Consider the following 72,089-nt stretch of genomic DNA (forward strand, 5'->3'; position numbering starts at 1 on the left):
CTAGCAAGCTTAGACATGCTCCCTGAACAGCTGCAGAAGAGAAGCACCACTTCATTTTTGCGCTCACTCTGTCTAATGAAAATGAAATTCGATTTATGGAGCCATTTCGGCCTTTTCTGTCAGTTTGGGTTTATCCTTTAGTAAGTGTGTATCGCAAACCATTTAGGAGGAAAACAAGACCACCGCACTCTGGTTTATGCACTATGGCATTCGGCGTAGTGAAGTGGTGTCGGCATAGGAAAAGAAAAACAGAATAATAAGAGGCATATCGTAAGCATTCATTATTATGTTGCGAGGCCGCTTGAACGCTATATACTGTTTTGTTGAGATGCTTTATTACATGCAATTATTCAGCTTTTGCTTTTTTGCTGTCTCAGGAAACGCTCAGCCCAGCTCTAGTGGTATGCGCTACGGCGGAGGTGCCGAGTTAGGCACGTCGTGTTCAGGGGTTTAACGAGCTATCACGCATATTCAGGTTCGTCGCCACCATCCCGCCAGTGACAGGCTCAGCGGCTCAGTGCACGCAGTTTGCATGGAATAGTCCTAGTCATTCGGCAGTGCCCGTGTGATTTGTTGAGGTACGCAGCATGGCGTAGTTTTTCCTTTCTCACAGATTTCAATTTCACATTCCTTTTTCACTTTTCGTAAAAAAAAAAAGTCCTCGCGCTTCCAGCTCCCCGGAATTCTTGCGCAACATTGCATAGCGCTATTGTCTCTGAGAGTGGCGATCCCATTATATGCGTCCATGGAGTGCGTATGTGAGTACTGTTCCTTTGTACCGGTAGAAGGCGTATCCCGATAAGGAACCCCATGGCCAGCAAAAATGAACTTGGAAAATGTCTTCGCAGAGAAGACTGAATTGGTTCCAGGACGCGCTAATCTAGCGAAATTGCTGGTGCATTAAGGTTTCCTCTCACGTCGGAAAATCATAAACACGGTGTGTGGACTCTTTTCACTGTTTTCCTTTCAGGGAGCGAGCGCTGTCATACTTTAGCGCGCGCTTCTGTTTGCATCCGATGATCTCATTGCGGCGAAGATAAGAGACGTCTATGTTCCTCATATCCAGGCTCTCCAAGCTATTTAGCGCCATGGTGTTCCAAAGGTCAGCAAGGAGAGACGGTCGCAAGCCTCTGGTAGCGCTATGGGTATTGGTGTCGTTGTGCATGCTTTCTGTCATACTTAGCCAAAACCTCACTAGCTCAAAATGCCCAGATCGCTACCGGCCAGAGTGGGTCGGCTGTAGTAGCTTCGACAAGCCCCGATAACACTGGAGGCGAAACAGAGGCGATGGACTACGCGCGAGTTGCTCGAGACGTGGTGGTCGCGGGCCTTTCTAAAGTGCAACCGTATTTGATACGAAACCTTCTGGAAGCTGGCAGCACGGCACTGGTCCGGACCATGCAAGCCTCCCAGAAGCTCGAGCCGTGGGCCCTGAGACGTGAGTATAGCTTTATTTGTTTCTAAGGGCCCATTCACACTTGCGACTAGGCGAGGTCGCGCGACCAATTGCGACTGGCGACCAGAAAACTGCTCAAGACGAACGATGTTCACACTTACAAATGCGACCGACGAGTCGCTAAACCGAAATGTATCACGATATGCCGTTCACGTCTGCTTGAAATGTCATCGCCGCGTAAAATAAGCGTCTGCGTATACGGACGTCCTGTTCCTTCGCATCTGATTGGTTCAGCTGTTCTGCGACTGCGGTCGCGCGACTGAAAAATCGAGCAGTGAGCGACTGGCCCGAAATGGTCGCATTTCGAGAAAAGCGACCATTTGCGACTACTTGCGACTGGTCGCTTTGCGACCAACTTGGTCGCGCGACCTCGCCTAGTCGCAAGTGTGAATGGGCCTTAAGTGTATATAAACATGACCGATCCTCTTTCAAGGGCTTATAAAAAAGTCACATGTGCGCCACTCACTCATGCGCACCCATCCCCATCGCAAAGTAGTATTTCTACCAGTTTGTAATTACTGGCGCGTCAACACTCAAGACTTTTGTAAACGCTGGCTATGTGGGCTCTTGATAGTACACGCAACATGGAACAGCGTCATACGGCAATGAAAATTATATTTCAGAGGGTATTTTATGCCGACCGCTTTTTGTCGCAGTTTTCGACTCAAGTGGAAAGTACCCCACGGGATACTTCGAGGCTGCCCACGTGGACCCAGGCTCGTTCGACGAGTGCTTCGAGAGCGCTGTGCGGGACCGTTACGGAAAAGAGCTGTCCCGGGGCCAGTACTGCAACTTGCTTGTCTACACTAAGAATGCGAGATCAGTGGAAGTAACGAACGCCATCTCCGTCGCCTTTCACCTGAGGGTAAGCAAAATCAAATAAGAGTGTTATTACCAACATCAAATAATAAGCAGTGGTATTTACATACCACTGCTTTCGTATGAAGCAGTAATTTAGCACACAACGTTGCAGGAGCGTGCTGACAGAAACAGGAGCGTCAGTTATAATTGAAGGGCCAAATTTCAGTTTAATAAGTGTGCGTTTGAGCTGTGGTTACTTAAAGCGTTGACTATTTTCATGTTATAACGGCACTATAACGCGACTGGCTTCACAGTGTTCGTGATATTCGCGATTAGCGCAGATTTTATCCGAATGCAGATGTAAACAACACTTGCAAAGGACACTCGTATCTAACACAAGGTTCTCAATTCGTGCGAAAGTCCTATCGTATGAATTACTCTTTCAGAGCAGTAGTTTCTTCCAATTTGTTATTTGAGGCCACCGACGTCGAACAAGTTCGAGCTAACGCAATGACAACTATCTGTTTTCTCAAAGTACATTTCAATGTCCAAATTGAAAGTGGTTCTTCTTTTGTAGACCGTTGCTTAGGACGAGCCATGCACTTGAAATTTAAAACGTAAGGTAAGCACCACCGCGTTCACCTGTAAGCATTCAGGAGGTGGGGTTCGCTTATTTACCACTTGTCTACATAACCTACCTTTGTCATTCTCTTGTTATTTGTTCTGTTCTCCAAGCATTCATGGCATGCTGGTGCTTACATTCGTCGTTGCTTCTTTTTTTTTTTAGTTCCACTATTTGAGTGAATACGTTTTTACTCCTGAAGACCCCATTGCTCGCCTGGGAGTATGCTTTACCGATGACTGCAACCAAAATGACCTACATGTTTTGGCCAACTCAGGTAAGCCAAAAGAAGAAAAGAAGGTTTCATTTTTTTTTTCGCTATGGGATTCAAAATGCCGGTGATATACTGACAAACCTATGGCTCGCCAGGCAGTGTGGTATATGGATGCCTGTAAATGTCATGACTTACGAGTTACGGCTAACTGAAGTATGCCAAAAACTTGAAAAAAGTATTTTTAAATCGCATGTTAATGCGGACACGAATAATCTTACAGCTGAACGTAAACATTGCGTAATGTTCTACGGACCGCAACCTACCAAGTTGGGACTGCTCTACCAAGGCGTGGGTAACGATTTGCAGAGAGACAAAAACAAGACGCACTGGAGTATTTATGTTTACGCTCCTGGCTAGCGTGTTTTCCTAACACTAATGCTGATTGATATGCTCATATATAAAAAAGGTCACAGGCCTGCGCGGCACAGCCACAGCGTAAGCTGGTGGAGCGGCTCAAGAGTGGCTCCAACTTCGGCACCACACACACCAGGGTCTTCGCGAGAAAGTCACTTCGCCTCGTTTTGACGAGAACTATCTGAACTGTGCGCCGGACATCGATGGCGAGCTGTGCATGATACGTTTGTAGGCACGTTAACTAGATGGCGCCACCATACTTGCGGAGACTGAGGATCGCGTTTTTTTTTTTTTTTTTTTTGCGCGCCTCGTTTGCATGGCATCTCGTTGTCTGCGCCTTAACTATAGATGGCGCCACCATTCTGGCCGAGGCTCGGATCATCTGCGTCTGCGCTTATAGGTTTTTTTTTTCCCCTCTATTGCAAGTTCTTGCGTGACTCAGTAGTAAAGTATCCGACTCTTACTCAGGGGTCCTGGATTCGATTCCGGCGGCGATCGGGTACTTTTTTTTCTCATTTCCAGCAATAGCGCTTACGCGGCGGGGGCGGCGGCGGCATCATCGCGACTCGAAGCGGCTATTGGAATGAGCCCATAACAGCTTGCGCTGTAAAAATGGTCGGTTTCGCCGGCTAGGCGATGCATTGACAGCGATTCTTGTCGGCTTTTTCTTGCGCTGTTTCTTTACTATAAGGACACTTCGTACGGCAGACGGTGTGACAAACGCCGCACAATTGGAGCTGGTCGTCGTCATGCGAACACAATCACGAAAAAAAAGAGAGACATTGGAACACGCGTCACATTTTTCATCTTGTAGCCTTGGCCATGAGTGACTGAGTAGATTTATATATTTTTTTTCGTGTCCGCCGGAAATTTCTTCGTTTTGCTAAGTTGAAGTGATAGTACTGAACTTAATGCATTAAACAGTTGCACGCATGATATTACCACCATATTGTATTCTTGTTGATTCCAAATGTTACTGCTGTGCGGTTTGGTTTACAATATGGTATTCATTTTTACAGTAGTGAAGTGGTGGATCGCGTTTGTGCCAAAAGAAAAAGATGCATCAGTACTACTAGCTTCATGTATTTTACGCATTTGCTTCTGCAACTAGCAGTGTGATCACTTCTAGCGTACAAGTGAGCCCACAAATGTTCTCATCTGTGATCCTAATAATGCTTAAGCTGTTGACACGCATTCCAGTTAGGTAGACATCAATGTTATGGACAGGAGCAATACTTACTGAATGAACACGCTGATTAAGCACCCAAAATAACAGTGCACATTTGCCTGTTGTCCTGGGTCTTAAGTTTTACTGCTCTCCCCAACAGATCCTGCACCAAGCACGTCTCGACCAGTCAGCTGACCCAGCCAGCCGCCGCTCAAGGTGCGTTCAGAGCGGGTGTGCGGCTAATTGCCGACCTTCTTGCCTGTGCTTTATCTTCTGTGTTACTGTTCTGCCCCAACAGAGTCTGCACCAAGCACATCTTGGTCTTTATCACAAAAGCCCTCAACAACAGCAACAGGAAAGAGCCGGAGCCGGATTCGCAAGGCTTTTACACCAGGAACAAAGCTGCGGATGCAGAAGTATTTTTATGAGATGTCAAGCCTACGAATGACTGTGTCAAGACAGAAAAGAGCCTTATTAATCATTCCACCAGCCCGGATACCGGTGAAGTCATCCAGGTACCTCAACAAAGAACTTTCTTGCAATTCTCCGTGTTCGGATGCATCTGCAACGGCTTGCGTCAATTGGCCCTCAACCGCTATTTCACCCGCCCAAATGCGCACAGCTGGCAAAAACGCATAGCCTTCCAACAATACAAACGTTAAGAATCCAGTTGTCGGCAATATCGCTCAAACCTAGATTGTTGTCAGAGATCCTGGATTTCATAAAAAAAGAAATCAAGAAATTGACGTGTGATGAACAGGGCATGTGTCCATATCTTTGATGAAATTTGTCTAAAACAAAACCTGCAGTATTACTCTAGTCATGATGTTGGTTATGTTTACAACGCTACTGAAAGGTCTGGTCATGTAGAAAACGCAGCACTGTTGTTTCTGGGGCGCTGTAAGGTAAAATTACTCCAAACTGCTTTGATTCCAAACTCCTAACGTCAAATTTACGTAACCACCGACGCAAGCTTCGGGCGGTGACCCGCAGCGTTGTCTGAACAACCCAATCAAACACTCTCCTCGTTTATAGGAGGTCACCTTTGATTGCTTTTAAAACCAATAACATTGTCTACACTCAGCGGTTTTTCTCATCTAATTGGCTGACAAGAGGCGAGGAGCACGCTCTAGTGGAGAAGGTTTCGAGGGGGCCGAGCCAGCACAGTGAGAATAGATAACCGCATGAAGAGGGTGGTGCCGGGTTTTCCAATTCGTCCGCTTCGCCTTACTTAGCTTGCGGTGGCTGGTCAAAAATCGTGGCGGCGTGCAACGGAAGGATAAGAATGCCGCTAAAACGGATCATCAGCAAGGAAGAGTTTGCAGAGCGATGTAGTATGCATGCCGAAAGGGCTCGCTAACGTTTTACTGCCACGCAAAAAGGTTTATCATGCACAAATAAATACATGCTCACCGGCGGGTGCGAGTAGCAACGGCCTGAGCAATCGGCGGGCAGCCATCTTCTATTCCTTTCGGAACGGGGCAGTCTGTGGCTATTCAGATAAAAATTTTCAGTTTTGTTCGGCACAACATTGCATTTTTTTCGCGTACACGTCACTTTGACGTGGTCAGTTTTCGTGGTTTTGTGAGGTAGCGTGACAGACAGGCGAAGTGGGCGTAGCCAGCAAACATTGGACCAATAGCAGAGGGTTAATGGTGAAAAGGTGTCGAATCAGGAATGATTATTTTCCTTTTGTGTGGTTTAATCATGCATAATCAGTGTGTACACGTTATATAAGATGGGGAGCTATCGCGGTTTTCGTGACGTCGCGTGACAGACTGGCGAAGTTGGGAGATATTTTTTTTAACCAATCGTGGAGGCTGATTGCAGACATTGGAATCAAAACAGTTTGGAATCATTTTACGTTATAGCGCCCATAGAGTCGGAAATGTAGCCGTTTTCTTCCAAGTATGGAGTCAGTCTGTTAAGGACCATATCCTCGTACAACTTGCCTGCAAATGACGTCAGGGATATGGGTCGCATGTTTCCTATTCCCAGTGGCTTGTTTGGCGGGATCATGATGACCTCCGCGTGTTTCCAGATTGCTGGAATTATTCCGCTTGCCCAGCTTTTGTTGGATGATCTTTAGGAGGTATTCTGCCGCGGTCTTGCTTAGGTTTTGGAGTATCTTGTCGTTTAGCCGTCTTTGCCTGGGCTAGTGTTTCAGGTGATCTTTGCCAGCGCCGCTTCAATTTCTTCCTGTGTGAATGGGCGATCCAGTTCTTCATTTAGGTTGCCTGTGTAAACTAGATGCGTTCCCGAGATTGATGTGGCCTGTGTTCCTCCTGTCAGCGTCTTCTGTACTTCTTCCAAGATTTCGTCTCCTGAGCCTACGTAATTTCGGAGGAGCTTCGTGAGGTTCTTTCTTGACTTGGTTTTAGATTCCTTAGTGTTTAACAGCGACTTGAGCATGTTGCATGTCTTGCGGTTGCTTAGAGTTCCCTGAAGTGTGGAAAATAAACCTTTGTTGGTTGTTCGCGCTTTGTGTGTCGTCTTGTCCTTATTTTTGTGGTCGTTCCATCTGCGCTATGCAACCGGAAGAACTCTCTTGGTCAGGGCAGTTGCGTGCTCTTGCGTCTAGCAATTTGGTTGCGCGAGAGCACGTGTCCTTTGGAGTCCGACCACCGACCACTAAATACGGGCGAAAATGCCCCAAATTGTTTACTTAAAAACACCCCGCATTTCCGTCAGGGAACTTGCCCAGTTTATTCCCTGCAGTGGTCGCAGCCTGAAGACTGCAAGGACCCGGGCCAGAGCACCACGACTCCTCTGGGTATCAATGCCTCTCCCCACCTCTTTTACACCACTGCAACAATTGATTTTAGTTTTAACCGCAGCGGCAGGGTGCGAATAACAAAACAAATTTAAAGATTGCTTAAGTCATACGCTGACTTTTGATTTAATCTTGCAAGGTTGAATGCATCGGAGTAAATATAGGCCCACAGCTGCACGTCGCTCTAGATTTAGAGAACGCCGAATCTCCGAAAAAAACTTCGGCGCACTTTTTCGTTTTAAACCGTAGACGCTGAACGCTAGTTTTGATCGGAAGGGAACAGTGGAAGGAAAGTTACAAGACTGAAATCTGCGCGCAGCAGTGGCCTACATGAGCTCCAATTCAAAGAGCCTGGCGAGGTCGAGGTCATGCGTCAGCACTCCACCCAAGCAATGCTTGGCTTTAGAAACTTTTTTGACACCCGGTTCGCCTGCCGGAGAGACAAAATATGAGAATCGTTCATGAAAGACGGGTTCGCAGAAGGTCGTGGGAGACCTGACCTCAATTGCTGCATCTGCATTCTTTCATCTGCACGTACTGCAGTATTTGAACTGTGGAAGTTCACTTCAGATGCATATCTACCGTCGCCGTCGCCGTGATGTTCGGTATAGAGTCCAATCACGATAGGATCGTCGTCGCACGTCATATGTTGTATGTGTGAGTGAAAGCTTGCGAGGTTCGGCCGACGACCGCGGCTCAGTCTCGCGTGCGCAAGGGATGAAAGCGGGGAGGAAGCGCGCCGTCTTCCGTCGTGCGCGAGTCACCGGAGAGAGAGAAGGGATGGGGTGGGGGGGTGATCTACTCCGGCTGTTGCTGCATACGGTGCGGCCGTGTGGTCGCCGCATCTTGAAAGCGATCTGCGATGTGTACAAAGTGTGCGTTCGCGTGGGTGTCATCTTCAAAGCGATCTGGGATGTGGAGAAAGTGCAAGGAATGCTGGTAGCTTTATATGCGCTGTGCTTTCGACACTTAGTTCGCGTCGAAGCGAGAGGCAGCACGAAAGTCAATTTACTCGCTACCGCTGCCGCGCTTCCTCACTCAAGCGTTTTGACAGCAAGTTTCCGCGGTCATAGAGTGAGATGTGTTCATGTTTCATGAGCGCGCGTGGACACTGTGTTCGTTAATTTAGTTAGTAAGCGAATGTTTGGAAGTTTATAGGGCCGATCAAACTAATACCCATACTTTGTATAGCTGTCTAATAACTTGCTATCGCAATCGATGCTTCGCCTTTCAGGCGTAACTACGACGTTTTGAAATCTGTGTTATTCGTTGGAACATTGTATCTGTGTAACATTACAAATGAGTGAGAGATGAAATGCCTTTATAAATCGAGAAAATAAAAAAAATCGAGAAAAGAAATTTGCAGATGGGCTTTTGGCCGTTAAAATGGCGTCATAAAGCAAATGTTATTATAAAATCAGAGACTCGTGTAGACAGGTGGGTTCGATGTGGAGCATTTTTATATACCTCATCATCTGCATCACGGAGAGACTGTCACTGCAGGGCGTGCTGCTTCTCAACAGCCAACGTATGGCATTGCCAGAACATGTGCTTCAAATTTTTGAAGGCCACACACGGTTTGATGGCCACAAATGGAGTAGTTTGGCCGTTCTTTTGGCATTAATTTTCGAACTGCACTAAACCACGGGATGGTGGTGGCGGCGGTAGTGGTGGTGGTGTGTGTCGGTGGTGGCGGTGTGTGATTATGACCAGCAGGAGCGCTCTACGTGTACCGCCACCGAGAAGTCAAAACGGGGGTTGTTGCTCTTTTAGCGAGCGCAATGCACTTTCGTTCATTCGAGGTCGAGAGGTAGCGGGGCTTGACAGGATGGGAATAAAGACTTCTTTTATTTTGCGTTGGAATAACCAATGAATCCACTCTTATTTCATCATTAGTAAGCTTCTCGAAAACTTTGTAGTTGTTTTTGTATGGGCGGTGAATTCAGTGTTCTGGGATCTGCCGTCACATTTCTGTGTCAGCAATATTACTGAACCAGAAATTCACACATGCACACAGAAACAAACGGGCAAGAGAGATAAAATTTTAATCTAAATGAGGACAGATGGTTTATTGCTGGTGTTCGATAGTGGGTGTAGGTAAGCACTATGCGAAAAGTTATCCAACTAAAAAAATTCTGGGAAAGTTCAATATATATTCAACATATTTTATGGTAGTCTAAAGACTGAAAAATGGCAGAATTTTTTTGTGCAAACAAATATCAAAACTACTGAACACTGAGCATAAATCGGGCACACAGGGTTTTAGTAACCTGAGAGTTGCAGCACTCGGCTCATCTTGGCAAATGAAGTGGCTTTCATTTTCTTTCTCTCGTTTGTCTTCTCTGCCACTCATCCCTGTAAGAATATTTGTGGCACTAACAGTGGGGGGCAGCTAAACTTTGAAATTGATGGCATTGATTTGGAAATTGATGATCTTTCTATATGACATTCACTTGGAATAAATTGATACTCAGGAAGTTGACCCTTTAATTTCAATTCTCTACTGGCTTATTGCATATTGTATGGCCCTTTTCCTGCCTGCGCCTCACGAAGGGTGGCAGTGTTGAAGAAATAATTGATAGAAATCTGTTTTAACCCCTTTATTGGCGAGTGTTACCTATAGGCAACATACCAGAAAAGTATGTTTTCTTACCGACTTTCAGCATTGAATAATAATGTATTGGCTTAATCTCTTCGGCCAATACTGAATGACTGGAAGCAAGCGTCATTTGTTGGTTTAGAGCAGGAACACTGGATGCGGAAGAAGTTTGGCACGCGACTTCAACCCTAAGCCACCTATGCACTGTCTGTCGAGCACTGTCTTTTGAAAACAAGCTTAGAGGAGACAGTCCCATGGAAAATCTCCGGCTTCAGTGATGTCACACACGTGAGGTACATCAAATGAAATGTTCACCTATGGTTCATATATGATGAGAGCTGTGTGTGCGAATTCCTAACGAAGCCATAGGTGGCTTGGGTTGAAGCCGACTTCCACTTTTCTGCCTGGTGTTTCCCTTCTATTGGTAAAAAAAAATCCGAAGAATTTTTTTGTTGATTATGCTTATGATCTATGTGTTTTCTACGTTTAGATGGAAATAGAGATTTTTGGGGAATATTTATATGTGCTATCAATGAACGTTTAACCAAGATTAGTAACTCAGCGGGTTAGGGCGGTCTACCTATTCAGCCCAAGTTATAGTTTTCTATATTGCCCAATAAAATGATTTGTGCATACAGGCTCTATGAACTGTCTAAAGACTCTCTTCCTAATCAATTAACATACACTTCTCATTTTGTCACCCGTAATGTAAGGAAGAGCACCCCCCCAAAATTTACAGCTATTTCAGTATACTTACGCAATTTCAGTTCGAGAGCACGATATCTTGCCTAAATTATCACCTTAAAATAAAACTCCACCTTAATCCACGTTGCCTTTGTTTGTACCAATATTAATCCACCTTAATCTACTTTAATACACCTTAATCTAATTTTGAAGTGGGTCCGGTCGGACGCCGTGGCTGTTCACCGTGGCATTTTGCGGTGCGAGCCGCAGAAAGTTCAGCACGGACGTTATCGCTTGGTCACGTGGGTTTTGGTCCCATCACATGATAACAACGGAGTCCGCATTTTCCGCTTCATGGGCAATAAGTGATAAGCAGTAGCTCAAAATAATGAACCTAAGCCCTTAAGATACATTTCGGTCGTGGCAGGCTGAACATTCCCTCTTTCGCCCACTACCTGATCCATGGAAGTGCTTTACTACTACTATACTACTACGACTACTACTACTACTACTACAACTACAACTGCGAACACTTTTTCTTCTTGTGTCCTTCGTTATTGAAGTTCTTACCACGTCTGCGAATGGCGACGAGCTCTCCCCCTGATACTCGGACTTTATACGGAACATCACGGCAATTGCGGCAGTAAGAAGTCGCGTGAAGCGTACACATAATTGTTCTCGCAATAAAAAAAAGATATTTTGTAAAACAATGGCTGAGACGAAAATGTCTCTGTTTGGATGAGACAAACGCACTTATGTGCTATGCTCGTTTGATGGCTGCGTTTACTACGCTGCGAGCATACTGCCAATACCCCCCTCAAGCAACCTATCGATAAAGAGAACTAATGACAGAGAGTACTTCGTCAGGATAATTTACAATCACAGACAAATTACAGCCACATTCACACCAATTCACTGTGTACGTCAAAAACAATGTCTGCGTATTGATTTACGGTCGTTAAACATAGTAAATTAGCTTTCACTCCTACGTTATGATTGAAATCGTTTATTTTGTGCTTTCTCTGAAATCTTTGCGTGCTTTAGGTAAAAGTACTGACTTAACTCTCGGATCCATGGTGTCAGTGGTTGACGCATATGGTGGCACGATCGATGACCAAAAACAACTTCATTTATTTACGATGCATTCGGATTACACGATCAGCATCTCTGCGGCCGCGTCTTCACGCCTCGCACGCTCGTCGTCACGTGATCTCTTCCTTCCCGCCTCGCTCGACAGTCGCACGAGGTATTTCTCTCGCTTGCCGACAGGTGCCGTTAGTCCCTCAGCTAACAATGGTTACCGTTGTCACCATACCGCAATTTGTTCTGTACTTTTCTATATTGCTCTTACGTTTAAATAAACGTGAAGTTGAAATGTTGAGTGAGTTATCTGTGCCACGAAGCTAAGCTGAGGACGTACGTGTGCAACGACATTCAAAGTAGAAGTAGAATGCATCTGACCTTGGTTATGCGAACGTCGAGTGGAATCTCAAGGTGGACAAAACGGGAGGCAAATGAGACGAAAATGTGTACTGGCTTATGACAAAAGAATAAGGGTAAAATGCTTAAATATATATATATATATATATATATATATATATATATATATATATATATATATATATATGAGCATGCATTTTTTTCTTCAGCGTACCGCAGCGCCATTTGTCATCGTTATTACTGAGAAGCCCCCGCGTGCACCTGGTTGAGAAGGAAGAAGAGCACTCGAGGTGCGGAGGCTGTCCCCTTGTTTGCGTACAGGACGACGGTCTGTTCTAATTAACATATTCAACCCCGCGCATGCAACACGTAAAGAAAAAAGGTAAGTGGGTGCACACGCACAGTACGTCATGGGGCAAAATACGCTGGTGTCAATGGAAGCAGTGTCTTCTGTTGCAGTGGAATACGGATATGGCTCCATAGCAGAAGAGTAGGATACGCATATGGCACCATAGCAACCATACGCTTGGGTGATCTTACATGCCTGTAGGTAACGTGCAGAAGTGACATGATGCTTATAATAGCATCTACGTCTTAGCAATGCATCCACCTGCATCATTTAGCAGCGATATCATAGTGAAGTGAACTATATTGTCGACATTTCTACTAAGCAAGGCTTGGGTAAACTCTTAAGAAATCGCATTAAAAAAGAACAAATTCATGATGAGGCCTTCATTCACCTAACGCAACCATCACCAGGGACTTTTTCGAAGCGCTAATAATAATTTTAAAATACCTTGAATCTACATGTGATGTGAACGTCAGGAAATCTCATCTTTTGAATTTATAAAACATTCGTGCGCATTTTTCTGTCGATCATATACTCTGTCTGCATGCAGACTCGGGGCTGGAAGCCTAGAATTCTTTCCTGTGTAATGTCTATAGATATTTAACAAAGAACGCGTTCTGAATTGCGTGGACTACAAACTACAATATACCGATTTTAACAATACTGACAAAAAACCTTCTTTCGAGACTGCATATAAGATTTCCTTATCCAAATGAACCTGTGTAATGCAGGGAAAACGAACAAAATAAGTTCATAGATTGCATAAGATCATTTCCACTATTACGTTGTTTTATCCCTACAGAACCATCAGGCATCATTCGCTTTCTGCCACGTGCGCATAGAACTATGGGTGCCTACTACTTTGCAGCAGCTAGTACTACCGGCGCAGCGTGTAAGTAGTGAAGTCTTTCGAAATGCATGAGGCACTGCGATATTGTAACGTCTGTGTGTTTGAAGGTGAAAATGTTGGTTCGCTTGCGTGCGGAGACGCTGGATTGATGCTATTACCAACACAAGAACTTAATAGAAAACCCCATTGAAAGGTCAAAAAGCACAAATAATTGCTACTCGTCGTATCTTTATCTTTATGCCAAAGTGGCTTCGCGAAAAGGAGTTAAAAAATCGTACTATTACAATTCTCTTTGTATAAGTGTTTCACCTAAAAAATGTACTTTGCTTTGTCACAAAAAGTAAACTTTTATTAATCTGCCGATTCACCGATATAATGCCTCAAGTTTGCAAAGTGTTTTTTTTTATAATCACAAGTACGGGGACATTTGACTTTCGACTGCGATTTAGCTCTGCAATGCATTGTATTGTAATTTCACAGTGAGCTATACAGTTATGTAGTTCGCGCACTATGGTTATAAGAAAAAAATTCAGCTACATCTACAGTGACCTTTGCAACCTCTATGCTATTCGACACCCGAGACATTGCCAGCCCCCAGTGAGAAATTAAAACACCTTAGAACCTTTCAATCCCATTGGGACTGAACAAATTTGTCGCTCTTAAACATGCACCCAAGAAGACACGCGGCAATAGCCTGAAGTCCTCGAAACATGGTGCATGCGTTGTAGACTTGTTGCAGACATGTACCATACAACCGTCTCATGAGATAGTGCGTTTATTTTTGTTTCGAAAGCATGAGAAACGGAGTGGTAACAATGTCAGACTCCTTTCATGTGGCCGTCCGCACTTTTCATCTTTATGCTTTCAGTGGGCGTGTATCTGGGCTGCAAAATTGAAATTGTCATGAAATTAGCCTTTTATTCATAAAATGCACGCTTCGCAGTTTTGGTATGAATTTCCCATGAACGAAAATGAAGCATGGATACCTTAGTTTGCTTCCGTGCTTTCAGTAACACTGTTAACGGGCTAGGTTGCATACCAATCGTGGTGCCTCACCTTCATTCTCATTTGCGCACTGACTGTTTTACCGAACGTGTAGCGTTCCCACACGCCGTTTGCAACACGACGGACCAGTGCGTGGTCATCGACCCAAATATGGCTTGCTCCAGCAACCTGTGCATTTGTCCATCCTCCGCCCCGGGACCAATGACCATGGACAGCAGGATCTGCAACGCCACAGGTGAAATTCGCCTCGTAATAACGATGAAGTTGTCGATACAAGAAATTATTTCATGGACAGCAGACCGCAGTTTGATTGGGGAATACTTGAAGCAATCGAAAGAAGTGCAGCTGGTGGAACTTGTGACTCGATCGCTATCCTGTATAGTGTATTGAAAGGCAGCCGACATTCATTTCATGGGCGTCGAAATTTTCTGAGCAGTGAAGGACGACAAGACTTCATAGTGACCGTGAATATGATTATTCAATTGGCTAGCCTATTTAACCATATTCTTGAATATTGTCGTCTTTACCTGCTATAAATGGGAAAGTCTGACAATATTGTCGACTTTTCTTATGCAGCGTTGGTTTGAAACATTTCCTACTTTGACAGTATTTATCTATCTATCTGTCTAGCCGCCTACGTCTTTGTGCTCTCACGGCCGTTTCGTTAACTTGGTATGTACCAAAATGACAAGAGTATATGATGAACATAAATGATATGTCACGACATGCGTGTCATTTAGGTTGACCCAGCGAAAAATATTAACAGTCAAAAACTACTGAAATGGGTTAGGACGTGGGAACTAAGTGAACGAAACACTACGGGATACTGGTAGAACTCATAGTCATGCGCTTGACTCAGATAAAATGACAATGAGTCATCGAAAAAACTTAAAACTCAAAATTCACTGAAATGGGTTCGGACGTTGGTACTAAGTGCAGGAAACACTAAAGGATGATGGGAGGAATCATAGACATGAGCATGACCGGGCATAAATTACAATGACTCAGCAAAAAAAAACGCCAGATCCCACTCCCTGTGGTGATCGATGTTATGCGAAGCAGTGTGCCTGGAGCCTATCAAGTTAACGAAACGACCATGAGAGCGCCAAGACGTAGGCGGCTCTTTCATGACCTACATGGCACCCATGTCATGACATTCATGTCATGAGTCCTCAGGAGTCCCTTTAGCTACACCTAAGATACCTTAAGGTGAAATCCTTAGTCATGCTCATGATGACTTCGACCACCAACCTTAAGCCTTTTCCTTCACTTAGTACCACATCCGAACCCATTGCACTGGTTTTACAGCGTAAGCTCTTATGGGCTCATTCGAATAGCCGTTTCGGGTCGCGATGATGCCGCCGCCGCCGCCGCCCCGTAGCCACTATCGCATGCGAAAAAAAGTACCCGCTCACCGCCGGGATCTAACCCAGGCCCGCTGCGTGGGAGGCGGATACTCTACCCACGGCCGCTGGATAAAAAATTACTCCATCTCCGCTAAAGGGAACCATGTGTGGATGCGAAGCAGCGGGAAGATGGCTAGCTTGAGCGGGAGATGGTTGACGTTTCGATTCGGCTTCCCGAGCCCTGAGTTCAGGGTCCGCTTGCCGCCGTTCACGTTTCCTTTCGGCTTCGCGAGCCCGAAGTTTGGGATCGCCACGTCGCCGCTCCCATTTCGTGTCAGCGGCCCGAGCGCTCATCGCGGCGCTGCACAGGAGAGAGAATGAGGAGCGCGCACTCCGTCATTTTCATACCGCGGAACTACCGTGGTGCCCCGAGCGGAGTATGCAGCTGTCGCACCACCTGTCCTGCGCGCCGCTCCGTATGCTAGAGGAGAGAAAAGGGGAGAGCGTAGGAGAGGAGAGAGAGGGGGAGGGGACGCGCATGCGCTTTAGTGTTGTGGGACACCGCAGGAGGGACGGACAAAGCCCCCGCCATAAGCTGCTTCGCATCTAAAAAAAATCTCGCAGTTTCACCTGAAAGGCGAAGCATCAATTGCGATAGCAAAATTGTAGAGAGCTATACGAAGTAATGATATTAGCTTTATCAGCTGTAGAAACTTGGACATGCAGCAGCACCGGCAACACGCAGAACTGTTTTCGACGCCGTCGGCGTTTTGCCCGCGTTCGCTCAAAATGCGTGTGGCGTTGGTGACTGGTGCGGAGCCTCTGATATAAATAGGCACTTAGTGCCGCAGCTAAACGTCGCCTCCCTTCCCTCCCCCACCCTCTCCCACGGCCTCTCGCGCGTCGGAAGAAGGCGCGTTTGCTCTACATATATGGTGATTGTAAAGGAGGAAAGAGACGCCTACTTCTGCAGCCCTTAAGCGAGCACGGCGCAGAACGCGCGTTTGTTCTCCGCCGTGCGTTCTCTCCCCGTGAAAGCGCGCGCCCCTCGCGCCCTTTCACTCGCACATACAGCGTTCGGCGACGATTTCATCTCCATTGACGTCATACGGAACCTCACGGCGACGGCGACGGCAGAAATCTGCTTTTGAGTGTCCATATAATTGCTATCGCAATAAAAGCAATAAAAGGTGCGGCCTGCCGCGTGCATCGAAAACGGTATGATCCGCCGCGGCGCCACACGCCGGGGGCTGTTGTCTGGTATCGGCATAGTAAATGCGTCAGGAACGCGCTTGGAACGCCGTCGCGCGTGCAGGCTGACGCGTTCCAAACCTAGGGAGCCTACATGCAAGCGCCGTTATAGGGTGGTGACAACCTTCGTAAGGGTACTTGACGCCGCCAGCTAAATTGGCGGGTAAAATGTTCCGCCAAATATAGCATGTGGGAATCAAAACGGCGAAAAGACAAGCCGACAGACCAAGTTTCCCGCACCCGTTGGTGCCGTGAAACTAATTCATTTAAAAAAATAAACTTTGGCCTCAGCAGCCAGAGACCCATAGCGTGTCTGAGAGCAGTGCATGGCACGTCCACGTTTTAGTTAAACTGGCTTCTAAGCACAGTTTTTATTACAGCACAGCTCGAAAAACACCCTTTATGTAGTGTGTACAAGGGGAAGGCAACGACAATGTTTAATGCAGTTCACATTCTGTCGTGAGAAAATATTTCCACGAGCACGGCACCATTCCTTGTAACTTGTTACTTTGTATGCTATTGAAAAAAATAGGTTTGATGCATTAAAATAAAAGGAACACGCAACTAGTATACTAAAGATGTATACAGGTTTCGTGTGCGCATTGTTGCAAAGCTAAATTAAAGAAATTTATTAGATCGCGTGCCAAAATGGGTACATCAGAGCGTGACAAAAAGAATGCAGGAATGCGCCGCGACTTCTTGCGAAATTGAGAGTAAAAATGGCTACTCACCAAATTTGGCGGTAAATAGCTCTCGAAATTTTGGAGTTGTCACCACCCTAAAACAGCGCTTGCATGTAGGCTCCCTATCCAAACCCGTCAGCTAGCGTCGTTCGGCCCAGCCAAGCGGCCGACAATGCAACTACGGCCGTCACGTTCGCTCCCATAGCAGCGCGCCCGACGCGGCAGGCCGCACCTTTTTTCTTATCCAGCGGCCGTGCTCTACCACTAAGCCACGCAAGCGCTTGCTATCCGAGAGCGGGAAAATGTACTATAAACGCGCCATATGCAGGCGCACAGGCGTAGACGACGAGATGGGATTCAGACGCGGAACGCAAACAACGCGGTCCCAAGCCTCCGCCGGTATGGTGGCTCCATCTAAGGTGCCGACAAAGGCAACCTTTCAGACGCTGTAAATTTTGCTGCCGCCTTAACTAGATGGCACTAACATACCGACGGATGCTCGGGATCAAGTTGACTGCGCTAGATTGGGCGCGTTGCAATGGGAGCGAATGTGACAGCCGTAGTTGCATTGTCGGCTGCTTGGCTGGGCCGAACGGCGCTAGCCATCGGCGATGGAACGCGTGGTCTCGCACGCGCGACGGCATCCCAAGTGCATTTCTGACGATTTCACTCAAATTACTAAGTAGTACGGTCGAAACGCTCGTCTAGCTTAGACTGTGCTGCGTGTGCCGCGCAGGCCTGGCATTTTTTGAGTGTTAACCTTTTTTCGCTGACTAATTCTCATTTTTGCTGTGTCATTGTCATGACTATGACTTCTACCATCATCCTTTAGTGTTTACTTTACTTAGTGCCCAAGACCGATCCCATTCCAGTGATTTTTAGTGTTAATCTCTTTTTCGCTTAGTTGTCATTTTTGCTGAGTCAGGCTGATGACTATGACTTCGACATTCAACCTTTAGCCTTTTCCTTCACTTAGTGGCCACGCCCGTACCCATTCCAGTGGTTTTCGAGTGTTATTCTTTTTTTCGCCGAGTCATTGTCATTTTTGCTGTGTCATGCTCATGACTATGACTTCTACCAGCATCCTTTGGTGTTTCCTTCAATTAATACCCACGTCAAAACACATTTGAGTGGCTTGTGAGTGTTAATCCTTTTTCGCTGGGTCGTTGTAATTTATGCTGAATCAATTTCATGACTGTAGCTTCTACCAGCATCCTTTAGTGTTTCCTTCCCTTAGTAACCACGTCCGAACCCATTTCAGAGGTTTTTGAGTGTTAATCTTTTTCGCTGAGTCATTGTCATGATCTACATGACATGCATGTAAAGGAATTTATGTCATGACCTATCAGTTATGTTCGTGATACACTCCTGCTATACTATGCCAATTTTGGTACCTACCAAGTTAACGAAACGACAATGAGAGCACCAAGACAGGCGGCTGTTTCATGACCTACATAACCCGCATGTCATGACATATCATTTATGCTCGTCATATAGGCTTGTCACAGTATGCCAATTTTGGTACATACCAAGTTAACGAAACCACCATGAGAACACAAAGCCAAAGGTGGATAGATAGAAGATAGATACTGTCAAAGTAGTAAATGATGCTTCGCATTTAAAATTATTAACACTCACAAGCTACTGAAATGTGTTCTGACATGGGTACTAAGTGAATGAAACACTAAAGGATGATGGTAGAAGTCGTAGTCATGACCGTGACTTAGCGAAAATGACAATGACTCAGCAAAAAAAGATTATCTCAAGAACCACTGAAGTGGGTTCGGTTGTAGCTACTAAGTGAAGGAAACACCAAAAGATGCTTGTAGAAGTCATAGTCATGAGCATGACTCAGTGAAGAAAGATTAACACTCAAAAACAACCCGAATGGGTTCAGACGTGGACACTAAGTGAAGGAAAAGGCTAAAGGTTGAAGGTCGAAGTCAGAGTCATCAGCATGACTCAGCAAAAATGACAACTCAGCGAAAAAGAGATTAACACTCAAAAACCACTGAAATGGGTTCGGACGTGGGCACAAAGTGAAATAAACACTAAAGAATTGTGATAGAAGTCACAGTCATGACAATGACTCAGCAAAAATGAGAATGACTCAGCGAAAAAAGATTCACATTCAAAAACCAATGGAATGGGTTCGGATGTGGTACTAAGTGAAGGAAAAGGCTAAAGGTTGATGGTCGAGCTAAAAGTCATGAGCACAAAGAAGGCTTTCGCCTTGAGGTCTCTTAGGTGTAGCTAAAGGGACTCCTGAGGACTCATGACATAAATGTCATGACATGCATGTTATGTTGGTCATGAAAGAGCCGCCTACGTCTTGGTGCCCTCATGGTCGTTTCGTTAACTTAGTAGCACACTGCTTCGCATAACAACGATTCCCACAGGGCGTGGTATCTGACGTTTTATTCCAGAAAACACACGGAAACGCACGAAAGTGGGAAATGAGAGGGTGCCAGCTTAGTGTGATACGCGAAACATTATAGTGGTACGTTCTATGCAAGGCCGACTGTGCATGCGTGTCGTATGCCATTAGCTATGTTGTGGCGGCTACTGCCGGTCACCATGATTACGTAACAACACAGGACACCAAGACGGCTCAGATGTCCTGCGTTGATGAGAATACGACCTTGCTACTTACTCTTCCTCCCGAGAGCAAGTAATAAATGCCATAAAGAGCCATCGATAATGTCATCTTACGCGGAAGACAAAGCATCAGTGATCTTTTGTCGTTATCATTGCGATCAGCTGCTTGTTCTGATTCTACCTGGCTATCGCAGACAACAATGTGCCGGAAAAGCGGTTTGATTTTGAAGCCGCAGATGGCACCACATCATTGGTGTTGAGCCTAATCGCTAACTTAGGCACCTTCCGCTGGCCTTTTCCATTGCTCTCCTCCCGCGTCACGCAGTCTCAGGCCATCCAATCCCTGTCATCGGAGCATTCGTGGAGACTGACAGTGTTTTCAACAACGCCATCACAACACAGCGTCACCGCTCTTGGCGACGGTTCACTGTAACCTAGACCAATGTATGCTGGCGTCTCCAACAAACGCTCGTCCCTCGAGTGCGTCCGCCGTTGTACCTGGCAGTGCCGGGAGCATTCGTTAAGCGGCATGTGCCATTTTATGTACCAATGTGGTTTCTCATCTGCCATTTTCTCCTACAAAAGGAAGTCGCACGTTCGGCTCGCGTACTTGTCCTCTGCCTATGAGCTCGAGGAACGCCGGATCTGGTCGACTCTGATTCGGCGGATGGAGCCGAGCAGTCGAAGATACTATTAATCATGAATTTTATGCTGCGCTCTAGCATGGTACACGAAGGCGGTATGCTAAACCGTTGATTTCTCGGGATGTCTACCGTGGTACCGTGGAGAGGTGGTGCATGCGCAGTTGGCCCAATGCATCACGTACCAGGAACAAGGTTTCGCGTATCAAAAAAAAAAAAAAAAATCCGTGCCATTCCACTCTTTGAAGGAGGATGAACAGCCAAGCTGTGTACGTGGTGATTGACCGTTGCTCCGGTGAAACGTTCCAAGTTTGCGGGATTGGGGCCAGATGGACGGTTCGCATTTCTTTTCGCCTCGTGGTCCCGGTGGGCAGCTTGCTTACGCTTGGCGTCCGCGGCCCGCTCATCGTCTGTGGTCTTCTTCCGCCGCCGCCGCGCCCATTCCCTTTTATGTTCACGCCGTCGTTCTTGGGAGGCACGCTGCTCTTCTTCAGAATGTACAACACGCAGCCTACCCATTTCACAGTCAGTGCAGAACTGAGTAAAGGAGCCTACGTAGAGCATGACGTCAGAAGACACTCGGATTGGTAGGCACTAGTTTGAATAAGTGGGATGGCGTACACGTCTATAGTGCGAACGTAGACATGGCCGACGCGGGTCAAAGTGTAGTATCTGTTCTTATCAGCTTAATATGGGTTGTATTTGGACCCAAGGTAATTGCTATGTCTACGAGATCTCCTTCTTCTGAACGCAACACGCATTGCGCCAACGCGGCACCCTCTCTCCTACTCCTGACTCTCTCCCCGTCGACGGCTCCCGAGAGACGCAAGAGCAGACGCGAGACAGAGAGCAACCAGAAACGGCTTCGGACTGCGCTGCGTGCAAGTCCCTCTTATTTTATTGCGATAGCAATTATATGGACACTCCAAAGCAGATTTCTGCCGTCGGCGTCGCCGTCGTCGTCGCCGTGAGGTTCCGTATGACGTCAATGGAGATGAAATCGTCGCCGCGCGCCTCCGAACGCTGTATGTGCGAGTGAAAGGTCGCGAGGGACGCGCGCTTTCAAGGGGAGTGAACCCACAGCGGAGAACAAACGCGCGTTCTGCGCCGTGCTCCCTTAAGGGCTGCAGAAGTAGGCGTCTCTTTCCTCCTTTACAATCACCATATATGTAGAGCAAACGCGCCTTCTTCCGACGCGCGAAAGGCCGTGGGGGGGGGGGGGGGGGAGGCGACGTTTAGCTGCGGCACCAAGTGCCTATTTATATCAGAGGATCCGGCAGCAGTCACCAACGCCGCACGCATTTTGTGCGAACGCGGGCAAAACGCCGACGGCGTCGACAACAGTTCTACGTGTGGCCGGTGCTGCTGCATGTCCAAGTTTATACAGCTGATAAAGCTACTATCGTTACTTCGTATAGCTTTCTACAAATTTGCTATCGCAATTGATGCTTCCCCTTTCAGGTGAAACTGCGACAACATTTTTGATAGTTGGCGGAGTGCTTGAAACCTGCTCAAGCACTCAATGCACGACAGGGTATTGATTACGCTGGCGGCCGTGGCATACTTTCGGATTCGCTTCAGGCATGTCATTGCATGTCCAGAAACGAGAGCTTCTTCACGCTACCGATGAGCGGACTCTGAGGCCACATCTATGACACTTTAAAACCGAACTCTTATGTGCGTTTTGTGGCATCGTGATGACGCTTGACCGCTGGACGAAGATTTCCGGAAAGAATGGTCGTGTTCAATAATTCGCACAGAAGGGCGTAGTCATCGCAGCGTTAAGATGGTCACCGCGGTTCTTTGTCTAGTTTGCTGCGCTTTTTATTTAAAGTGGGAAATAGGAGTGCTCATCTGAATTTCATGTTCCGGACGATGATGTTTTTCCTTTAAACACACTAATAAAATCGTAGGCTAAAAGTGGGTTGAGTATTCTATTCAAATTAACTAATCAAATAGAAGAAAAATGAAAGTTTGGGTGGGTCATAAAAATGCAAACAAGGCACCATTGTCATCGGCATAGGCTTTACGGCTACTGTAGTTTATCACACTGTGGCAACATTAAACGAGTATTGGAAATCCTGTCAGCTTCAATACTTTCACCACAGGCTTCGGTAAAGCATGCTGCCCGCCTTCGTAGGGTAATTGACATGAATGCTTCTTTTTAAAAGCATTCACGCATTTGTCAACTACAAAGCATTCAAAGATGTATTCTTGCTGCAAAACTAATCTAGCCATATTAATACAGGTATGCAAGCTACTTTGAAGAAATTTGCGTACATTGTTCTTGAAGTGCCTGTTCTTCTGGTAGTGCTTTTTGAAAATTACAAAAGATTGCCAGGCCTTTCTTTTCCTTTAATACTTACAAATTATAGTCTGGGAGAACCTAAGGATTACTAGGTTAAGCGTACACTGTCCAACAGAAGCGAAATTTGCATAGACGCGTCAGCCAATTAAATTCACTTGTTTATCAGACGTCAAGCGGTTTCGCGCGTTTGAAACAACTGTTTCCACCGTACAGATCGGTCATTGTGTCACTGGTTTCAGGATGAATCCTGAAAGTATAGCCGCATTTTACAGGGGATACGAATGTCACTGCTAATCCGAAGGTAATATTTTAGCTAGAAACGACTAGCTTTTATTTTATAATTAGCCTAGCGTTTACGTGAGCCGACCAAACTCATTAAGCTGGGAGCGGACTCCAGCTGGTTCAGCTCTTTCATAAGTGAAAAACAGGTGCGCTGCGTATGTTGTGGGTGGAGCTTCTGTGTAGTTTTAGGTTGTCGCCGACTATAGGAGTGTCAAAGTAGAAAAAAAAAAGCTACGTATGAAGTGCGGGAAGCTGATCACATAATGTAGTAGGTGTATGTATAATATAGCGCAACATGCGGTGGTCTGCTCCGTACCTCCGTCAGTTGCACTTCGCTCGTCGAAGAGTCATGATGTTTGTCGATTGGCTCCGTGAATGACACTTTGCAATGCTCTGAACGTGGTTTCAACCACTGATTTGGGACCTCCAAGAGGTTTGACGAAATACCAACGCATTTGTCGCCTTTACCGCCAAATCGCCACTGAATGATTTGTTCATATGATCACTGCGCAAAACGAAGTAACTTCGCTGACTTGCCATAATCAGCAGGAAGCTCTCTAGGTTCGTTTTGAGGACGAACGGGATTAACTAACTGAAATTATTATTTTGTTCTATTCACGAACTTGCACGGTAACGAGCAGCCGGTTCCTTGTTCCCGCTTTCTCTGGGAGCGGCGTGCACCGCCGATGCCAACTGCTCGTCCTCGGCACTCTGCTTGGCAGGCCAGTGCAGCTGTCCGTCGGGATTTCAACCCTGGGACGAGCACAACTGCACTGCCATTCAAACTGAAGGTATGTTGCTTTTCAGGCCGCGTTTATCAAGCGATTCTTATTTGTTGAGGTAGGGCAGGCTTTGGTTTTGAAGCTGCAGCTGCTGGTTTGACTCTGAAGGGGAGGATTGTGGAGAGGGGTTGTGCGTAGAAGGAAATATGGAAAGGAGGCCGGATGGCGAGGAAGGGGTGCTGTAGGGTGGTGCCGACATCCGCCGCCGTGCGTGACAACTAGGATGCGACGCAATTCTTGGATGATCACTTTCGGGGAAACTTCTCGATTTGGTAAGATGTCACGTGACTAACACAGGACGCGTCGGCGTCTACGACCGACGTCGTTCCCGGCGTTGCTCTACGACAGCATATATGGCAATGGGCCAAGAATGCCATCGTTCGCAGATGCCGAAGCATCTGGCGGCAGCTTCATTAAACCTTGCGAGAGTAAAAGTATCCCCAAAAGTGATCCTTCAGAAAGGATGCGCCGGGCGTTACGTATTGTGTAACACAACTTAAGAGCGTACACGCGTTCCAGCACCCACTTCGAACTGGCCGCGAGGAGATGGTGCCCAAACGCTTTCAGAATTCATTCAAACAATAGACCGACCCATCGACCTGTGAAGATTGACGCAGCACGTGAAGCCGCTTTAGTCAAACGACGAGACGCATAGCATTGCTTTGTTGACATCATATTCTATGGTTTCCTTAGAATTTTTGTATTTCAAAAGGAAAGGTAAATAGCAGTGGCTTAGCTCGGCTATGCCAGGAAATACGTAGCGTGAGATAAGTTGGCCACATCGTTCAGAACCGGTAGGCCTGGTGGCATGGGCGGGTAACGATACCCATTGGTAACGCTAAAGAGTGGAATCTTCCGCTTAACGAGAGTGTTCTTGCACGTTGTACAAACTCACGCGACGGTTTCACCCCACTGAGGCGGCGCCACTAAACTCAACGTTTCACACGTGACACTACTTACCGACGTCAAGTCTTTCATGTGCCACAGTCTTTCACACACGTCGCACACATATCCTAACGGATTATTTGCGAAGTTCGCCTCGAAGGTCCGAATCGCACTGGCGCTTTCGCTAAGTATTTCAAAGGAAAGGTAAATAGCAGTGGCTTAGCTCGGCTATGCCAGGAAATAAGTAGCGTGGAGATAAGTTGGCCACATCGTTCAGAACCGGTAGGCCTGGTGGCATGGGCGGGTAACGATACCCATTGGTAACGCTAAAGAGTGGAATCTTCCGCTTAACGAGAGTGTTCTTGCACGTTGTACAAACTCACGCGGACGGTTGCACACATATCCTAACGGATTATTTGCGAAGTTCGCCTCGAAGGTCCCGAAGCGACACTGGCGATTTCGCTAAGTTTCACCGTATTATAGTCAGTTCAATCGGCGAGCCTGAAGTCACGACGGCGTCTTGTTGCTGCTGCTGAGATGGTACGGGGCATGTCGCTCAGACTCATGGGAGCCCCGCTTTGTTGCTATAGACGTCGTCCCTCCGCTCCGGTGTCTCGGCAGCACGTTTACCTTCTTTGTTCTTCTCCCTACGCCTAAACTGCTAATTGCCAGGCAACTACTTCGGGATTGATAAGTTAACTTTCTCCGCTCTTCTGCGCCGCTGAGCAGCAATTTCGCTCTCCTTCTCCATGATTATACCACACTGGAAAACGTCCAGCGCAAACACCCGGCGCGCCAGCGGTGCGACAAGTGACGTCACTGCTCCTCGCGCATGCGCAGCACGGCTCTCCAGGAGCCACTGCGAAACTGCTCAACCTCGGCCAGTGTAGCTCACGCTACAAAAATGGCTGCGGCTTAGCTCAGCTAACGCTGTATATGCAAAGCGAAAGCTTGATTTAGCCTGGTTAGGCCTTGGTTTCACTTGGTTCACCTTTGATTTAGCTGTAATTATTATAATTAGGCATACACTCATCGTTAAGCCAGGTATAAATTATAAGCCGACAAGTCCAAGCGTTTTGCGAGCCAAACGACTCGCTCTTTCTCAGTCTCTGACGCGTGCTTGGCATTCCGGACCCTCTCCAGTGAAACAGCTCGCCGGGCGCTAACCGCAGGGTGGTCAGACGCCGTTTGCCGACGACGGCTGAAAGCCTCCCGCTCCCGCGCAACGCTCAGATAAGACGGCCCGGCCTTGCTCCCATGGTCAAGCTCGCACTGACTATGCGAGCGGGGCGCTCCCCTTAGCCAGGCGAGCGGCGAGTCACGAGGTCAGGCGGGGACCAAGCTGCGGAGTCACTAAGCCGGCGGCGGCGGCCGAGCTCAGTGCGGTGAGTCACGTGATGCGTTGCCAAGGCTACGGCGCAGCTGCGGTCAATGAAGGTCAAATTTCTGGCGACGGTGAAACTCGGCTCGGCTATAGCTTAGTAAAGCTTTCAGTTTAAAAAATTTTGCACGGCAAGTTGGGTCGTGAATCTATTACAGGGGCCGTATTATGTAACAATTCTGTTCATTTTCGATTGTTTTGCGCGTATTCGATGCACGACAGGACAACTTGCTGACGTTATGGCTGACATCGGGCACTGGTTGGGATGGTTGATAAGAAAAAAATGAGAGCGATGGGAAAGAATCCCTAAATACGGTCTCAGACCGGCAATATCGAAAGGCCACGTAATTTGATTCAGATTTGTCAAGACACTTTTCTACCTAATCAAAGTTTGGGGCATAACTTTACTGGTTAAAGCAGAGGCCACGTGTTCATGGTATAATGAAAATTGAAGCCTATCGCAGTGCGTCGCATTGAACTCTAAATTGTTCGTGAGAAAATTGGTTGTGAAAGCGTTTTAATACCGAAGCAGTCACCGATATCTCCTTATAACCCATGCACAGTTAAAATGCCTCATATAACAGTAACACCATTGTTTAGCTAGGCCTTTTACACCTTTGTCACTACAAAATTTTTACCCCTTTATATAGCACATTTCAACATCCTTACCATTCTTGTACGGCTTTTATATTTATATTATGAATCACTGAATCATCCATAGACTTGGCGCTCTTTGGCCAAAGATGCCCTTGCGCCACTAAAACCAATCGATCAATCAAGGTTTCTTCAAAGAGAATCATCATTGCATAAGCTGTGGCTGTGTGCCGTAGTGAGACTTCAATAAAGCAAATGACACGGTAATCCTCGCACGGCGCAATGATCGAGTCCCTTGACTAGTTATAAAATAAACGTATTTATCGAAGTTCTTACGGTTAAATAGCTATATTAAGCTCCTGCAAATTGTGAACGCCATTTCCAACAGATGAAATTGTTCAATGCCCGTGATTGTGCTACACACTAACGTCTCTTTGTACACAAAGTGCTGCATTTGTGATCCACAGCACGAATGGGTTCACTTCGGCTGGTTGGTACATGGCTTTTCTAAAAAAAATGTCACAGTTTCGCCCTGAGGGCGAAGCAATGAATGCGATAGCAACACAGCAATGTCATACGAAGTAAGGTGAGCGGCTTTGATAGCAATATGAATTGTAGTAAACATGAGCTGATTAAGTAAGCAGGTGTGCTGCGGCGTAAGTAGACCGACATGAAGAGAGACTCGATGACCACGAGAAGGCACGTGTGAAACGGTGGTGTTGATGAGAAGCGCTTCCCGTGGGCAGCGCGTGCGAAGGGACACACCTGTAGCGCTGCACTACCGATCTGGGCAGCATCGCATGTGTAGCGTGCGTTGGAAAATGTGGCCCGACTATTACTAACTGAATGAACAAGCGTGGTGTGAGCGCGCACAAACAAACATGAATAGATCACACTGAATGACTGCAGACAACGACTGTCAAAACGCTGGCAGCAAGCGCATACGCCGCAGCGGGCGAGGTACGTGCGGTCTATCGCTTCAACGGAAACTGAGCGGCGAATGCACAGCGCATACCGTGTGGAGATAAGAGACGGTGCGGGCGAGCGAGGAGCGCGGTTGTTGGCAGAGTAGAAGTGCCCCCCCCGCTCCCTCCGGCGCTGGCTTCCCGCTTCCTTGCTTGCCCGTGGGAGATTGAGTGCGTTCGCTCTCCGTGATAGCGCGCGTCCCCGCACGCTTCCGCTAGGGCATATGGCGCGCGGCGAAGATTTTATCTATACGGAACTTCACGGCGACGGCGATGACAGAAATCCGGAAGAAGTGTCCATATAATTGCTATCGTAATAAAAATGCAGCGCACAATCTAAAGTAAATTATCCTGAAAATCGGAGTAGAACTTGTTTCAGTGCAGAAAACATTTAGGCAGTCAATGGACAAAAGTTAAGTGAGACGCAAAAGAATCTACCATGTGAAAAAGAAACAATAGAATCCCGCCAACAAATACTTGGAATACTAAAATGCGATAATGTATGAAATCCGGTTGTCGTGCGGCCGATGCTATGTGGGACAGACGTGTCGCTGCATTCTTGAGTGCCTGCCAGAGGCATTCGTACTCACCTTATGCCATGCATGGAAGCCACTTTATTGGTCATTCCAGCGATTGCAGTTGCTTACCGAGTGTGTAACTACGGCGTACCTTAAGAATCTCCGGTACCGAGAACAAAATGAAGGAGAAATCTGGAAAGCGCTTGTGATTTTGCCAAGAGGAGAAAAGTGTATGTGCGCTTGCTGTCGCTAAACTTGCATGAGGAAGAACTCTCCTATTGACATGTGTACGTGTTTATCTTTTCCCGGTGACTGTTCTTTACTGGCTCAGAAACGTTACAATGTGATCGCTCAGCGCAAGACGTGCCTCCCTGTATCGGAACTTTCTTGAAAGTTACGCGTATTCGATGTGTTGTCCATGTTGTCGCCGAAACTTGTCTAATCATATTACATGCGTGACGCAAATAGTGTTGTACATTATAGAATGCCTGCGAGTACCGTAGATTACACTGGAAGGTACGATGACTCATGTTAAATAGCCTACGCACTTCACCTGTCGATCAGATTATGACCGTCGCCGGCTAGGCTAACAGTCATCGTCGTGCTTTGTGCGTCACTTGATTTTCTAGGCTCAGGTTCACGCAATATACGCTTACTTTCTTGACCAGCAGTTTTTGCATCTATCTGGTTCTTCACCACCTCTAGAACGCGACATCTGGGGTGCTATTTTGAGCATTAATAAATTCCGCCATGTTGTCGAATTCGCCATCTGGTAAGCTCTGATTGAGGAAGAGCCGGCCCAGAGAGCTGTTACGGCCTCTCTGATGGGCTCACAATGTCGCTAATACGCAATTTGACGATATGACAGAATTTGACCATAGCACAAATGGTTTCCAGCAGAACGTATGGACACGTACAGAAAGGGACGACGACACACGCTGGACTAGCACCTGAATTCAGTTGCTAGTCCAGCGTGTGTCGTCGTCCCTTTCTGCCCGTGTCCATACGTTCTGCTGGATGGAAACCATTTGTGATATGTGTAACCAACGAGCTCAGGCAAACACTATTCAGAATTTGACATTGTCCATAAGAGAACTCTTAGTGCAGGTGCTTCATCGTGTACCGTACACCCCCAGATAGCGGCAAACAAAGCGCCGGCCGCGAAGACATCGTCATTGTCGCCAACGAAAAACGAGCAAGCCGCCGGTTGCAAGGATCGCTGCCGCTTTACGAACTTCTACCGGAGAAGACGAGGAAGATCTTGGCCAAGACCGCAACCACAATGACAACCCCAGTGTCACCTGTCATGTTGCAGCAACCAAGGGAGCCACCGACTTTCCGTGGGTCATCAATTGAAGACACGGAAAGCTGGCTAGAGGCATAGGAAAGGATGGCCACGTTGGACAGCTGGAGCGGCGAAGACAAGCCGTGGCCCGTACACCACTCGTTGGAAGACATCGCGAAGACGTTGTTCAAGAATAGAGAGTTAACTCTAACAACGTGGGATATCTTTCGCATCAGCTTCTTGAAAACGTTCGCAAGCATCACCTGAAGAGACCAGGAGCTCGAGTGCAGCTTCCTGACGAGAACATTGTCATTTTCACAGAAGAAAATTACCTCTTCTACGCCATGCCGAACCCGTCATGAGATGAAATAACGGTCAATTTTAAAGCGAAGCTTTATATGCCAAGGTGAAACGAAAAAGCATCTGTCCTTTGCCTGTCCACAAAAAGCTATCATCATCAGCATTGGATCGAGCGTCGTCGTCTTCTTCCGCAGCTGGATCGTTGGCGCCCCTCGGGTTGCGCTCGTGCTCGTGCTCGACACGCGCCCGTGCCGCTCATCATTCCAGCGTAGAATTTCACTTCTCTTCTGTCTTCGTAATGAGGAGGCCGCGTTTACGTGGGTATGAACCATTCATTGTCTTACGTGATGGACAGATGTAATTTTGAAGAATTTAATTTCGAAGAATCGCAAGCGGCAATGGCGGGTGAATGCTGCTAACCACGCCACAGAGCAAACTCGAGACATCGAACGGAAGCGACAACGGCGGACTGCGGGCATACCGTGAGTGACGTTGTTCTCTCCGTCGCAGCCGAACGTGTGTGTAACTTCATAATTGAGAAATAATTTCATGAACCGTCGGGATAAACCCAGTGATAAACACCGGAGCCAGACGATTCAGCTTCACTGCTTAACGATCTGTACGGAGTGCTTGGGGCTGTGATTTTTTTATGCGCGTTGTGAAGCAAGACATGTTCTCGATCCGTAATAGTACGGAGCTCGCCAAAACATCCGAAGATTTTCTTTCTGAGGCCACACAAATTGAGAAGACGCTGGAGAAGAGGACCAAGCAATTCAACCGCCGTACGCTCACCTAAAATTACGCCGAAGTTCAAGTACTAGGCACTGACGATTTGCGCGAAGCCACCAAAGCGATCATGTGCGATGTGCGAGGAGCTGAAAAAGTTGTACCCAAGGTCGTAGCCCCAGGTAGCCTCGATCACTGATATCATCAAGGGAGAATTTCAGATGTTTCTGAGAGTCCCTGAATCACCTCAGCCCCAGCCGGAAGCGATGCGTTACGCCGCGGCCACTCGGGGTCACGTTCCATGCATCCTGATATTGTTGCTTGACGCGTGTTTGATAGGACAGTATGGTACGTTCTCTTTGCGCGTGCGCTTTATATCGCATAAAAGGAGCATGCTAACAATAGAGCAATGTTTGTTATTTCAGCGCTTCGTTGCGTCTACTTCTTGCCCTACGTGTCCCGTCCACGACCAGTTTTTTTTTCAGAATGTCGACAGCATACTCATGACAGTAACCATGACTACATAGTTTACCAGGAAATGAACCGTAGTGTTGCGTGACTGATTTAATAACATCTGAGCTGTGCGCGAGTGTCTATATAGTAGTGCTTGAAAGATGCAAAAGTCAGTGTTTGTAATTGTGCATCGCTGCGGATTGATGAATACTGTTATATTGACTTTACGGCGATGTCTGTACAATGATTACCGCAGAATAGTAATTTCCCTAAGTAAGATTTCTCAAGGTAATCAGTTTTGTTACTGCAATAAACAACCGGATACGAGCTGGGAGTTTCTTAAAGGCTGTCATTTCTTAACATTGGCTGCCTAAAGGGACATTCAGTATGTGGCCCTATTTTAACAGACGTGTTTCACTATATTTCCTACGTTATAATGCAAGTTATGAACCGGCAGCATGTTGACGTCGTCAGTTCAATGTTTCAAGTCGACAAGATATTGAAGCCGTATCATATGTGCGTGAATGTCAGCGCTTTCACTCCGTCATGGATGGACACATTTCTCCTTGTGATCTTCCTTTTATTACGGTATTTATCTGTGTGTCTATCACACACACTATTTTGTGGCACCCAGCGTTACTCAAAAGTAGTCGGTTAAAAAAAAAACTTTCTTTGCATTTACACACTCTAAAGTATGTGGGAAATTCAGCTCTCCTGGCATGCGAACATAAACAACGAACAATAACACCGAACGCGCCCAAATATAATAGGAAAATCAGTGCTTACCTGCCTTCGTAAAACGCGTGATTTCCTAAAAGCAGCCGTGGACCCGACCTGGGTAGACGCCCATGACTGCTTCGCTAACGTCGTAGCTGTGTTATCCGCTTCGGCGAATGTGACGACCAAAGCATTAACGAATATTGTCAAAGCAATCCTGGTTGACACAAAGATTGCTGATATGTCGAAGCTCAACATCTTTTGTAGTTTTACTCGCACACAACAATGAAGCGCATCATTGCTAGAAAAGCCCATTGCTTTCGCTGATAATAAAAGCTAAAAGAAAAGTTGTAGTGAGCCTGGAAAAGTTACATCCATGCGGCTGGTAATGTTATCGGTGTTCCTTGTTGCAGACCCATCAAGCTCCTGGATGAGTCCCCTGCTGCCACTCTCAGGCTTTGGCCTTATCATCCTGCTAGTGGTCTGCGTCTGTGCCTCCACGCAATGGTCGGTCACTTCGCATGTCCTCTTTTATTGCGATAGCAATTATATGGACACTCAAAAGCAGATTTCTGCCGTCGGCGTCGCCGTCGCCGTCGCCGTCGCCGTGAGGTTCCGTATGACGTCATTTGGAGAAGAAATCGTCGCCGCGCGCCGAACGCTGTATGTGCGAGTGAAAGGGCGCGAGGGGCGCGTCTTTCACGGGGAGTGAACGCACGGCGGAGAACAAACGCGCGTTCTGCGCCGTGCTCGCTTAAGGGCTGCAGAAGTAGGCGTCTCTGTTCTCCTTCACAATCACCATGTATGTAGAGCAAACGCGCCTTCTTCCAACGAGCGAGAGGCCGTGGGGGAGGGGAAGGGAAGGGAGGCGACGTTTAGCTGCGGCACGCAGTGCCTATTTATATCAGAGGCTCCGGCAACAGTCACCAACGCCGCACGCATTTTGAGCGAACGCGGGCAAAACGCCGATGGCGTCGACAACAGTTCTGCGTGTTGTTGCTACCAAAGCCGCTCACCTTACTTCGTATGACATTGCTGTGTTGCTATCGCATTCATTGCTTCGCCCTTAGGGCGAAACTGTGACATTTTTGGTTTTGTGACTAGTGAGGTGAACAAACCAAGCCATTCGCGCTGCGAGTCGTGTCGCCACGCGTTTCCAGTTGAACAGGGTGATTGTCATATAGATAGGGGCGTCATTAGGTTAGAAAATGATCTGCTAATCTCACTGACAGGATACCTAGCCTAAAGGTGTACACACGTGACGCAAACAGCTGAAAAAATTCTCGAAGCCTCTCTGCATGTGACGACAGAAAATTTTAGAACAGCTGTCGCTACAAGTAAAATTCAGAATTTCGCAGTTGCGCACAATGTATGGGCTACTCGAGTGGCATATTTGGCAATTTAGTTATCATTTTGCATGGGGCTTCCGAGTGCAATATCAGTCAGGTGCAAAATTGCAAAATCATAACTGTAAATTGTAAGAAAACAAGCCGGAGCTCTTTTATTTTTGTATATCGTTGAGAAAATACGCCATGTGCAATCTTCGTCATAACTTTCTACGGCATTGATTGCACAACCACGCGTCTCATCGTGCCGCGTTATGTGGTACCCCATAGAACGGGGTCGTTCATAGGCTGAGAGGGACAGTGCTCTTCGCTGTCGCCAATTATGGAGCGATAGGATAACTGTGGAACTCTCGAAGAAGCGTCAGGTAACAGATATCACTAAACCAGGAGTCCTTGGAGACATCTGACAAATACTTATCTCTTTCCTCATGTACCACGTGACATGATAGACACATTTGGCTGGTGTCCCGATACTGGCAAACCGCACATCTCAGCAGAAATTTTGCTATAAGATCTCGCGCATGATGAGAGGCGCAGTAAATTGTTCGTGCCTGTCACACAAGATTTATGTACCCTCCGCAATAGACAATTGTAGTTCAAGTGTCGTGTAAACTTTGGACATCTCGCAGAATTGCATACGCCGGCTACTACGGAAAGTTTCCAGCAATTCGATTCCATTTGGATATTTCATTTGTTTGCGACGCTCACAAAACGAAGGTTCATAAACTCGGGAAGCAAATAAGGTGGATGAATTATTTACTTGCCTGAGCAACCAAAGTTTCTCTCGTGGTTGTCTTCTTGTATTTACCAACAATTTCTATTTTAAAAGTCCCATCTCATCCAAGAGTGACGTTGCTCGCAGAAAAGTGCTCCTGTCGAAACGAAACCTATATGCCGGTATCCAGTAATCTCATGTGAACATACGAGAATCCCATATGCGAATGTTCTCGTATATAATATGGATTATCAGACGTGACATTCATGAAACACATGTTTTTTTTTCTATAGGGTAATCCTCTGCATACGTAGTTGCATCACGGGCATTGACAAAAGTCTAAGTAGGATTCTCACGCATCGTAGTGAAACGATTTCCTATGTTCTTCACCCCAGGAGTTACGGTTCGCGCTGGGCCAAGAGCTACATTGGCGATAAGGAGTCCGCACCGACGCTTATCGTATGGTCCCAGGCGAGCATTGGTGACCAGACGCCCAGCGTGCCGCTCGCACTGCAGCCGGCGTCGCCGAACACCGACTCGCTGGCGCAGCAGCAGATGGACAGCGAGCTGTTCAACGAAGGCTTGTGCAGTCAGCATGACTCGTGGCTGGCCGCGGTCGCCGAGCGCTCCTCGGAGCTGACCAACCAGCTGAACTCGCTGACCGAGCTGCGCGGGCTCTGCAGTGTCCCGGAAGAGTCGTTCGTGCGACCCGAGCTGAGTGGGGACGAGATGTACTCGAAGTACCCGCACCTGCGGCTCATACTGTCCACGACATCTTCGTCGTCGGCTCACGTGCCCGCCCAACGGCGGCCAACGCCGCTAACCCCGGTCCACACGGAGACGACGCCGAGCGCCAGTCGCCAGACCAGTGAGGCAAGGTTTCGCCTCTGCGACAGTACGACAGACCTTGAGAACACGTTGTTCATTGTTCGAAAGAGTGCGTATCAAACAAGGAGAAATGTAGAAAGAGAGGACAAATGTCGTTCTTTTCTTTTTTTTTTTTTCAGCCGGTGCTGCTGGGTATAATTTGAACACTCAAAGTGAATCTGAACCAACTCTCACACTTCGCCGCTACGCCCCAACGCGATTTTCTTACTGCTCCCCAGGAATTAAAATTTTGGAGATACCTTTCGAGGCTGGGTGCAGCTTGTCGCTTGTCTGAATATAGAAGCAATCACATGTAGCCCTCTTTATGCTGCTGGTTATATGCACTTTTGCGTTCACAAGAAGCCTAAATTCCCTGATTACAGCTACATTATACCCCCCCCCCCCCCCCCCGCCATAAAAAATAAAGGAAAGAAAAAGCGCAACGTCCAGCATTTCACGTGCTTTGGCTTATTGTTAAGTGGTTTCCTGCTAATTAATTGCGTAGTGGAAACTTTTTTTGTTTATGTAAGCCTGGCTACGTCATTCCGACAACGTTCTACGCTTAAATTCACTATTGTTTAGCAGATTTAGAACTCCCCGCTGGCTTCGCACAACTGTGCCGAAAACCATGTCTGTAGCTGTTCTTGTGGTTGCCGATCAAATAACTCAGCTCATCGATTCGGGTGTGATGTGTGCAGTCCGAGCTGACTTCGAGCAAAGTCGGGTTGCGTCCAGCTCTTCAGTCACCTACAAGTCGCAAGCGGGCTGCGAGATCCGAGTCGCCTTCGAAACGCGTGGCCTTCCCGGATGAGCTCGCCGCGTCATCAGTACTGCAACCGGAAAGTGAATCCGAGCAGCTCGGACAACGCTCTGCGGCGTTACAGGTTTGCACAGTTCCTGAAAGTCTTTTTTGACAGGGGTCCTTTGATCAAAGGTACCAATTCAATGAGTAGGTGCAACACTGCGTTTGTGTGTGTGCGTACGTTGGGTGTGCATGCGTGTGCGTGTGTGTGCGTGTGTGTGCGTGCGTGCGAGCGAGCGCGCGTGCGCGAATTGGTGTGTACGCGTGTGTTTACCTGGATGCGTTTTGTTAAGAACACAATAAAAAGACCGACTCGCCATACCGGCCCTGCGAAAGTGTATGTCCAGCGAAACTGTGGAAAACCACGACTACAACTGCTGAGGGGAGTACTTAATGCTTTATTTCTCAATTCCTTCTGTGGCGCATTATTCAGCCACAGGAGAATGTGGACGTGCGGACTACAGTCAAATTTTCGTTCTGCGCGCGAGACAGAAAATATGGAGATTCGTATCTCATCCATAAGTTCAAGCCATTGCGACCAATAAGCATGAACGTTTCAAAGGAAGCTTTAGAATCTATTCGCTATGCTAAACATTAAAGCATAGGCAACAGCACTTAGTTATTTTTTCGTGAGTTGCTTAGTGTTTTGTTGATGTTGTGTCCTTTTTTTCGTTATTCGATTGTAAATAATTTTCCAACTTCCCTTTGCTTTCACTCATTCCTTTGGTTCTTTTATTTATATATTTACGCCCCCCCCCCCCCCCCCCCGTTTTTTCTCGTTTTTTTTTCCACGAGCACCATTTTTGGCCGCTAGTTTTATTCTCTCTGTCAGACACGATAGTTCACTGAGCTCCAGTGGAGCAGATACCCCCCCCCCCCCGCCCCTTCCATGAAACGAGGCACCTACAATGACACGCCAACAAACTAACATACGGCGCTGCCTCAAGTTCCTCCACCGACTATCACTAGTGCATTATATTTCTTTTCAATTCTACACCCTCGCCACTAACACACTCTCGCTCGTTATCTAACCCACCCGCCTTACCTTCTCTCCCCCTTGGAAGAACCCTACTCATATATACTGTGCCGAGGAGAGCATATGTCGCCTTGAAGGTGACAAGTCCCCTTGTCTAAACGTTGGCTCCTGCTCTTACTTGTTCTCGTTTTGCTCATAGAAGAAAATAGTGCGATAATTCTGACCGCGCAGTGTGCATTGAATTATCTGACACGAGTGTTTGACAGGGATAGCAATTAAGCTTATTTCATGCATAGTTTAGGGGCATCTGCCGCAATTATCTTCGTGTTTACTTTACACAAAAAGTAGCGAAAAAGAAGACCGAACTTGCAGCAGTCTAGCAACTCTTCTTACACGTTAAGGGTAAGGATCTTAGCCCCTGGACAAAACACTCTTTAATGTTGGTAAGTGTTTACGTTGTACTGATCGTCGCTGCGAGATCCCTGTGTTTCAGCACGCAACGTGTAGTAATAGAAAACTCTGTGTCTCTGCTTCCAAGGCTTTCCGAAGGAGCAGCAGCACGCCGTGGAGCACGTTCGGCAGCTCGCTGGACTCTCTGCTGTCGGCGCCTGTGGTGGCACGCATCGTCACTTCCAGCAGCTGCACGGACGACGCTGTGTCGCACACCACTACATCGGCCAAGAGCAACGACCACCAGCCGACGTTGTCGACTAGCGTGAGGACTTCTGGGGAACGCACACGGCTAGATTGAGATGGCCGCTTTGAATGGGAGGTGCGGTGGACTTAAAAAAACTGGTGTTCAGTTACAATTTTATCGTGAACGGACAGACTCCAACAAGTTGCACTCATATTTCCCTGTCATCTGCTTGCATGGCAAGCACCCGCTGGGTACACGGCAGGAAACAGCTGTCTAGTGGTCTGACGTTCTATTTTATAACGTGAAGTTTATATAGTCTGTAAGGTACGTGGATATTCACTTTATATATTTGTAATCGCCGTGTACCTTTATAATATTATTAAGAGAACAAAAACTTTGATTGCAGGGGACGCATAACTCTGCGCTAAGGAAAATAATTGGGACTGGTGATTTTCGTGGACATGTTCTCATCGCAGGTGCCGTACTGCTGCGTATATATAGAGCTCTGCTGAACCTCAAGCTTCAATGGTAGGAGGAAATAACTAAGGGGGGAGCCAAGGGTTCGTGAGATTCTATTTGTTCGTATTCCCTTAACCTTTTTTGCATTTTATTGTGGTATTATTTAAGGGGCTCCTTACGCTATATGACAGTTCAACAGCGCCTACGGAAATGCGTTTGCGCGCAACATATGGTTACCCTACGTGCAGTGCCGACCAAGCAAAAGCCCACCCAGGTAATGTAGGAAGACGGGCCCATGTCACCCTTGCATGGACCCTACATGCGTGCCAAACATCAAAATATGCTTCGCGATAAGCGAGCAAGCGTTAGTAGGAAACGTCGATAAGTGGCGCGATGTACTCGTATATTCCCGCTATATATATGTTCTTATCTGCACGCGTTATGACGGACAGACTCACTATTGCTCTAGCCAATCGTAATTTTATCGACGGCATCCGGTAAGGTTCGATGACATTGCTAGCTCAGAGAAGAGGGTGGTGCAGGAGTAGGACAGAAAACAATGCGATAATCTGACGTCGATTCAATCACTTGTGTTTTGTTTTCAACTATAGGTCGAGAACACGCACGCACAGCCTTATTTCCTGCTTCGTTATTCGCGCGAGACCGGCAGGTGTCTCGCCAGAGGCGTTCGCACTAGGGAGCCTACATGCAAGGCTGTAGGCTCTCTAGTTCGAGTTAAGGTGCCTCGATGTCCTCCTCGACGCCACTCCGTACAAGGTGGACACAACTGCCGCGTTTACTAAGGCGTCTATCATTCCCATGCCCACTCCGAGGGCCGCGATGCCGGCGCGCGTGCGTATGAGCGATTTGGTCGCAGCACAGGGGCTTTATGTGGACCAAACTCCATAGAAAAGCATAAATATACTTGATCATAGTCAAGCAGGTCATATTTTTTATCGTTTACAGTCAAGCAGCACTATTAAGTAGGCTGCCTCACGCACTCATGTAATGCTGTAGCCTGAAATCGTTTCGAAACGCTTTACGACCGCTTGTTGGCGTGACACTTTGTGTACCGTCCAACTGTAACTATCTCTCGGACAACTTCCTGTGGCAATGAAGGGAAATTAAGCTACGGAGGCCAAGCGCGCACAAGTTAGAGCGCTTCTGAAAATAGTCCCACGTCCCACGTTTAAATCGACGTTATATAGTGTAGGCCACACCGTGGTGTAGGCTGTGGAACAGAGAACATAAACACCTTATTAGCAACAAATAAATAAGACCAAACACACAACTGAGTGTAAAAGCTTCTTTATTTTGTGGCTTCTCCCTTCCGCGTCTGAGCAAACGCGAAACCACCGCACGTGGAAGCTGCGATCGATTCAGCGTCTGTTCCGAGCAACGAAAAAGCACTGTCAAACGCTGTCGGACTACATGGCGCGGTAATGCATGTGCAGCCGCCACGCGCCCGTAGCTTTCCCTTCATTGCCACAGAAAGTTGTCCGCGAGCACTATTAAAGACGATAGTCTTTTTTTGGGGAACTTAAACGCTGAAAATTTGGTCTGTCTGTCTGTCTGTTTGTCTGTCTGTCACCCGATTCAGCCACCCGGCCAAAGTTGGACCACTTTCTTACCGCCCACACTACTTAAACTGGTACGGCTGTTCATACTTGTGAACGTTATCGATCACAAAGTAAATATTACGCATATCTGAGGCGCAACATCACTAGGTAAGTATTAGGAGGTGTGTTCCTTTAATAGAAAATACATAGATACGTAACTCTAAAGACCCTAGTTTCTTAAGCTGCGCTGAAAATGCCATGCTATGCGCGCCGACGAGCGCCCTCTGCCATGGAGGAGGGAAACCCTCTGCACAAGCTCATGTTTCCCGATGTATTGCCAGATGGCGTCCATGTCTCACGCAGCGCCTCCACAATTTTATCAATGCCAGCCAGATGCGGCCGATTCAACATAAAGGAAGCGCTGCCTGAGGCAGGGCAAACATAACTGGCCGCTTGATGAAATAATGCGGTAAAATGAAATCTGTTCAAACAAACCTTCATGCCAGGACGGAAATGGTACGAGAACAGCATCACGGGTGGCCGCGGATCAGACCAGCACTCATGTAGTACGGCCGGCAGAAGACTATCGTCTTTCGACGACATTTGCAGCGAAGCACGCAGATACGCGGCAAATTTTTCCCTCTTTCTCCCCCCCCCCCATATACCCCTCCCCCCAGATGCGGAGCCGTGCTCCCTATAAGGGCTGCAGAAATACACATCTTTTCCCACCCTAAACCTCTACTACTACTATAGGTTGCGTGACACCTGCGGTTTTGTTTTACAGGTGCGAAATAATGCGTTTGCTCAAGCATTCGTATAAAATGGACGATCGAACGTCGAATAACCATGTTACCAGGCATTGCTGTTATTCAGGCGGCATTGCGCAACGAAGCTGCGTTGTTTGGAAACAAACGATTATGCAGCAATAGCAATAAAATTCCTTCAGAACATCTTGATAGTAAATATAACGAGTCAATAAATGACGAATGAATGCGTGATTATTGTCAGGAAGTTGCGATATTAGCACATGTCTTTATTGTGTACCGTCATTTCTCACACGTCTTCGGCAGAGCTCCTAGCACACGGAGCATAAGCTAGGAAAATTAGCTTTTAATAAATTTAAACAAGCAAATGACAATGTTACTGTGCGGCTCAACTTAATAAGTAGAAGAACGCAAGTGAAAAAAAAATTGCAGCGTATCTGCGTGCTTCGCTGCAAATGTCGTCGAAAGACGATAGTCTTCTGCCGGCCGTACTACATGAGTGCTGAGGTCTGATCCGCGGCCACCCGTGATGCTGTTCTCGTACCATTTCCGTCCTGGCATGATAAATGCAATGGAGGTTTGTTTGAACAGATTTCATTTTACCGCATTATTTCATCAAGCGGCCATTTATGTTTTGCCCTGCCTCAGACAGCGCTTCCTTTACGTTGAATCGGCCGCATCTGGCTGGCATTGATAAAATTGAGGAGGCGCTGCGTGAGACATGGACGCCATCTGGCAATACATCGGGAAACACGAGCTTGTGCAGAGGGTTTCCTTCCTCCATGGCAGAGGGCGCTCGTCGGCGTGCAGTCGGGGAACGTCGTTAGTCGGCGCGCATAGCATGGTATTTTCAGCGCAGCTTAAGGAACTAGGGATTTAGAGTTACTTATCTATGTATTTTCTATTAAAGGAACACACCTCCTAATACTTACCTAGTGATGTTGCGCCTCAGATATGCGTAATATTTACTTTGTGATCGATAACGTTCACAAGTATGAACAGCCGTACCAGTTTAAGTAGGGTGGGCGGTAAGCAAGTGGTCCAACTTTAGCCGGGTGGCTGAATCGGGTGACAGACAGACAAACAGACAGACACAGACAGACAGACCAAATTTTCAGCGTTTAAGTTCCCCAGAGAGAAGAGAATAAACTTTTATTATCGAGGTTAAGTGGAGTTTTCTTTCCCAGCGGAATAGGCTAGCGTGGCGTCTGCTTCGCCGCGACGCTATCAGCCCATTCCGCCAACCGTATCTGGTCTTCCGGGTTGTAAGTTTTCGTCTTCATCTCCCACTCTTCGTGTGAAGGAGCTCGCCGAAAGAGTTCTCTCGGGGGAGGGTTCTTTTGGCATCCCCACAAGATGTGATCTTGGTCCGCCAGGGGGCAGTTACAATGTTTGCAGTTTGGTGGATATTCATCACCGGTCATTGCAGCTAGTCCTTTTGGACTAAGTACAGACCTAGTCTGTACTCTCCTGAGGTTAGTGGCCTGTATTCTTGTCAATGTCTCGTGCGGGGATGGATATATTCGCCTCGATTCGCGGTAATAAATTGTCATTTCGTTAAAGGTGTGGATACCCTCATGTCGGTCAACCCGGTCGGGCAGGCCCACCTCCCGGTTACTTGCTGCTCGGGCGGCTAGGTGGGCGGCCTCATTACCGGGGTTGCCCGCATGAGCAGGTACCCACACCAACTTTAACTCATTGAGTTCTTTGTTGATGATTCTGAACGCTCGAGGGGAAATGAAACCCGAGGTGTAGTTACGAATCGCTGTTTTCGAGTCGGATATAATAATCTTGGTGCCCGGGATGGAAGTCCCCATGGCGATGGCGGCCTCTTCCGCCTCTACAATGGAGGATGTGTTTACCGTCGCACAGCTGATGGTGTGTCCGTCGCCAGTAGTGACGGCTATGGTGTGTCGACCATCACTGGTGCGAGCAGCATCCACGTATAAGGCGGGTTGGTTTTTGTAGCATTGCCAGAGTGCCGCCGCCCTAGCTTTGCGTCTACCATTGTTTTCAGTACTCATGTTTTTGGGAAGCGGGGGGATAATGATCTTGGTCCGGATAGTGTTAGGTATCCGGTGTCGTTGCGGGATGTCTAAGGCAGGGCGATACCCCAAGGTGTCCAGGATCTGCTGTCCCGCGTGTGTGCCGGATAATCGAACTGTTTGAGCCCATTTGTGGGCCTCTATAATTTCCTCAACGTTGTTATGCATCCCTAGACTCAAAAGTGCCTTCGTACTAGTCCATTTTGGTAGCCCAAGAGCCTGTTTGAATAAAGTTCGGATAAGACCGTTAATCCGTTCCAAGTCCCTCTTCCTGAGATGTAAGTAAGGGCAGACATACGCCACTCGGCTCAGAAAAAAAGCTTGGATTAGTCTGCAGGCATCTTTCTCCTTAACTCCGTGCCGTCGGTTGGAGACCCTCCTTAGAAGGTTATGTAGTTGCCCAGCTGTAGTTTGGAGACGTGTTATGGCTTCTTGGTTGTGCGTGTTTTGCTGAATCCACAATCCTAACACTCTGATTTTAGGAACGGGCGGGACCGGTTGTCCAGCTACCTGCACCTGAATGTGTGCAGCCATATTGGCAGCCGGGTTTGCAGGAGTTTTGTTCCGGACTATAAGCAGTTCTGATTTTTTCGGTGAACAGCTGAGGTCATTGTTGCGAGCGTGTTTCTGCACTGCGTCAGCTGCTGCCTGCAGGGATTCTGAAATTTCTCCATCTGAGCCAGTGCACGTCCAGATCGTTACGTCATCGGCGTAGATGGCGTGCCTGATATGAGGAATCTCGTTGAGCTGCCGGGATAAGCCTCTCATGGTGGTATTAAAGAGGAAGGGAGAAAGTACGGCTCCCTGTGGTGTACCTCTAGTGCCGAGCTCTATGGTTTTGCTTTCAATATCTCCTATGTTTAGGGTGGCAGTACGCCCCTTGAGGAATGTGGTAATATAGGTGTATGTTCTCTTACCTAAGTTCATGTTGGATACGTTTTCTAGAATGGCTCGATGTGAGACATTGTCAAACGCTTTGTGTATGTCTAGTGCTAACACTGTTCGAGTTGCGCGTATAGGCGCTGGGTTAAGGATATCATTTTGTACCTGCCACAGTATGTCTTGGGTGCACAGTTTAGGTCGAAAGCCTATCATTGTCTCCGGGAAGAGGTGGTTGGTTTCGGCATAGTCAACCAGCCTATTGAGAACCACATGCTCCATAGCCTTACCAAGACAAGAGGTAAGGGATATGGGCCGGAGGCTCTCTAGACTGAGTGACTTGCCTGGTTTAGGAATGAAGACCACCCTAGCATCCTTCCACTCTTGCGGGAGTGTACCGTTTTGCCAGTGCTGATTATAGAGATTGGTGATCATTGTTATGGTAGGGTTATCTAGATTCCTTAGCATTTTGTTGGTGATGTTATCTTTACCGGCTGATGATGTCGCGCGTAGGCAGTTTAAAGCAGCGCGTACTTCGGCCTCAGTGATGTCTTCGTCTAATGTTCTGTTTTCATCTCCTCTGTACTCTATATATGCACCCGGCTCCCGTTCTGTATTAAGATATTGCATGGTCAAGAGGTTGACGAGATCAGAGTCTGTTCCCGGAAAACTGTGTACGATTTTCTGAATCCTTTTATGAGCAGCACTTTTAGAGTGTTGTGGATCTAGCATGTGTTTAAGCAGGGTCCAGGGGTTCTTTTTGCTGAACTGGCCATTCATGCTGTCACATAATTGGTTCCATTGCATAGTGCTGAGCTCGCTAGAGTAGTCCTGAATCTCTTTCTCTAGAGCAGCGAGTTCGCGGCGCAGCGTGCGGTTGATCTTATTCTTTAGCCATCTCTGCTGAAGGTCTTTATGCTTTTCCCATAGACCTACGAGTTTAGAGTCCGGCACGGGGCCTTCCTCTTCTATCGGTGCCATGGTTGTGGCATTGTCCACATCCTGGATAAGCTCATTCGTCCACGCAGTGAGGTCTGCTATATCGGTGAGCTGTTTGCGGTTTCTTACGTATCGGAATACATCCCATTTGGTGTGTGGAGTTAGCTTCTTTTTCCTTTTGTGCCCTTTGGAAGAGATAGTGATAAGAACGAGATAGTGATCGCTCCCAAGACTAGTTTCGGTGTTATCCCAAAGAGCCCCATTGGCATTTCTGACGAAGCATAAGTCGGGTGTGGTATTTAGGCATACACTGTTGCCGATACGCGTGGGCCTATCTGGGTCGGTGATGAGTGTAAGTTCTAAGTCACTTGTCACTGAATATAGCGCATTGCCTTTCCTAGTGCAGTTTTGGTATCCCCAGACTGTGTGCGGAGCGTTGAAGTCTCCTACAACAACGAGTTGTTCCTTCTCTGCGGCTTTACAGGCTTTTTTCAGGAGGGCAATAACTCTGTTGCTTTCATCTTTCGGCGAGCTGTACAAGTTAAGAATGAATACACATCTGTGTTCCCTTTTTCTAGGCAGCAGCTGTACAAAAGTGTAAGGAATGTTGTCTTCCTCCAGATCAATTTGCATTGCCGTAAGGTTGCGTTGTATCGCAACTGCCGTAGAAGGTCTGTTGTCGGCTTCAGTTAATTCATTGAACGTGGTATACCCAGTAATTTTGACTTGCGTGCCTGTTTCCTGTAAGGCTACAACATCTACCTTGGGATCAAAGGTAGCGAGTTGGAACTGCAGTGCTGCACGCTTTTGCTTAAAGGATCTGCAGTTCCATTGTATAATCTTAATGGTTTCAGCCATCTTTCTTCGTGTATGGTTCTGCCCTTACCGGCAGTACAGATGTCATTTTGAAGCCCTTAGTATTGAGCACTTTGGTGGCTGTGGTGTCAAGTTGTTCGTGTTCCGGGGCTTGTGTAAGACCCTGGGTACATTCGGCTCTATATACACGTGGGCCATCATCTGCTGAAATTCTGCGGTGGATTTTATGTGATTGGAGACTGTCTCAGCTAGCTGAGCAATTGCTCTTTCTAACTTATCTACTCTGTCCGTAGGGTTTGAGGCTTCGGACTCCTTGGGTGTGTCCTGCACTGACGCTTTGCGTTTTTTTGTCGGTTCTGCCTCCATCGATTCAAGCTCATCTCTACGAACACAGGCCACTATTTCGCGTGCAGCCGGCGTCATAGGGGTGCCTCCAATTGGCTGCCTACTTTCTAGGGCCCTGATTTTGGCATTGGCTGCCTCTAGCTGTTGTCTTAGTGCTTTAATCTCTTCAGCGAGCTCCCTCACCTGGTTCGCGTCCTGTGGAGGTCGTGTGGACGTGGGCTCGGGATTGGCTGACCAGGCGACCTTCCTCGATATCGCCTGGTCATTGCGTTGTTCGGAGTTGGAGCGGTTGCGAGGCTGGCTGCTGCTCTGGCTGCGCTGCCTGCTGCCACTCCTGCTAATTGAAGCTTCGCGCTGATCAGAGCGCACGGAAGGGCGGCTGTGCCGCACGGCGTCTCGGTAGCTCGTTCCGCTCTCTGTGCCGGCGCCAGATGCGCTCTGTGCGCCGCTGGCCGGTGGCCCTGCTGTCGGCGACGTGGTCGCGCTTTCTTTTTTAACACGAAAGTGTTTTATGCCGGGGTCCACCAAGACTTCACTGACGTATTTCCGTCACGGAAATACGTCAGCTTACAATGTACACGAACATAATACAAAGAAATAAACCAGAAGAAAAAGTTCCACAAACATGCAAAATTTGGAAATCGAACCCACGACCTCTCGGCCCGCGACGATAGATCGCCGAGCGTTTAACCCATTGCGCCACAAACGCATTTGCAGAGAGCTACACAGACGCGCCTTATATATCTAACACTCCTCCGTGTACCCGCGCTCTTGCTCGGGGCGGTGCCGCCGCCTACGAGCAGAAAAGAGAAGTACTGCATTATGACACTAACGCGCACCGACAGTGAACGCTTCGGTGGTCTCAGCACTACGACGCCTCGATGCCAGCATTCGAAGGGACGCTGGCATCAAGAAGCACTACCAACGCCACCTAGGTGGCGTTCACCGTACTCAGCACAGCGGAGCGTGGCCTCCGCAATTAGCTCTGAAAATGTTTCTGAAGTTGATCGCGGAGGCTGCAATTACGACGCGCTGTACGCGCTGATTTGACTCGGTGACGATTCAGTTACGTGCTTTGTCTTGCGCGTTGTATTAGTGTGTCAGTTACGTGCTTCGTCTTTCGCGTTGTGCTAGCGTGTGCAGCGTAGTGCAGCTTCCATATGCATGACGGTTGCTCATGGTCATCGACGTTGGTAGTCGTGATGGAGGAGACGTGCCACCAGGCGTCAGCGTGGGTGCATCAACGCCTAAGGGCGCTTTAGCCACAAAACACCAATAGACATTGTATATCAATGTGCAATAAACATTACACTACTTCTGTGAAGACACGTTTCACTTTCGTGTTCTATACCGATTCCTATATAAGAGGGATCAACCACATTTTTTTCCCTCTTCAGCTGGTTTTTTGCGCTTCACAGGTGCATAGAAGCGATAGCGGCAGCTGGGAGCGCCGGTAGGGTGACCGCCGCGGCAGATGATGCAACGCGCCTTGCACGCTGCCTCAGCTCCCCGTGGCGGCGTCTCATGTTCTTCGTCGCCGCAACGGCGGCATCGTTGTCGTCTTGGGTCCGGACAGACATCGGAGCGATGGCCGATCCGGCGACAGTTAAAGCAGGCTTCAATCCGTTCGCGGAATGGATGCACAATAAAGGCTGAGGCCCAAAAGCGGACGTGCTTGGGTAATGCTTGCCCGGCAAAGGTCACCACAATATGGCGAGAGGATCCTATCCTTCTTGCTCCAACGATTTCCAATCCTGGATTTCTCGTGCATATTTCCTTGAATATGTCGGCGTCAGTCTCGTCTGAGTAAGCGTAATAGATAACGCCTTTCACTGAATTTTCTGGGGCCGGTGCGTATGTTAAAACGGCACATTCATGTTGCTCAATTTTAAGGCATTTGATGTTATAATAAGCTTCAGCTCTTACCCTGGATGGGGTGCTGATCAGCGCAGTGTTGCTAGTAGGGTGTACTCTGACTTGATCTTCTTTCAGCGATTCATCCAGGTTAGCTTGGGCGGCGGCACACACTGTACGCAGAATCTTGGCTGGGCCGTAAGATAGCAGGTTGATCGCGCACTGTGGGCGAATGATGATCTTGTAATCTTCGGCCGGGAGCTTCGGTAGGGGTCTTCTCTTCGGTAACGACGGCGGGCGAGCGCGATATCTCGGTGCGCTGCTTGGCGTTCCACTTGGCGTCCCTTTTTTCTCTTCGGCAACTGGCTGCGTCTCGGTGTCAGTCTTGCGTCGGGCATATCGCCGCTGCTTGTCGAGAGCGGTCAAAGTGCCGTCGTTCAGTTCTTCGTCGGTGATGGTTTCCCCATCCACGACGACTTCCACGCTGCGGAATCTTCGGATCGCCGGGGTCATGCAGTCGTTTAGGCGTGGAGTGCCGACCACGCCGGCGCCGTTATACTTCTCGATGAGGATACCGCACGGCGGAGAGCCCACAGGAGTCAGGTTCTTTTCTTCAAGCTGGTCTTGTAACAGCTCCATAGCCGCTTCTTCGTCCATGACGCCGGAACGCCCAGTCGCGTTTGCCCCAGCCGCCGGCGAGGCTCCGGCGGTTAGGGATAGCGAGGCCGCCGTGTCGCAGATCCAATAAAAAGCTTCCGAAACGAGAGTACACTGCTCCGGCTTACCCTACATGATGTCCACAGGGTGCCGGAACACTGCTCGCATCCGTCAGAAGAGTTGAGCGTCGTATATCCGATAGATCGGGTATTTTGGGTGAAAAAAAAATTTAAGTTCCCCAAGAAAGACTATCGTCCTTAAAAAAAATGAACACGCGAACAAAATGCACATCTAAAATGATAACAAAAGTGAAACAACTGGGTATTCTTATTGTGACTATGCACATAAAATTCCGATTTCAATGTTCACTTTAGGTGCCTTCCTGCACAATTGGTGCTTGCGTGCCCGTTAGGTTCTTTCGCCGCGACCTGACGCAGGTGCACGCGCAGCCTCAGTCTGGCGTAGTTTGAAATGAGCAGTCTTTCGACAGTCCCTTGGTGCTGTTGTTGCAGACGCAATTCACTGGTTGCGTTTATCGCGCGTTCCTTCCCGTTCAAGCTTTCGCCTGCGTTTTAACTTCGCCTCGGTAAGGCCAAATCGAAACGCGGGAAGCGTTCACGGAAAGGGTGATTTTGTAGGGAGCCTGCATGCAAGCGCAGCGCTTGCACGTATAGGGTCCCTATGATTTTGCCGGCGAGAGCTCCGCCAGAGAACTTCTCGACCCTGTATGGAGCGGCGGGCGAGGAGGACATCGAGACCCCCTATAGTTCGAATCAGTCGACTTATTCAAAAAGCAGAAATAGGCGTCATTTCCTTAATAAAGCACTACTACTACTTATTGAAAGACAGTAAAGCGGGACGGTGCGGATGTTTGTTCTTCGTTATAAAGCAATAAATCACGATGTATTACCTGTGCAAATATAGTCGGCCCTCAGATCGCTTAATTTGGTGTTATATACAAACGTGTAGCCATTACAGAAACATAGTAGGTGTTATATAAGAATCTGGCAAACTCGCAAACGTATGTTTTAATAAACAATTAGGTGGTTCGAAATATTTTTACCCTGATAATAGTTGCCATCGGTCAGGTACACGCACACATGCGCTCATCGAACATGGACATTGCATCGTGTCGACGATGGGGAGAACTAACGTCCCTAAATGTCCTGCTCTTTTTTTAAGTACAGCTAAATGTGCCTCCGTCGGCCACCATGTCCTTCCTAACCTCCTGAAGCGGCTTATCCGCGCAGAGAGCATCCACCCGTCAACAGAAACTGCTGCACCGCATGGGTCAAATATAAGTTTCAGGCATGGGGCCAGAAAATCAAATACGACCCCAAAAGTGGCTTAGTACTGCACTGTTTATGTCGAACGCGAGATTTGTTGCCGTAATTGTGAACCGTACTTATACCTATGGTGTGCGTTCGCAACTCATCTTTACAGCGACGCCTGCCGCGTTGTATTGCGGTCACACCATACGACGCCAGCCGCGTTTATGCGGTCGGCGCAACTGTTCGCACAAGGAAAAGACAACAATAAACGCCCAGAGAAACACTGCTCACTATAATGCGCCTTCCGCCTGCCCTGAAGTTTGCTCGCAGCAGTGACTGCGGAGGGAACAGCGTTAGGAAGAACATGGCTGCCAGAATGAGCGCACCCATTGAGGTTCGTCGGCGATGTTTCAAAGTGTCACTACTTAAATTTTTCTTTATATATCCAGGGACTTTAGGGAGAACCATCGTGTCTCTGCTCTGGTACAGAAGCACTTTAATGAATGTGCTGCGCGATATGGTGCAGACGACGAGCAAAACTGGTGCGCTAAACGCACGACGAGCGAATGAGGGTGGCGGTAAGAAGTCTAACGACAGTGTGAAAGTGTGCTAGAAAATGAAAAAAAAAAAACACCGCATATCCACGGGGTGAATGATGATGAGTGGGCGAAGCTCCGGAGGGAATCATCGGTAAACCGTGAATCTTCCATGTGATTCGCCCAGTCTCGCCGCACTAAATCGAACGATTGACTTCCACCACTGACACGCGCCATATGTGACGTCATTCCTATTTTATAACAGCGCCCTTCATTATAATTGCACCATCTCCCGCTTAAGGGGACGCTAGCACAAACGCGTTAGAAACGTGCAGTACTCTAAGGGGAAGAGGCCACAGCGTCTTACGCAGCCGTTTACACATGCCGGAACGTGCACCGCGTTTGCCGACGCCATCAGCGTTTATGAATACGGGGGTAAGGCGGAGAGGCCACAGCGTCTTACACCAGCTTCTTGCATGGGCCGTAACGCGCTAGCACAAACGCGTTAGAAACGCGTAGTCTTTCGTTAATGTTGGGTATTTATTGCCATCGTGGTGCGTCTGTCCATGGGCGCTTCGTGGCGTAGTGGTTAGCGCCACGCGCTCAGAATCGAGGGGTCCCTGGTTCGATTCCGCTACGGCCACAACTCTCGGAATTTTTTTTCTCATAAAAAAAGTTGTCGCAGTTTCACCTAAAAGGCGAAGCATCAATTGCGATAGCCAACTTGTATAGAGCTATACAGAGTAATGATATTAGCTTTATCAGCTGTATAAACTTGGACATGCAGCAGCACCGGCAACACGCAGAACTGCTGTCGGTGGTAAGTGGTTCTTGAGTCGACGCCGTCGGCGTTTGGTGCCTCAGTTAAACGTCGCCTCCCTTCCCTCCCTCTCCCCCTCCCCCATGGCCTCTCGCGCGTCGGAAGAAGGCGCGTTTGCTCTACATATATGGTGATTGCAAAGGAGGAAAGAGACGCTTAATTCTGCAGCCCTTAAGGGAGCACGGCGCAGAACGCGCGTTTGTTCTCCGCCGTGCGTTCACTCGCCGTGAAAGCGCGCGCCCCTCGCGCCCTTTCACTCGCACATACAGCGTTCGGCACGGGCCTGACCGGCCTGGCACAACACCCCTGCAGACTCTGCAGCACACCAAGGCCTTCCATCTCGGCCTGATACGTGCCGCCTATGCCTGCCGGTTTTGCTTCGCCCAGCCGTGGCGACTCCACTCTATCCCTTCTTTCGCTCCCACTTACCCCTCCCCGTTGGCGCTGAGCCGTGCTCCCTCAAGGGCTGCAGAAGATAGCGCCAACCTTTCCCTTTCCCTCAAGAACCACTTATCATCGGCGACGCTTTCATCTCCATTGACGTCATACGGAACCTCACGGCGACGGCGACGGCAACGGCGACGGCGACGGCGACGCCGACGGCAGAAATCTGCTTTTGAGTGTCCATATAATTGCTATCGCAATAAAAGTAGACGTGGCTACCTACTACGACGACTACTACTACTACAGAGGAGGGACAGACCCACACCCTAAGGAGCTTCGCCCCTAAAAGAACCAACCAACCGCCGGCTGTTAACCATGAATGCCTTTAACATGCTTTGGGAGGTGGATAATTGTGGTACTATGTATGTGGTACTATGTGTTACTATGCATGTGTACTATGTGTGTACTATGTACTATGTGGTGCTGTGTGGTACTATGTAAGTGTTATGGGTGGCGCCACCCACACCAACGTTCTTTACCCGGCAGGTGCCAACCGGTGCTGAAAGCGCCAGTTTCACAATTACCAGTTCGCAACCTCTAGCAGCGTCTGCGACCTCATCTGAGCGCAGATAGAGGCGCAGCGTCTCAAGCGACAGCCTCTCCGCTTTCGATAAGAAGCCAAGCGTGTCCAACCGCTACCTATCACGAAGAAAGAATGCGAGAACGCTCCCGTTACCACACCGTACAGACGTGCCGTACGTAAATCTGAAACGCGATAAATTCAGAGGCGGTTTAGGGATAGATTTGAGAAATGCGTGAGCATTACGTAGTATACATATTTGAGGTCACGGACCCATGATTTAAAACCCCGATCACCACATTGCAAGGTGTCGTCCAGGAGCTAGCTCACGCTATACACGTCTCTCTCTCTCTCTCTCTCTATATATATATATATATATATATATATACATACATACATACATGTTTCAGCGAACACTTTCAAAACTTATTTAAGGTTTCCTGTGGCAGATAGCCCAATTCTAATTAATGGGATGGTCTACTCGAAGAGGAGGACATTACTTGCACAAAAATTGAAATGAATAATCGGCTAATTAATAAAAATCACTAATTAGGTGTTTAACTAATTGCCTGACGGCCCATATTGCAATTTACAAATTGTAGCCTTGGAATTCGCAAGGCGGATCCACTTAAAATTAATTCTCAGGATGACACCAGTTTCGAGAGATTAATTCCAGAACTTTGAGGGGAAATGCATTGGCGTTCCAGATAATTTTGTGCTTCAATGCATAAAGCGACGTTTTGTTAAGAACCTAAATGGAATTCTCATCATGAGAATTCGTTCCAAGTGAATCCGCCTTGTGAACTCCATGGCTAGAATTTGTAAATTTCAATATAGGCCATCAGGTAATTAGTTAAAAACCTAATTAGTGAATTTCTGTTAATTATTCGATGATGCAATCCAGTTTTTTGTGCAAGTAATGTCCGCCTCTTCGAGTAGACCAACTCATGAACTAGAATTGTACTATCTGCCACAGGCAACCTTTAAGAATTATTGAAAGTGTTCGCTGAAACACGCTGTATATATATATATATATATATATATGCATTGAAATGGGGCCGCGGCGGCTGCATTTCGATCAAGGCGAAATGCAAAAACGCCCGTGTGCTTGCGTTGTAGCGCACGTTAAAGAACCCCACATGGTCAAAATTAATCCTGAGCCTTCCACTGCGCGTGCCTCATAATCAGAACTGCTTTTGGCACGTCAAACGCCAGAAATAAGAAGATATATATGTATATATGTACTGTCTACCTCGTAGACACTAGATGTGGGTGAAGCTGCCGACTATCTCAGTGGAAAAGAAAAGCCGTGCAGGTGCAGGCACCCAGGCTTGTCGGCCCCGGCCATTTGACATTTCGAAAATCAAAGCAGCTCATTGAAACTTTATGGATAATTAAATTCAGACTGCTCAAAACATAAATAGAAAATGTATGCTCTGGCACCTGAATTTACCAATTTTGTGATTGCAGCTTAAAGTTTGTTTATTCGGTGTTTACATCTTGTTTATCTAAGGAGAAAAAGCTGGTATCACTTGTGCGGACGACAAGAATGCTATCGACCCAACATTTTTTAGGCTGCATCGTGCATGTTAGAAGTACATCCTAGGAACTGATGGCCAATCTATGACGCAATTTTTGGAAGGCTTTGCCAATATTGGCGAGGCCTACGGCTTTCAACAAAAATGAGAGGGAGCTAGCATATAGTGGACCGTTGCACACAGCGCGTTTACGACGAAATGGAGGATTTTCAGGACGTGTTAGAAAACCGTTTCAACTCGATAGCGTTAAGGGCCCCGTGTCGCAGCAATTCCAGTATATATATACATATCGCCATCGACACCAGCAGGCTCATCACATCAATCTAGGCGTGCGGCTTCTTGTTGGTTGACACGTTAACATTCATACTGCGCAGTTTGTTCATTGATGGAAGCGTACAGGTTGACACAGGAAATGAAACGCCATGCAGTCCTCATTGCCTTGGCCGCACACCACAGTGATTTGGAAATTGCCACCTTTCTGAACGTAGCGAAGTCTTTCGTTTAGAAGGTGCGCACAGAGCTGATGTGTTCTGGCGGTGACTTGGCATCTGTGGCGAAAAGGACAAAGCACCGTCAACGGCCAGACGTCATCAGAACCCCTGATTTTCTCCGGCGGCTGCAAGTCATCGTGAGTGACGACCCAGGGAAGTCAATGCGGGGTATGGCAAAGGAGCTCCAAGTCGCAAATTCGACTGTCAGGCTCGCTGTGCACGAGGACTTGAGGTACCATTCCTATGTCATGAGGAGGGGGTAATTCATGTCCGATAAAACTCGGGAGAATCGTCTGCTCTGGTCCAAGCGCTTGCTAAGCAAGGTGAAGAGACCTGAAGAGCCTTGAATGCTCTTTTTAAGATGAAAAGAACTTTGACCAAAACCAAAAAGTCAACCGCCGTAATGACAGGTGGCTTTGCGCAAGCGCTGATGAGGTGCCTATAGGGATGCACACAAAATTTCCGACGTCTGTGATGGTGTTATCCGTCGTGACCAGCACACTTGTTTGCACAAAGACTCTGCGTTAATGCTACCATGTACGTGGAGGTGCTTGCCACCGTTGTAAAGCCCTGGATAGAGACTGTTTCTAAAGGAAGACCTTATGTCTTTGAGCAAGATTCGGCTCCCGCCCACACCGCCTGCGTTACCGAGGAGTGGCTGTCTGTCAACTTCTACGACCACGTCACTCCAAACTTGTGGCCTCCTAGTTCTCCAGATTTAAAGTTCTCCAAAGTGATGTCTGGGGCGTCGTCGAGAAAGAGGCCAACAAACAGCAACATAATACAAAATACTCGTTCAAGGCCGCCATTGCTAAATCAATGGCCAACATCTCAAGAACCACTTGATCCGTGCATGCAGCCGTTTCCGAAGCCGAATTGAATCGGTTATTGCTGCGGATGGCAGATTCATTGAGTAATTGTGGAAATAAACCGTACGAGAAAATTTCCCGAAGTGTGGTGAAAATCTGTTAATTTTGTCCTGAAAATCTGCCTGAAGCCAAAATTGTGGTCTCAAATACCTCGCGCACCAATATATAGAAAGGCTCGTATGTATCTCTTCGCTATCACGCCACTGCCTGTCGCCCGCGCGAGCCACCCAAGGCGGCTTGGGAACCATCGCTATTTCTCGAGTTCAGCGTCTTTGGCCCTAACGCAAAGACCCAAGGCTGCCTTGCGTTCTGCGCATGCTAAGTTCTGGGCCGCTATCTTCTTGGGGCCTCAAAAAGATAGCGGGCTACAACTGAGCATGCGCAGAACGCACGCCTGGGATCGCTCAATAAAGATGGTTACAGAGCAAACTTGCTGTGTTCTGGGTGATTTTCAGCGTTCTTAGAGGCAAGAGACTCAGGGCGACGCAAGAGGATGCTTGCTGCGCTCGGGTAAGCGTCTTTCGACCCTCGCCCCCTCCCTTTGGCTTAAACATGGCGGAAACTAGTCGTACAAATCATGACGTCGTCACTATTTTTACTGCAAACATTTCCAAGCCTTTTTACAGCGAAGCTGTTAGGGACTCACTCTTCGATGGTCGCGTCCAACAATAGCAAAAAACTATCATTAGCCGTATGCTGAATGCGCGAGTGAAAGCGTGCTAGGGGGAGGGACGCGTGCTTTCACGGGGAGCGAGCGCACGGCGGAGAGCAAACGCGTTTTATGTGCGAGTGAAAGCGTGTGAGGGCGAGGGACGCGCTCTTTCACGGGGAGCACACGCACGGCGGAGAGCAAACGCGACTTCCCAGTGTGAAGGGGAGCGGTGGCCGAGGAGGGCATTGAGGCACCCTAGACTATAGCACTGCACGGGCCGATTTTTACGTTGGGCTGCCCGCCCGTGCACGACCAAAAGATTTATGGCGAGACCCGGGCCCGGAAATATTCTACGTTACGCGCCCGGCCCGGCTTGAAACCGGGCCGAACCCGGCCCGAGACCGTAAAAGATCATCGAGCGGCATTAAAAAAAAAATAAAGAAGAGAACGAAAGGTTTTTTTTTCTTAAGGCATAAATACATGTAATATGTCATTATGAACACCGTTTGAGCGGTCTGAACGCAAATACAAATACCAGCGCGCGAAGTAGTACGAATGACCCTGCCGAGTAGTACCGCCAGCAGTTCCCAACGGCGCAACCTTGATGCGGCCCAATCCACTTCTATCGCAGCGCCGCCACAGTATTTTTCCACGTCGGGTACCTCACTGCAAAATATGCGCCGCCCCAGCCGCTCGTCCCACTCAACCGTATACTAGTACACTATATCCGAAGCGCAGCCACGACCGGCCCTGAGCGCAGCACATGGATGGAGTAAATGCAGAAAAAAAGCTTCTCGTTCCTCCATGGTGCAGCGTAATGCGCTGCTGCTAGGCGGCTGGTTCAGAACATGCGTGAAATCATGGATGGACTCAGTGCCATATTTCAGCCGCGTGACGAATTATCTTACCTTACCAGTCATCGTTTTACCAGTTCGCTTTGCAGAATCAGCAAGTCAGCGAACGCGCTTGCACCGCGCTGAAAGCATTAATTACATTGATTAGGTAAGGAATACAATGGCATCCTTTGGCTTGAGGCGACTTCAGTCTTTCTGGACTTTTACATTCTGTTCAAAGAGCGCAAAATACAACGGAAGAAGAAAAGGGAAGTACACAGGAGTACCACTGCTTGCTTCCAGCGGCGCCGGGGCAACAGGTTTTTCATAGTCGAGACGCGCTAGGATAACTCGCTGCACGTTACATGCACACCACCAGAAGGTCCGAGCCCGGCGCTGGCCCGGGTCAAAAAGCACATGCCGTGCCCGAGCCCGGCCCGAGTCCACGAAAAAAATCACCGCATATCCACGACGTGAATGATGATGAGTGGGCGAAGCACCGGGGATCGTTCGGGTAAACCAGAGCTACGGACACAGACAGACAGACAGACAAGAAACTTTATTTTGTCCTAAGGGACTATGTCGTAGTCGCGGGCCGCACCTGCACCGGGGGCGGAAGACCGTGATCTTCAGAGCTACGGACGAGAAAGAAATAGAGCGCTCGTCGGGAACAAAAGCTCTTGTGCATCGCAGCGACCCTAGCTACGGATGAGAGAGAGAGGGAGAGAGCGCGTCGGGAACGAGAGAGAAAGAGAATGAGAAAGAGAGCACAGCTGCGCCACTAGCGGGAACGGCGAGTGCTAGCGTGGTAACTTCGCCCCTAAAACCTGCCCTACCCGGCCCGGCCCAGCCCACGGGCCGAGCCGGGTCCGGGCTCTCGGGTAAGCCCGAGCCCATGAGTGTTCTACACTAGACTGCGTGTCTGCGTGCCCGCCATCGCACTGCGGCGCATGCTCGCAGCCCTGCCTGCCTCTGCCGCCTGTGCCGCCGCCTGTGCCGCTGACGTTTAGCCGTTCCGTCACGTAGCCAGCGTTTTGACAGCGGTTGTGCCAACGCCTCCTAAAGCTTCAGGAGGCTTAGGAGGCGTTAGTTGTGTACGGTCACTAGGGAGCCTACATGAAACGACGTTGCATGTAGGCTCTCTAACGGTCACACAAACAACGCGAACAACTGTTGTCGACGGAGGCGGCGTTTTGCCCGCATTCGCACCAAACGCGCGTGGCGTTGCTGACGTGTTTATGAAGAACGCGCCAACTAGGGAGCCTACATGCAACGCCGTATTAGGGTGGTGACAACACCAACATATTGACCGATATTTACCGCCAAATTTGGTGGGTAGTCATATTGGTGCCCAGTCTTTCTGCCTTTTTTTTGTCACGCTGTGATGTACTCATGTTCGCACGCGATCTATTAAATTTGTTTAGTTTTACGCCAATCCGCACAATAAACCTGCATACATCTTTAATATACTAGTTGCCTTTGCCTTTTATTTTAACACATCAAACTTACTTTTCTATTGCACGTCGTGCGACACATATAAAGCAACAAGTTATAAGGCACGATGGCGTGCTCGTGGTAGGATTATCTCACGCCAAGAATGTGAACTGCATTGAGCATTGTCGTTGCCTTCCAGTTGTACATAATATATAAAAGGTGCTTTTCGAAGTGTGCTGTAATAAAGACTGTCCTTAATAGTCTGTTTAACTAAAACGTAGACGTGCCGTGTACGGCACTCAGACGCGCCATTTGTCTCTGGCTGCTGAGGCCAAAGTTTATTAAAAGAAGTTAATTAATTTCACGTCATCAATGGTTGCGGGTAACGTGGTCTGTCGGCTGGTCTTTCGCCATTTTGTGCCCCACATTTAGCCCACCAATTTAGCTGGCGGCGGCAAGTACCCTTACAAAGGCTGTCACCACCCTAAAACGGCGTTGCATGTAGGCTCCGTAGTGCCAACGTTTGCCGTACATTCTATGGCGGTGTACCGTAGCGATCATAAAAGGCCATGGTCCCTTGAGGTCACTAAATAAATGAAAACCACCGGATCATATATATTTCTCATTCTTTAATAGCTCCAATAACCAATTACACCATCACATCGTAATAGTCATAATTGGAAATACATAATTGCCATCAGAGTAAAACCTCGCTGGTCTTCCATCTCCAGCCCAGTGGAAGGGCTGACAGTTTTTCTTTAATAAAGATGCATTCCTTTAGATTTCACTTGCAAGAGGACTCTTTGTTTTTTCGCTTTGAATTCTGTCTGGTTTCACCACTTCGGCGTCCCGAGCGCGCAACCCAACGCTGCTCTTGTCCCTCTGATGTTCCTCCGATCCCAAGAGCCACCAACGCAACGCGGCTTGGGGCCCCAAGGGCTTGGGGGCCCCAATTTTAAACCTGTTTGTGGTGTCACATGCGTCGGGTCGTGGCGTCGCAGCGTCGAGTCGTGGCGTCGCAGTTAGAGGCTGTTGCTTGGTTCGTTGGGTAGCGGAGTCACCTCCGAACGTCGCTTTCGCTGGTGTCCCCGACGAGGGCGCGGGGATCGCCCTCTTGCTCCATAGGCGTATGCTGGGGGATACTGGGGGTGGCGTGCATAGAGTTTCTCACTATAACACCTAGAGGGTAAACTGGCGCCACCGTCTGTGCGAGTTTCTTAAAGGGCTGCCGTCCCCTTATGAGAATGAGGGGATATGTGTCTGCGAGGCTTGTGTTGGCTGGTGTGTACGAGGCTTCGTCTAAAACGTGAATATGGCTACACAAATAACGCGTTCTTAAAATAAAATCTACATAGAAGGCTTTCATTCACCCATATTACATCTCTCATTAAAGTTTACTAACCTACAATGCAGCATCAAGCGAAGAAAAGCAAGAACAGACGACAAGTTGTGCCAAAGCGAGCCAGAATCTCGTCGTCTTCCCTCCAACTTTAGCAGCCAGCTGATACTTTTTACGTTTCATATAATTGTGCATCCAATAGTAAGTCCTCAAAATTAACACAATATGGATTTGTGTAATAATAAAGTAAAGCAGTTTTTTTACGTGCTGTTTTAGCAGGAAATGAATCATTGTGACAGACGGAACGCGCTAGCCAGGCGCGTCTTCAAGGCGTTCGGGCTCTCCAAGAACGATGCCAATCCGAATCCACAATATACCGACATTCCCTTGCACACCACAGCGCAGCAGCGCCACATTTCCCTCTAGGTTTTATAGTGTGAAACTCTATGGTGGCGTGAGAGCGGTGATGGTGACCTATAACGAAACTGGGCTTGCGCTTCCATTTCTTTCGGGTAGGCCTCGACTTCACGTGGCCGCTGGCCTGGGCGGGCTCGTGGGGCATCGATGGTGAGCCCACGCAAGCCCATCTGGCGATAAGGGCAGGTTCGGTGCACGTGGCCGGCTTCCCCACAGTAGAAGCATAATGGGCATCGGTTTGATGTCCGCCAGAGATAAGACTTCCTCGAAGTGGCATCTTGATAAGCCGTAGGTCGGCTGAGCGGCTGCGGTCGTGGTAACGGTGTGTAGGGTGGGGGGTGCGGAGACAACGTGTATGGGTCACTCCGCAGAACTAGACGCGTCTGGCCACGGGTAGCATCAGCGTAAGTCATCACTGCGGGTGAGGACACCGGTTCTGGTTGCAGGATTGTCTGGGTTGGCAACGGTGTTCCCAGGGCCTGATGCAGCTCGTCGCGAACGATGCTTGTCATAGCTGCGACTTGTGGGTTAGCCGCAGGGAGCAGTTGTTGAAGTTCTTCCCGAATTAAAGCCCGAATAGTAGCACGAAGGCTATTAGCGTCGAGTGTATTTGCGTCGGCGTTGCTTGGAGTAAAAACTAGCAAGTCACGGTTGGACTGCCTGGCCCGTAGCTCCAGCGTTTTTTCAATGGAAGCCGCCTCTGTTACAAACTCTGCGATAGTCTTCGGCGGGTTGCGAATGAGACCGACGAATAGCTGTTCCTTCACGGCCCGCATCAGGTACTGAAGCTTCTTTTCCTCAGTCATATCGCCCTCCAAGTGTCGAAGATTTTCTGCATTTCCTCAACGAACACAGCTATGGGCTCATTGTGGTGTTGCTGCCGGGTTTGAAGCATGGCCTCAGCTTGTTCCTTTCGTTGGGTGCTCGGAAATGTCAATGCCAATCCTCTTCTAAGAAGGTCCCAAATCTTCAGTGTGGTTTCCTGCTTTTCGAACCATGTGCGAGCGAATACTTCGAGCGAGAAAAAAGACATTTCGCAGCTTTTACCACTTGTTATATACGATGCGACCCTCTATAACGTGTTTAGCCATTCTTGCGAGTCCTCGCACGCGGAACTACAAAACTTTGGAGGTTCCTTCGTTTGTTGAAAAGTGACCGTAGCGGGTGCAGCGGTAGTGGTCATGGATGTAGCAGAAGGGGTTTCCACACGGCGTTCAGGGTCACGCAAGAGTCCGTACTCCAGGGGCAGTCATAGACGTCTACGACTGGTCCGCATTTCTCCCCGTGTCTGCTTCCTTAACAACTTCGGCGCAGTCGTGGGTGCATACTGGGCTAGTTTCTAGGCTTGACGGGGGTGTTCCAACCATAAGCACCTCCACCAAATGTCACGTTGAAGTGATGGTTTTTGTCCGTAGGCACGGGGACGAGGCGACTTGGAAGTAAATAAAGTTTATTTGGGCGTTCTTCTGCCCAGAAGAGAACTTGTGGCAAAAACTATTCGGCGGTGACGAAAAAAGTTGTCGCAGTTTCACCTGAAAGGCGAAGCATCAATTGCGATAGCAAATTTGTAGAGAGCTATACGGAGTAATGATAGTAGCTTTATCAGGTGTATAAACTTGGACATGCAGCAGCACCGGCAACACGCACAACTGTTGTCGACGCCGTCGGCGTTTTGCCCGCGTTCGCTCAAAATGCGTGCGGCGTTGGTGACTGTTGCCGGAGCCTCTGATATAAATAGGCACTTGGTGCCGCAGCTAAACGCCGCCTCCCTTCCCTCCCCCTCCCCCCTCCCCCACGGACTCTCGCGCGTCGGAAGAAGGCGCGTTTGCTCTACATATATGGTGATTGTAAAGGAGGAAAGAGACGCCTACTTCTGCAGCCCTTAAGCGAGCACGGCGCAGAACGCGCGTTTGTTCTCCGCCGTGCGTTCACTCCCCGTGAAAGCGCGCGCCCCTCGCGCCCTTTCACTCGCACATACAGCGTTCGGCGCGCGGCGACGATTTCATCTTCATTGACGTCATACGGAACCTCACGGCGACGGCGACGGCGACGGCAACGGCGACGGCGACGCCGACGGCAGAAATCTGCTTTGGAGTGTCCATATAATTGCTATAGCAATAAAATGTGTGGTCGAGCGTCGGCGGAAAGAAGGCCAGCACACTCACCAGTCTGGTATTTATAACCGCGTCGCCAAACGTACTATAGCGCACGAACGGCCCGCAGCGTTCCTGCGCGCGCACCAAACGCATCTCGAACGCGCTATCTACGCGACGCTGAAAACTAGTTGAAAGCGGTGCTGCACAAAGCAACGGACACAAACAGAAATAAACGCATGTGGCTATATAATACACGAACCTTGAACATTTGTGTCTTTTTTTGTCCCGCTCCAGGTGCTGCTGTAGAAATTTATGCTGTCAGGCAGCGCTTTACTCAAAGGTTTTTATGATTATTGTTTCATGGCCGTGATGAAAAAAAAGTGTCCCAAATGTGGGTGCTGCCGCCTTATACTTCCATAAATTTATTTAGGATACAGGAAATGTTGCATGCAGAAATGCGTATTCATTCTGGAACGTGCCACATTCTCAGGTGTTGTGCTTTCCACTTGTGCAAAATATAATTCTTAGAAATCTCACTATAATGTGACGACGGCATGATACTGTCTGAAAAAAAATACATTCAACATGGTCCGCAGCAAATAAATATGTTGTGGGTCGAACCTGTGTAAATGCATTCACCTCTACAAAAGCATCATACTGTGTATTTCATTAATTATTCTGTGTTTTGCTCATGTAATCCTAAAATTACCAAGTATGTGCCCGCTTATTTCTAAAGCTAACTCTTTTTTGTTGCATCATGCATTCTATAATAATTCTTGCAAGCTGCTTTGTGTAATGACCTGCGCTGTAAAATAGCAAGGCGGCAAAGGTTATTTATACATTGTGATACAGACTGTCTTTCAATATTATAAATAGAGAATCTGAGACGAAATATTGATTTGTGCTGAACACGTTTTAGAGCAATCGCAACATAATTTCCGCAGTAATCGTTAGTAGGAATATTACCAATATTCGACTGATTAGCATGTAAATAACCAATTGGGGTGTATTTCAGAGCTGGTCAATCAGCCCTTCATATCCGGTTGCTGGAAGCATTCTGCCACAGAATAGTCTCAAAAACGCATACTGCAAACATGCCATAAAATCCATTGCTGTTCCGGTTCATATATTTACAGAATTTTGCTGGATGGTGTGCAGAAACAATGACTGAAACAGCAACGCACATCATTGCAGATTTGCACTTCCAGTTTCTCGAAACTGGTGCCAGGCATTATGGCAAATTGGTATGCTTTCAATACTAGCTGCCTTCAATATGCAATGACATATCCCGCAAAGAAATTAAAAAGCTATTTAGTAAAATTTTGCCCCCAAATAATTGTATTGACTGTCCCAGCAATGTTTTCAGTCACCGCTATAAAGCTTTCACAGCAATAAAATATCACTTTGTCTTAAGACCTAAATGTTTATTAGTTTTAGACAATGAGTCATGCCAAAGAATTTTGGGCAAAACTCCTACGGCCATTTTTATGAAACTTGTTTTGTAATCTTTCGTATAGGTATACAATCTTGCACGTCTTCACCCGCGCGTCCTTCTGCGCATGCACAGGAATCGTGTACATTGCTCCTTCGGCCATTCATTGAACTTCATTGCAGGGCACTAGCGTCACTCACTGAGGAGCGCTTTAAAAAAATGGTATTTCGGAATATCGGCTGAATTTCAACAACGTCCCGTTACCAAAGTCGAAAGGATACTTTCTTCTGATAACACAAGCTTTTCCGGCACTTAGTCGTAATTTCCTTGCTAAGTAATGGCAGTGTTTCCAACTTGACCAAAGCGCTAAAATAACGCAGCAGAGAACTCACGACTAAGTGCCTTAAATGCCAATATTTTCATAAGAGAGTATTCTCCTGACGTTGGTAACAGAAAGTTGTTGAAATTCGGCCGATTATTTGAAATAAAATTTTTAGAAAGGGCTGCACAGTGAGTTACGCTGGTGCATTGGGGTGAAGTTTGGGGGTTGGCCGAAGAATCAATGTCCTAAATTCATGGGCATGGGCAGAAGGACGCGCGGGTGAAGCCTTGCAAAACTGTATGGCTATACGAAAGATTACAATACAAAAAGGCTACGTGTATATGCTGGAGATTACTATATACCTTTTAATTTACAGGAGCACAAAATTGTGAGAATATGCGCCTTTATTAAACGCAACATGAGAAAAGGTCACAATTTTATTTCTCAGTTATATGTACACAATTTGTGAGAATGTGCCCCTTTATTAAAAGTTACTGAAAGAAACGTTACTATGTGACTCTTATTTATAAGTGCACAAAATTGTGAAAATATGTCCCTTTATTAAACGTTGCAGTGCTAAGAGTGCACCATAAATTGTGTGCCCTTATTATTATTCTCCCTTATGCACCTTGCTTTGCGTAATCTATGTACGTTGAATTAAGGAGGTTGAATAATTAGAAATAATATTTATGTTCTCTTATTTGTGATCCGCTGAAATTGTATATTTTACTAGCATATTTGGTTATTTGCTCATGCCGTTATGCATAAATTATGTTCAACTAATTCCGCACTCTCCTATGTAATGTCATTGGCCATGAGGGTATAAGGAATAAATCAATCAATATTGCATATTGACGAAGCAACGGCCCTTCATCCTTGTGGGCTCCAAATATCTGGGAAGGAAGTGTCTCGACTGTATACTCGTGAAGTCTTTAAGTGGTGTAGATTGAGGTAATGATTGGTAAAGTTTGGCCACTTTTTTTCATGGCAATGTGTCATGGTGGTGGCCGGCCCAGTTCGGCACGATGCACGTGATGGCTTTCGGGCTGCGGACACGAGTCATGTTCGGCTACGCTGTGCGCGTCGTATTGTTCGTCCGTCTCGCGCTGCGCTTCTGAACAATGCCCAACGAAAAGCGTTTCTGAAAGGAGGCGCTCGCATGTGGCAATTGCCGACATGCTTTGGAAGGCTACGTTTCTGCCTTCAGCCTACAACGTCCTCCTCCTCTTCGCAACAACGGAAGTCTCAGAAATATCACTATAGATTGTAAATTTCCGCGACCTGAGAGATATGGTGTGTCGCTACTTCACTCGAATGCTAATCACCCTTACAATGAACAACAACTGTGAGATGAGTTCTGTCGCAATTTTTGATCTTCAGGGGTATGCTTCCGCTTTCGTAAGATCGCGCTATAGAAAAACATAAAAATTACGCCATAACTCATCTCACGTTGACTCTCGAAGGGAACCCGACCCGCATTCGGGGAATGTAGTGACACACCATGTTCCTGAAGTAAGGTATAATAACATTTGTGGTGCTCATTCAGAGACTTTCATTGCTTCGGTTATATGAGACACACTTCGGTATCGTCCCACTTTCTATGATACTCGCTTGCCAAGATCGTCCATAAGCATGGAAGCATTACGACTGCTGTATGACACTGACGCAGTGAAGACAATGAAATTATGAAGTAATGACGTCGATTGAGCGGCAAAGTTGGTATGAAGACGATGGTATGACGACAATGATATGACGATTCTAAGATGATGACGATGTTATAATTACGATGGCGTGGCGTCAACAGTATGATGACTACCTTAGGGCAAAGCTGTAATCACAACGATGGCACCACCTCGACGTCAGGACGACGATCAATGACGACGCTGGCATAGTAACGATTCAATGACGATCGCATGATTACGACAGAATGCCGAAGAAAGAATAACTTCGATAGATCGATGGTGATATGATGATTACGTCATGACGACAAGGAGATGGCGATGGTGAAATGATGACAATGGCAAAACGGCCGCGTGACGACCAGGACATGACAATGGTATAATGACTCTGACGAAGACGGCATGATGAAAGCGAGGTCAAAATTAAAGTGAAGACGACGGAACAAATGGACGGTATCACAATGACGGTATGACTATACGAATGCTAGATGTTGACCATATGAGGTCGAAGGTGTGGAAGCAGCATGAGAACAATGAGATGATGACGATTGTATGAGGACAGTGGCGTGATGACGACTGCATAATGAGCCTGTATGACGATTAGGCCGTGACGACGATATCATGACGAGAGTCAGATGACGATGGCACGACTGCGACGGAATGATGATGACAATCTGACAACGAATGCATGATAGCGATTTTCTGACGACGACATGATCATGGCGGCATAATCGTAATTGAATGACTACAGCATGATTACGATAGAATGATGGATAAATACTGATGTTGATAGAACAACAAATGCAGCGTGATGACGATGGCGTAATGAAAATTGAAGGACGTTACTGAATTGATGACAGAGGTAAAACAACAACGTACGACGATGGTACGGGGACAATGGTACGACGTTGGCTGTATGACCGCAATGCCGTGATGATGATGACACGATGAGACTGGGATGACGAAATTAAAATGAATACAATTGGATGACGGCGATGGCGTCACGATAAAGATATGACAATGTATGCATAATGACGACGGCGTGACGTGAGTCGGATGTACAAACGACCACTACGGTGGTAAGAAACCATCACGACGGTGGTGTGACAAGAATACACGAAGATTCTATCACCACTTTGACGTGACGACGATGGCATGAGAGTCGGAAGAGAAAGCTGAAATGGCGAATGAAGCAACCACGAAGTCATCACAACTGCGCACATATTATACCTAGTGGCACAAGGTATTAGACAACTTGGGCCACTGGGTCGACATAGAAGGCGTGACAATGACGGCGTGACATGAGTCAGATCTAGAAGCTGGAATGACGACAATGGTACGGCCCTATGACGGCATTAGGTCCACGAGTGCAGACCACTAAGTCAGTGTGAGAGGCTAGATAGGTAGATAGATAGGTAGATAAATGGGCTAAAACAGCTGAAATAGGCAAAGTAGGGTAACTGCATTAAAACCTAAAGCTTCCTTACGTATACTTGTGACTCACGTAAGCCTATGAATGCGATACCGTTGCCGCACGGACCACCTCAATCATGTTAACAAAGATGCGCAAACAAGACGCAAATGCTATATTGGCGCACCGCGCCTTCACGCTGTACATTATTACATTGCGGTGTAGAATGTTTTAGAGAGAGAGAGAGAAAAAAGTAGAATTTTAATGAAGAGAAGGGAGGAGAGGTCGGCCTGGAGAGCGTGTCTCTAGCCTGCTACTCCTCACTGGGGTAAGGGGAAGTGGGAAATACAGGGAGATGTAGGTGGCAGGTGATTATGATATCGGACAATGAGCTGCTATTTACACACGTTGTCCAATACGCGGTTGTGCACTTTTCGCACACTACACGCAGTAGTATGTGTGTGTTGTCCACACAAAACGTCATCGCACAAACAAATTTCGCACACTGCACACTGCACAGGTCCTAGAGACGAGCGTCTAAGCCCGTCTCACACATAAAGTTAAAAAGTTATGTTATGGTGCGCTGGGCATGATCAACTCTTCTCCACGCGCCTAAAACCTTTGCTTCCGAAAAGGGGCGGGAGTCCAAACAGTCAACACTACGCTTTAGTGTCCTTCGCTCGGCCGCATATTGAGGGCACACGCAGAGTATGTGGTCTATTGTCTCGGGAGTGTGACAGACGCTACAATCAGGGTCCCGTCCACGTCCAATCTTGTGAAGGTATTTGCGAGTGTATGCCACACCAAGCCGTAATCGATGGATTAGTGTTTCCTGGCCTCTCCGCATCCGAAGTGGAAGTCGGAATCGCAAACCGGCGTCAAGTCTATAGAGGCGCTCTTGCCGATGTTCGGGGTTGTCCCATTGTCGCTCCATAGACGTTTTGATGGAGTTGTGTAGCAAGGCGTTGATGTCATAACGGCAAAAGGGATGTTTTATACTTCCCGTCAGTGTGCGCAATTTTTGCTTCCGCGTCAACCTGCTCATTTCCGGCTATTCCACAGTGGCTGGGAATCCACTGCAGCGCAATGGTATGTCCGGATTGAAACGCCTCGAGCAGTAAGCAGAGCCATGATGTCATAGATTAGAGGAATATATGCACTTCTGGGATTCATATAATTGCTTATGATTTGCAGCACCGGTTTTGAGTCGCAGAACACTGTCCAGTTAGCGAGGTTGTGTTGCAGTATGCCGCGGACTGCTTCTCGAATGCCGGTCAACTCAGCTGCTGTAGACGATGTTTTGTGTCCTATCTTGAACCGCTGCGTAATCCCCATTGCAGGTACCGTGTAAGCTGCCGTGGCAGAGGTCTGTGTAACAGAGCCATCTGCAAAAACATGTTCGGTATATCCGTACTTGTAAGCAATGTAGGATAACGCGAAATGTTTGAGACCCACAAGCGCCATTTTCGACTTTTTCGTTATTCCGGAGATTGAGGTTTTCACCGTCAGCTTTGCCATCGTCCAGAGTGGAGCTTCCGGTATGCCATGCGGTGCAAAGTCCGACGGCAGTAGATCCCGTTATGACAATACGGCTTCTGAGTAGGTGGCGTCAGGCCGTATACTTGTGACATTTGTCAGTGGATGATTGCTATGCCTACTTAGTAGCCTTAAATGCACTCGCATTGGCTCATGTTGCAGATAAACTCGAGCTGGGCATGCGCGTATGCGAATGCTGTAAGCGAATTGCAGCTCATGGGGGTGCGGGGGAGGGGGGGGGGGTGCAGGATTTCGGTGCACAGCGGTGCGTATTTATGCCGCGTTTACTTGTGCGCGATGAGGCCTATTAACCACGAGGTGTCTCCGACCAAAAGAAGACACGGACAAGTGAAAGCGCTGGCAGACTATGCCTTGCTGTGCCAAGTTTAACGCAGACAGAATACACATCACAATAACTTGTTTCTGACTCGTTGTTGGTCTGGCTGTAAGGCGTAATTGCCGGTAGAAATACGCACACGAACAACAAAGTATTTCGCATCTGTAGCTTCTTTTGCGTCCGTTAGGCATAGCTACGTTTTACTGAAGACATGTGCATTTGGGGGGAAGAGGGGGGGGGAGTGGCAAACACACACACACACGCACACACAAAAATAAGATGCTTAAACAAGGAGCTTCGTGGACCACTGGAGACGCTAGTGTACCAAGATAGTTTATATACTAAACTTTTCTTTAAAGTTCTTCCGACAGTTTCACGTTCCCCACCCAACCACAGCCCAAGCGAAGTTCCTGCACAGCATTCGATATTGGATGGGCATTCCTCTCATTGTTTCTACATGGTGGCACTGTCCAGTTTCGGCTCGAAACACCGCTTTCCGTTTTCATCGCTGACTGACGATGCTTCAGGCAGACTGATCCGGCTGCTTCTGCTTTCGAGCATCTCTTCTTCCGATGATTCTGCTGAAGATTAGGCTATTCAGCTTTGTTGTTGGCGCTTCGCAAGCGAGGAACACCAGGTAAGACAAGAGGAAGCTCCAAACTAGCACAGCAAACCACAGAGTCACCTGGAAAGAAATGAAATAAATGGGTTCGCGCACAAATGAAACACGATGCGTTAACGTGCATATGCGAGCTCGTATCGCATCTTGATTGCGAATATTACGATATTCCTTCTCTGTTAATCAGAGGTCGCACTTAATGGAGTACGACAGTTAATAAAATGTGGCTTAGTCTGAACATGGTTCAATTCAAATGCCTCTCTTTCCACTTAGAAGTATAGAGAGTATAAAAAAAGTCGCAGTTCCGCCCGAAAGATGAAGCATCGATTGCGATAGCAAATTAGTGGACAGCCATACAATGAAGGGATAGTAATTTTATCGGCCTTATAAACTTGTAAACAATCACTAACTAAATTAACAAGCATGGTGTCATGCACGCACAGGCAAACATGAACACATCTCAATCGATGACGCGGACACTGTCATAACGCTACCCGCCGGGGTGGCTCAGTCAGCTAAGGCGTTGCGCTGCTGAGCCCGAGGTCGCGGGATCGAATCCCGGCCCCGGCGGCCGGCATTTCGATGGAGGCGAAATGCAACAACGCCCGTGTGCTTGCGTTGTAGTGCACGTTAAAGAACCCCAGGTGGTCGAAATTATTCCGGAGCCCTCCACTACGGCGTGCCTCATAATCAGAACTGGTTTTGGCACGTAAAACCCCAGAAAGAAGAACTGTCATAACGCTGGCTTGAGGAAGTGCGGCGGCAGCAGGGAGCGAACTGACCTTCATGCTACCTCTCGCTTCAACGCAAACTAAGCTTCAGAAGAATATGCGTTTGACCTAGTTGGTGTTTACTACATGTCACGTGGACAGCCGATGTCATCGTTTCGTGTTTTGTTTCTCTGTCTTCGTCTTTTATTAGCGGTCAACCTGACATGCGAAGAAAGCTGCGAGAACAAAATGCCCACGAAGCTATCAGTCCTCGGCACACCTAGACTCCAAGGTAAATACACCTGGTAGCGAAGCTTCCATAAAAGCCCATACGTTAAAAATATGGCGGCTTATCGGTGGTTCATGGGGCGCCATCTGTGTGATTAGGGAACACTTCCGGCGGAAGAAAAAAAATTTTGACGTCATATCTGCTAAAAACAGAATTGACGTCATTTTGTTCTCATAGGCGCGAAATTTGTTTTCGGAGGCCTGCCATAGAGCTGTATATTAAAATGCCCCACCATTCGACTTGATGGGCGTTCCGAGCTTTCAGCGCGGAAAGCGATGCAGGAAAAGGTCAGCCGTACGGGTGTCGAAATCGCATCGCTGCACAAAACATACTTTCTTTGGAGGCCGACGAACGCTTTGGGCGTAGATTGTGTAGACTGCATGCTCGTCCGTTCGTCGGACGCCAAGCCCGTCGGCCAGCGCTGTAGCACGAAAACAACTAAAGTAAACAAGTATCTGACGGTCGCAACTCACAACGTTTGACTGCACAGGTTAGGAAACAATAAAACTGCCTGCGTTACCTAATTCAGACAAACGTCGACATGCTAAACAACACAACATGTGAGGGGGGTGTATTGTAACATGTGAACTTTACGAGCGTGCCTTTCCACGCACTCCAAGAGCTGCATTGCATTGCAAGTGATAGCGGCGTCAACGCCCGCCGCTATCGATGGGCGCTCTCATGGTGGGCGCTGAAAAAAGGTATTTATTGATAATGATCAAGTAAAATAGCTCCCATAACCCCCCTTGCTGACGTCGGTGACAATTCGTTCTGAACCGCTTTTCGCCCGAAGCGTCGCGACCTATGTGGATCGACCTTGTAGACTGTCCGCCATCGCAGATTGCTTTCAGGATAGGGCCCGCGCGGTCGCGCTCAGCCGCGCCATACACAGCTGCTGAAGGGCTAGAAGGGTCCACATCCCTCGAGCTCGGTGCCTTGCGCGCGATGGAAGACGGCGTGCTTCCTCCCTGCCTTCCGTCCTTGCGCGTGCGAAACCGATACATATTACTCGGCTCACTCTCGCACCCTTCCACTCGCACACACAGCACACGGCGCGTGGCTACAACGTTATCGCACTTGGACGTTATGCGGGACATCACACCGACACCGACGGCGTAAATGAGCCTGGAGTGCCCATATATTTCGTATCGACGGCAGTTGACCCGTGAAAACGACAAGGTTTGATGACATGACCCGGAATATGACGCCGGCGACAAGAGACCGACAGCGTTAGCGGACGCTACTCGAGGAAATGAGAGAGATTCTCTCCGTTTGCAGTGACGCTCTCCATGACAGCATTGTATAGGGAGATGGAATTTCTCCTTCAAATATGAACGAATCTGACAATTTTGGGGGGTATGTTTGGTTTTTAAATTGGCATGAAGTCTAAGTACCATAACACCGCGACCACGCGCCGTATCCTGCAGGTGCGAGTGAAAGCGTGTGAGGAGGAGAAGACGATGGTGGCTTGATCTCGCACCCTTCCCGGCGCGCGGAGGGGCGTTCAACTCCGGCGACGGCAGCGTGTGGCGCGGCTGAGCACATCCGCTTGTGGGGCCTATCTTGAAAGCAGTGTGCGATGAGGTCACAGTCATCCACGTGGCCACGCGGGCCCTACCTTGTAAGCGACCTGCGATGAGTACATAGTCTAGGGTAACTGAGGGCTGATAGCTTCGTGTGCGCTTTGTTCTTGCCGCTTAGTTGGCGTTTAAGAGAGATGAAGTGCGAAGATCAATTCCCTCGCTGCTGCATGCCGCTCTTCCTCGCGCCAGCCTTTTGACAGCGAGTGTCCGCGCTCATCGAGTGAGATGCATTCATGTTTGTTCGTGCGCGCGTGACACCATGCTTGTTAAATTAGTTAGTAAGCGATTGTTTAGGCCCTTATACGGCCGATAAAACTACCATCCTGACTTCGTATGGTCGTCTGATAATTTTTTTATTTGCATCGATGCTTGGCCTTCAGGGCGAAGTTGCGACTTTTTTTTTTCTCCCTTTCTTGCTTTGCGGCGCATTCAATGACATTCTATCACTCCGATTTTACGAAGGCGATTTTGTGCGCATTTGCGTGACTCTCTGGCTGGGGCGCTGCTTCTAGGAAAGGGAGGGTGTGCGGCGTTTTTATTCAGATTATAACTGTTTTCGCGAGTGCCAGCGCTGTCATACTTGTCGATATGATCGCCAGTGGGCGATGTATACGCTGCGCTGGTCTGTTAAATATGTCCAAACATGATGATTTGTGAATTTTATTGGCTGTCCAAACATAGAGAGGGGCCCTAAAATAGGCTTTGCATAAGCTCTTGCTCCTGAATGGGTCACCCACAATTAAAGGTTCATGAGCATAACCTTGGCCTCATAGAATGTAAAGTAGTCTGCTAATAATAAACTAAGGACGCCCATTGCGCAATGAAAAGTGCGTTTATCGATGATGTACGTATTGCAGCGGGCAGGCCTTGGTGTCCGTTGTCAACTTCGTTTGAACTCGAAAAATGTGAAAATTAGGTTAACTAGATTTTGGCCTTTCTCGCGCTAGTTCCTCGCTAGAAACTCAGTTCAGCTCGACCTTTTCAAACGGGTGCATGACATGTTGGAATCGAAGTGTCAGTCTCTAGCTCCTGTTTCACTAAATAATTGCAACGTAAGCCGTAAAATCGTACAATACAGAGTGACATGACTGGCACGCGCTTAAATAAATGTGCAATTGAATTTCAATCGGCGATATTCGCACCAAGTTGAAGTGGGACCAC

The 72,089-nt window shown here is 47.9% G+C and overlaps 1 protein-coding gene across 1 annotated transcript; it reads left to right on the forward strand.

Annotated features, from left to right (window-relative positions):
• The first annotated feature begins 13,314 nt into the window (after positions 1–13,314).
• Positions 13,315–45,597, forward strand: LOC119444882 (uncharacterized). The gene is made up of 9 exons (XM_049664785.1): positions 13,315–13,412; positions 14,470–14,610; positions 24,126–24,275; positions 32,504–32,597; positions 34,547–35,024; positions 35,717–35,902; positions 37,335–37,511; positions 44,070–44,184; positions 45,410–45,597. Exons 1-9 carry the CDS (start codon positions 13,367–13,369, stop codon positions 45,595–45,597), a joined length of 1,575 nt encoding a protein of 524 aa, XP_049520742.1. The 5' UTR covers positions 13,315–13,366.
• Positions 45,598–72,089: the final 26,492 nt, after the last annotated feature.

The sequence above is a fragment of the Dermacentor silvarum genome, chromosome 3 (genome assembly GCF_013339745.2).
Source record: "Dermacentor silvarum isolate Dsil-2018 chromosome 3, BIME_Dsil_1.4, whole genome shotgun sequence".
In the NCBI taxonomy this organism is placed as follows: domain Eukaryota; kingdom Metazoa; phylum Arthropoda; class Arachnida; order Ixodida; family Ixodidae; genus Dermacentor; species Dermacentor silvarum.

What these genes read in the sequence shown, in the direction of transcription:
- LOC119444882 (XM_049664785.1), top strand. Translation starts at nt 13,367, where the DNA reads ATGGGTGCCTACTACTTTGCAGCAGCTAGTACTACCGGCGCAGCGT. An exon ending in GTCTGTGCCTCCACGCAATG is followed by an intron (nt 32,598 to 34,546) that starts GTCGGTCACTTC and finishes TCTTCACCCCAG; the next exon opens with GAGTTACGGTTCGCGCTGGG. An exon ending in AGCCGACGTTGTCGACTAGC is followed by an intron (nt 37,512 to 44,069) that starts GTGAGGACTTCT and finishes CTTTTCCCATAG; the next exon opens with ACCTACGAGTTTAGAGTCCG.